The sequence below is a fragment of the Tympanuchus pallidicinctus genome, unplaced genomic scaffold (genome assembly GCF_026119805.1).
Source record: "Tympanuchus pallidicinctus isolate F22 unplaced genomic scaffold, pur_lepc_1.0 scaffold51, whole genome shotgun sequence".
In the NCBI taxonomy this organism is placed as follows: Eukaryota; Metazoa; Chordata; class Aves; order Galliformes; family Phasianidae; genus Tympanuchus; species Tympanuchus pallidicinctus.
In genome coordinates this window covers 1-69,036 of record NW_026294771.1, presented here as the reverse complement: position 1 = coordinate 69,036, position 69,036 = coordinate 1, and the positions used below count along the sequence as shown (strand labels likewise).

Sequence of the window (69,036 nt, the reverse complement as noted above, 5' to 3'; positions counted from 1 at the left end):
ATACACCTCAGAGCAACTCCGGGATGCCAGAGGAGGAGGTGACACATCCAGAGACAGCAGAAGAAGCGGCGGCAGAGCTGAAGCCAACCTTGAGCTGTAACCATTGAGTGACACTGTCACAGTGCCTCAGTTTCTCCATGTGTTTACAGGCCCCCTGGAGGGAGCTCCTTTGGGAACAGAACCTCCCAACCTCTGAGACAAAAGGGGCACAGGCAGAGGATGCAGCTCTGTCTGGAGCCATGTTTCCATTCCTGCATGGGGGGAGAACCTCAATAGGTGGCCCCATCGGGGTGGAGCAGTGCTGGAGAGGCGCGAGGTGCTGAGAGCTCCCAGCAGCTGAGCGAGGCAGAGTGAGCAAACTGCACTGGGTAGAGGAGCCAGGGAAAACGCTCTGATCGCTGCGTGTTAAAGCTGTGTGGTGCCGAAACCCTCATTAGCACATACAATCCTAATTGTGTTGTTTGCATGTGCTGTTCTGTACTTGCCTTTCTAACAACAAGAGAACTGACAGGAAAAGCAATAGGGATGCCCACGGCAGTCTGGGCTTGGATCAGCTGCAGAGATTTTGATTTCTGATAAGGTGGAGCCGGGGTGATTTATACCCCTCCACTTCCTTCCTTGTGGGATGAAGACATCCCGGAGGAGCCATCTTCTTCCCAGGACATTCTTGGGTGATCTCATCTTGCTCTGCCCGTGCCTGTGCCGGCACCAGCAGAACCGATGCGTGCGCTTTGCACATGTGCCCAGCTCAGTGGTGGCAGGGAAACTGAGTCACAAGAAAATTACCGACGGGCACAAGGGACACCCAGGTTATGTCCAAGGGACCTGAGCCACTGTGAGCTCCATGGAAACCAAGCTTGGTGACTTCAGATGGGGTATTTGGGCAACCTTCCTGCTCCACATCGTGCAGCACGAGGCAAAGAACCTCCCTTCAGCTTGTGGCATCCATTCAGCTCAGCGTGGTCACGACAACTCGGGATCTGAGCACAGGTTGGAGGTGGGAGCCCTCGGTGACCCTGAGCACTTCCCTGCCCCTTTTTCTCTGCTCCTTGAAGTGGGGGTGAAGGGGATCATAATATTCCCTTTGTGTAGCGAGGCTGGAAGCCCTGCAGGGCTGGGCTCTCTCCGAGCATGTCTGTGCAGTGCTGAGCGCAGTGGGGCTTGGAGCTGGGTGAAGGCCCCCCAGGCACTATCCTCATATAAATAATAATGAAGCATGGCGAGAGATAAAGTTGAACCGAGAACACCGGGGTGAAAACAATGCATGGGGCTCATTAGGAGGCAATGGAGCCCCGGAGAAGATGAGATTGAGAACGATCTTCCTGATTTCTGACTCATCTTAAAATAGAGAAGGCTTCTTCAGCTTCACAAAACACTGAGATCTCGGCTCCGCATCGCTGCTTGAATGTTTTTCCTGGGGTATATCACTCCAATGTTGTCTTCCCATCTTTGCCAAATTCCCTCTGAGTGTTTCTCTGTTGGATGCACCTCTGTCTGGAGATAGGCAGGATCAAAACCCGCGATCAAAATCCTCCAAAAGGCCTTACATCATGTGTTTTCTTACGGATTTCGATCACCCCGACCGTAAGTCTGCACCACCACGATGTGGGGATTTTGTGTTACACCGCCCCTATAAGAGCCACCCTGGAGCTCTAAATAGCACTGGGACATCAGAACTCTGAAGGCCATCCCAGCTGGCCGTGGTGTCGTGGTGTCTTGGGATCACGGTGTCATGGCATCAGCTGCTTTGATGACTTTGTGGGGTCTTCTACCAGTGTCAGCATCCCAGTACTGAAGCAGCTGACTGAGCTTTGGGTGGATGCAGGGATGCATGGCCCTTTATTTGCCATGGCAATCTGGCTGCAGGGCAAGATGGTCCCCACCAGCTCTGTGTGTCAGAGCAGGTTGTACACAGGGAGATGCTGGTGGTAACATTGGGATCAATGGAAAAGACAGAGAGATTTCTTGAGAATCACACAAGGGCTTTTGCGGTGACAGCAAATGCACCCAAAATGATCTCACAGGGCACAGAGATCAAAAAAGAGACCAAAACAGCTCATGAATTTGGATTGAATCTGGCAGGTTCGTTTGGAGAAGGCAGGAGGAAAAATCTGGAGCAAGTTCAAATGTTTCCCTTGTTTCAAAAAGATCAGAAATGAAAGTAAACGTTGAGGGGGGGGGGGGTTCAAAGCAGTATTATGATTTCATACATATTTTCTTTTCCAAGGAGAAAAAGGCAATGAAGGAGCTTCAGATGGTTATGCTCCAATAGTATGCTCCAATAGGAGAGTGTTTCCTTTTCGTTCAGCCAGCAAATGCATAAATCCAGTACATGGATTGAGCTGCAGGAAAGCAGAGGGGGGCACATGGCCACCTTCTGCTCAAAGGTAATGCAGGAAACAGCCAATGCCTCTGCAGACAGCAGGAGCTGAGGCCATAGGGTTTCCCAGTGCTTGAGCTGGGAGCCTCGTGGCACAGCCAATCATGATATACTGGAATATCCAGCCAACTTAGAGGTGGTTGAGTCACTGACTCATTAATATAGGAAAAGGCCACCAAGATCATCTAACCCGACCGTGTCCATTTGGGTGAGGGGAGGAGCTGGGGCAGATGTGTTTGAGGGCACAGAACAGCTGGGAGGACTTGTGAAGGAGGCAGCTGCCTCTCCTGGAGCTCTGTAGACAACTTGTGTTGTACCAAAGCGTCCTCCTCCCAACTTCTTTGTCCATCTGTGCATCCTACAAGAGATGGAGGAGAGCTCCCCTTGGCTGGGAGCTTTGAGATGTGGTCCTTGGTTGGGACCAAGTGTTTGTTGCTGCAGTCTCAGGGTTGGGGAGTGGGTTGAGGGCTGGGCTCAGTCTTCCTACCAATCGTATCCACTACAAACCACCCTGCAGCATGATTTCATGCCTACACAGTTGGTTCACCAAGGCTCCAAGCCTGCCAGCCACAAAGCCACCTCCATCCTAAAGCCTTGCAAGTGGGTTAGCATGATCTCAAGACATAATAAATGCAACCAGGTGGGTTAACCTGGGCTTAGCCCTGCACTGACATCTCAGAGCATGCATGTCCTGTGCCAAACCCTTCATGTCGTGCGTCCTCCTGCATCCCTTGCTGTACCTCAGCTCTGTGCTGCCTGGGGAAGGGCTGTGCTTGGAGCTCCTCCACTGCTTCCCATGCTCCCCTCTCCTCTTCTCTCACATCCTCTCCTCTTTCCCAACCTCTGGGCCGGCTGTTCCCTTCTCCTCGCCCCAACAGCCCGTCCCCATGCTCCCATTCCGGCAGCCCCAACCTGTTCTTCCAACCCACATCGTTCTGGCACCTTTGGGATTTAGGAGTGGTCTGGCCCGAGGCCTTCCCACTTCACAGGGCATCTTGTGCCCTGGAATGTGGCTCAGCTGGCTCTCAGCTCCCTGTGAGCCCAGGACTGCACTCCCGTCCCCGCTCAACTGCGGCGGCTGCGAGAGACGCAGAGCCCCGAGCTGGGAGCCAGGGGCACGCAGTTGGTCTCCCCGTCCCATTTCCAGAGGGATGATGCCCAGAGGTTTGGGGCTCAATGGGAGATGGGAGTCTCAGGCTCAGGAGTGCTGACAGAGCAGCTCCGTGCTGCAGCCCAGGGGAGCGCTGAGCGCTGGGTGCTGCTCTAAGCTTGTCCCCGCTGTGCTGCCGCGCTGCTTTAGGGCTGGTTTGTGTGCAAGGAAAAGGCAGTTTCTGTTTGACCACATCAGCGGTGCAACGGCAGCCCTTGTAGATAGAAAGGTCTGAGCTGTAGGGTGGATCAGGTCAGCACGTGGGGTTGATTTAGTGCTCCCAGCAAGGCGCTGCAGAGAAATTCCCTGACGCTGATGCAAGGTCAGGTCATGGAAACCTGCACGACTTTTCATCCTGCTGGAATGAGGAGCAGCATGTCAGCTCCCCTGGGGCCAGGGTGGACACCAGGGGCTGCGGACATGGGGTGCTGTGGGTACGGGGTGATGTGGGTAAGGGGTGATGTGGGTAAGGGGTGATGTGGGCACAGGCTGCTGGCACAGCTCAGAGCAGGGTGAAGGTTTATCAAGGTCCCTGCAGGGACATGGCAGTGACACTGCTGAGATGGATGGTGAACGGCTATTGCAAAGTCTGGAGGGTGGTTTGGGTGGTAACAGAGCCCAGCTGGTGGAGGGGTGGAGGGCCTGAGGGCTGCTGGCTCTGTCCTGTAAAGCATCAGAGCAATGAATAATGGCACAGCCCAGCCCTTATGTGTGGTTTCTGTTGGGGAAACCAGGACACAATGAGGCATGTTGTTTCCATCACGAACATCCACCTGCTAACAGAGGGATGCTGAGATGTCGGATGTGAGGAGGAAATTCTTTGCTCAGAAGGTGATGAGATGCTGGCCCTGCTGCCCAGAGCTGTGGGTGCCCAACCCTGAAGGTGCCCATGGCCATGGATGGGACCCTGGGCGTTCTGAGATGCTGGGGGGCACCCAGCCCACGGCAGAGGGTTGGTGCTTGATGGTGTTTAAGGTCCCTTCCAACCCAACCATTCTGTGATTCTATGATCAGCACATTCAGCTGCAAAGCCTGGCTGTCAGCAGTGACAGGGTCTGCAGGGATCAGACCTGTTTTTCTCTCTGCTCTCACTCACCCTTCAGCACTTTGCCATAATATCAGCAGCACAACTGCCAGATCCTGGCTGATAAAAATCTCCTAATTACTCAGCAGACCACAAATCCAGCCTTTGCTAAGCCCCTGAGAGGTACCCTGGGCTACCTCTTCTGCCTGCCCTCCGTCTTTCTTCCACCTCCTTGCTTGGTGGGCAGATGGGGCTTTGGGTCAGTAATGCCATTTCCCAAACACTGTCGATACAGAGACCGTTCTGCAATCTGTCATCCCGAGATGCAGCCAAGTAAAAAGACCACAGGGTGAGAACTTCCCTGTTCCTTATGGGATGGACAGGGTGGAGAGGTTCGGGAGGGAGGGCTTGTGCTGCTGAGGTGGAACACTGCATGCCTGGCTAGGGGTTTGCACATACCAGCATTAGAGGTGTGCAAAGCACCGACACCTGTGGCTGCCATTCCCCTCCTGGGATTCCTTCTCTGCAGCCTGAAAGGGAAAGGTAATGCGAGGGCAATTAATGGCATTAGCTGCAATGTGGAGCTGTTATTTGTGTGTGGGGTTAAGTACACACAGACACAAAATCACCACGAATCAATGTGCATAGAAAGCAGTTTTGTGCTGCGCCCAGGTTGGACTCAGCCTTGGACTTTGCTTTCCTGCTCTGATGGAGAAGGGATCCATGGGGGGGCTGTGGGGGTCCGGAGGGATCCGGGGGCGATCCCTGCTCCATTGGTCCCATGCCTTGCTTGCACAGCCTGGCTCCATGAGTCACCCATAGGAACAAACCACAGGAGAGTTTCCTGCATCAGGAACGGCCCTCACGTGGCTCCCGGGATGGGTTTTGTTTTGTAAGGACTGCAGAATGTTGGGGAAACATCCCAGGAGAAGATTTTTCTTCTTGGAACTGTGCAGGGCCGAATGTTTGACACCGCTGACCCATCCTTGGCGCTGGGCTGATGTCCCTGCAGGCGGCAGCACCTCCGTCCCATGGGCTGCAGCCCTCCCAGGGTCCCCAGTACTGCAGCCCCCCATGAATTGCAGCTACAGAGGTGCAACCAGAGCTGGAGCTGCAGCATGGACATACATGAGAAAGAGCAGCCAGCGGGGGTTTGGTCCCCGTCCATATCAAAACTCTCCATCGGTTTTGTTGGTGGACTCCAACTCTGCCTTTGCTTCCTATCTCAAGGTTTGCCTACCTGGGGACATCGGGGAAGGTTCATCTGCCTTCACTTTGAAAGTGGATAAATTAAACCACATTAAACACGCTTACGGAGAATTAAAACCTCTTTAATGTGGTTTTGTTTAATTTACTTTCAGAGTGCGCTGGACTAGATTAAATTAAACCCATTTTAATTCCGAAATCTGAATCATGAGTTTAACGGGCTTTAACTGATCGACTTCAAATTCATCCTTTTAATTAATTTGACTTAATTTTCCCCGAGCGGCTCCAGGTCGGCAAGGCTGGGTAGCAATAAGGAAACCACAAAGACACGGCCGGGCGCTGCGGAACCGCGGTCGCTATTGGAGAGGACTTGATGGAGAGGCACCACCGGTGGTCTTCCACCACTTACTCCCTATTTTCCCATCATCATCTTCATCACGGAGACTTCTGGCTGAACTTGAGGTGTTTTCCTCCCATTTTGGCAGGTTTCCATTGCTTGCTGGGCTGCAATGAGCAGCTTTTTATCTCCGCGCGCTTCAATCCGAAGCGATGCATGAGAAACTCCCGCATCACCTGGAGGAGCACAGATAACATTCTGATGGCCACTGTGAGAATTAACTGTCATCTGATCAGTTCTTCAGGGCGATAAAACAACTGGATCACAATTAAGGATGATGATAACCCCATTTACCTTAGTGTTGGTTATCTCTCCGTGCAATTTCTCGGTGTTCCAGGTAGAATTTAACACTGGAACAAAGGGCAGAAAGCCAAAGATTATTCCTCTGCTCTGCTCTGCTTTTCCCACATGGCTGGAAACCTCTGGGACAGGAAAACTGAGGCTGGGAAAACCCCTTACCCCTGGGAATTAGTCACAAGGGCCCTGTTTGGGTTGAAGGCAGTTAGCAAGTGCATGCACACATAGCATGGAATGGGACTGGGAAGCAGCATGCAGAGGAGCGGTGCTGTTATTTCCTCATTTTGAAGGATATGGGTTCCACCAGTACCAGTGTAAGGCCAAAGAGCAAACGTGTAGAGGAAGCTGAGCCCTCCATTGCTTGCTCCCATTCCCCTCTTGGCACTGTTTGCTCTCTTGTAACCTCATAGCTTGCAGTGAGGAGCTGCCCAGGGAAGGGTCCCCATCCCTGGAGGTGATCCAGAACCATATGGCACTGAGGGATGTGGCCAGTGGGATGGGCTGGGGTTGGACACAGAGGGCTTTTCCCACCTTAAGGATTCTGCGACTCAACAAAAACCAGCATTTTGGGGGCCAGGTCTCACCCAGATGCCATCCTTCCTCTGCCTCCTGCTCCTCCTCATCCTCCTGCTCAGAGGTATTTGCTCAACACCTTTGTTTAGGTGTCCCAGTCCTCCCCATCTCAGTCCTTTTGTCAATCTCCACGTTCTTCCTTTGCCTAATTTGGATGACAAGGCCTTCCAGGCAGGAAAAGCATCCTCCTTAATCTCTCTAAAAAGCCAGCCACTAGTTACAATGCTAGATAAATATTTAATGATAATAATTGAACTCAGCAGGAACAATACGCAGCCACACTTGCGTTTTCTAAGCCCTTTCAGACACGGGCTAATTAATTAATTGCAAATTTACAAACAAGATAATTAGAGGATGCCCCAGCTGAGCAAGAAAACATGCTGAAAGCAGCACAGGGCTGTCGGAGGGATCTCCATAAATCACAGAGGGGAACGTTGTGAAGGTTGCACCCTGCTCCCAGAGCTGCATGCAGGAGGAGGTCCGAGGACATTTGGTTCACAGAACAGAATCCAGTTCACCATCCCACCCCCCTCCTGCATGCAATTGCATCACTTCTCCTCCCTCCCCTAAGGGAGAGTCAATTAAAATAGTTGGGTTTGATTCTTCTTTTTTTTTTTTTTTTTCTTTTCTTCTTTGAAAGGCAGCTCGTGCTCCTGATTTGGTGTGAAAGTTGTCTGATTTGGAACAGCAGAAATGAGCTCCTTTCATCAGAGCAGCTCCCGGAGCCCCGTCCAGGTCTGCCACGGTGGGATCCTCGTGGAGGAGCTCCCTGGGCCACCTGGATGGTGAGGAGCAGCTAAACCACCACCAGAAATCTCATCTTCTCATTGCAATGTCTCTTCTTCTTCATTCAATGCTTTCAACCCATTCAGTTCTTTCCTCTGTTTCTCAGAATTCTCCCATGGGAAAGCTTGGGTTGGATGCTCCCAAACTAGATGGGAAACCTTCTGTTTCTGGAGCAGCCACGCTCATCCCCTTTCCACAGCCTCCCCAACAGAAAGTGTTGAAAATTCAGCCCCCAGCGATTGCTGCGCCATTTAAACCAAACCCTCCCCGCCAATTTATTAGCAAATAAAAGAAACAGAGGCAGCCCTCGCTGAGCTTTGGGATCACCGCGTTGTTGTTTCTCGGTCGGATTTGGATGTCGATCAGGTATTTATGCAGATGTTCATCATCTGTGTCTTTTTCCCCCTCATTTCAAAGCTAGCGTTGGTTCATTCGAAAATGTATTTCCGGAAAGTAATGGGGGAAAGTGAGTTGCCCAGGGCCACGCTCAGAGTCAGCGGCAGAGCCAGGAACACATCGCTCACTTCCCGCTCCCGTGTTTTAACCACAAGATAATCTCAATGAATAATAATAATAATTCATGTAAACACTCGGCCAGCTCCAAACCAGGAGCAGCTCCGGTGCAGCAGCTGGCGTTGTATCAGCAGAGCCTGAGCGCCGACGCTCACCCTCCTACACAGGAGGAAGGAGCTGAGTGTTTGCGGTGGATTTCCTCCTCTGTCCTCCTCCCTCTGTCCTGGTTCATGGGGATGAACGAGGGTGGATGGGACGGCGCTGCCAGCCAAGCCACTCCCACGTCAGCTGCTCTGAGCCCGCTCTAATTATTATTTATCGTGCAGCAGCAGGAAGGCTCAGCCATGGAGCGGGGTCACGCTGCTCCCATCAGCACGTGGGTCTGATGTGGGCTCCCAGAGAGCACCCAAGGGGAGCTGGAGGGGACAGCTGCCATTGATGATGATGGGTGGGGGAGCATTGATGATGTTTGGGTGATGGATGGTGGGAACATCCATGCTGGCAGCAGGAGCTGACTGCAGCTCCAACCTTATGTCACCTGGTGGTATTGCCATCAGGGCGTCAGGGCTTGCATGCCCTGCTCCATTGCAGCAGAGCAGAGCAGCAAACAGAGGTGGAGGAGAGGGGACAGGGATGCAGAATATATGTAATGCATTCCCAAATGGAGGAGATGTGGCATTGAGGGAGGTGGTTAGTGGGCACAGTGGGATGGGTTGGGCTTGGACTTGGGGATCTGAAAGGGCTTTTCCCACCCTAAGTATTCTGTGATTCCATGGCGCTGAGATGGCGCTTGGGGGAAGGATTACTCAACACGATGCCTGTTGCAGCTGCTCACTGAATTTGGTGGCCCAAGAGGTCCATTCTCACGTGTCCTCCCACCCTGCGGTTTGCTCATGCCTCCACCTCCACGGGGATGTTTTCCCCTTGGATCTAAATGACAGATTATTTCCAGCCAGGGAAGCAAGATTCACAACGGCACCAGTGCGCAGGTCTCCCTCACCTTATTAAAATCCTGGGGGACCTACAGGAGATTGAGAACCCTGCACCTGGCAGGGTTGTGTAAGCCTCTTGCAGAACACGTTTCCTGGCTCCTCCTTCGCCCACCCCAGCTCTCCTGTTCCCTCCCCACAGCTCTGCTGTGCATTGCTGCAGTCACGGTGTTTGTTCCAGGTTCCAACCTGGCTGCTCTGCTGTGGTCTGCATGTAAATAGAAGCAAAGTTCAATGGAGAATGCCATTGCACAAGTGGGGAAATGGCCGCCGGGGGGCCTCTGTGGAGGACTGGTCAGTGCACCAGCCATTGGGAGCTGCAGGACCGTGCTGTGAATGGCTTCTCTGAGCTTCTCCCTTTGATCCATGCTTACATGCTGTTTGAAATTCTCCAAGCAGCAATAGTTGCCGTAGAGCTTCTCTGATTTCCTCCAAGACCCATGCAACTCCAGGGCCATGTGCTTCTGCTAGAGGGCCCACCATGATGGAGATGGGGTGGGAGCAGTGCCCACCTGCAGCCTGCTAGCAGCACCAGGAGCTCTGCAAACCCTTTCTCACTGCAGCAATCAGGCACAAAGCCGACTGCGCTTCAGCCCAACCTTCCCTTGCCTCTTTGCCATGCCTGGGTGAACACCTGGACTGCAGAATCAGGCCCTGGGGCAGTGCAGCAGGTGCTCTGTGCAGCCCAGCCCGGAGCTGCTATCAGGGCACCGAACTGGGATCCAAAGAGCTGCTCATGGGCTGGGACAGCCGCAGCGACGCCGCGCGGGGCCGAGCTTTGCAGACCTAATGGAAAAAGCAGGGCAGTCTGTGGGAGTCTTTCCATGAGTGTTGATGCACTCTGGGCCATGCCTTTGATTCTGGAGCTAGCCCCAGACTTTTCCAGCTTTTTCAGGTGTTTGCAGCAGGTATTTGGTTTCAACTCCCCTTGCAGCCTGATTCATTTGGGTAGACACCTCGGTCTGCACCATGCTGAGCTCAGGCTTTCACCCTCTGCAGCAAGCACTCATCATTTGCAGGGAAGCAGCATCCCCTGCTTCCTCTATGGCCCGACCCAGGCTGGGGTGTCCGGCACCGAGCATTTTTAGTGAAAAAGGGAATTGCAGGCGTGTTGGGACACACACTTACGCACCAACTCGCCTCCTGAGGATGTGCATTAGCTGAGCACTGCTGCTGAACAACAATGATTAAGGGCTCAGAGGAAAAGCTGAGTCACCCCAAGGGCATGCTGCTACTCCTTACCAGCGAGGGAGCTGCGTGGGGAATTTGCCTGGCACCAGCGCACAGAACGCATGAACTTCCATCCTCATGTGACACCGCACGGCAAGCAGCGTGCTGCTTCCTACAACCCTGACCCAGACTAAGGGAGGTGGGAAGAGACCCCGAGAACCCCTCTCTGGGGTCAGACTGAGCTCTGCATCCTCAGTCCACGAAATCCCTCTCTGAAGCCCAGACGAGACCAGAAAACCCCAACACTTCTCTATCTACCCACTGCAGGGCCTTGGTTTGAGGTTCTCCTGAGTGTTTGTGTCCGAACACTGTTGGATTCCCAGTGCACAGGTTGGAATGGACACCAGTCCCCACGTGCTGCATGGTGCCCAGCATTGCTCCTCGTGTTGGAGCTGAGGCTCCATCCAGGAAATCCGAACTGCAAAGGCAGCTCCCTTAGCATGCATGCCCTGCTCCATCGCAGCACAGCGGAGCAGCAAACAGAGGTGGAGGAGAGGGGGGCAGGGAGGCAGAATTTATGTAATTACCTGCAGGAACCTTTCTGCCTCTGCACTGAATGGAGAAACCAGAACACAGTCAAGGTTTCTGCAAGCTGGGCAAACATCCCGACCAGAGAAGGCTTTCTTGAAACTCCACTCTTCCAGGCGGTGCCTTTCTTGGCTGTTGCTTTGGCAGCACCCGGCCAGAATGTCTGGAGGCTGTTACAGGGCAGGACTGCTGCCTCCTCTGTTTTCTTATGAAATACACCCACAAAGCAACCTGCAGAGGCTCCAGTCTGCCAAATCAAAGGGATCGCAGTTGTCCCAGGGCTACACACTCAGCAGCATTCCAAGCAAAGCTACATTTCTAAAACCTGGGCTGCAGAAATTAAAGGCACAGGCAGCCTTTCCTCCTCCCATCCCCGCTGACTGCATCCTGTCCCACCTTCCTTTTGCTTCCCCCTCTCCCCCCGCACTGACAAGGACCAAACTGATGAACTTTTCCAGCCCACGTGGATGTCCTGGATCCTGAACCACGGTGGCTATCCATCCCTTGGCACCGGCTCCTTTGTGATCGTGCTCTCCCACACCACGACTTTTGTTCTGGCTCTTCTCCAATTGCATACTGATTAATGGGAATATTTATTTATTTGTTTGTTTGTTTGTTTATGCATCTCTCTCTTCCACTTGAGGTTGTCCCATATTGCCTCCGTTGGCCACAGAACATGAGGTCGTCCCTTCTGTCAGCAAAGGGATTCCCTGCAGACGTCGTAGCACAGTTCCCTGAGCCCCACTGCATCCCTCTGTGACACAGGAGGAAACCTCTCCCTGAGCCAAAGAACCAGAGTGGGGAAATACCCTCAAAGTGGGATCTGTGTGCAGGCTGGACTCATTGGCCTCTGCTTTTATTCATGCAGATGGCAGAGGACAATTTCTAGATGGAAAAGGGCACCTTCCTCTGAAGAGCATAAGTTGGAACACCGTATACCTGAACCAGAAGATGCACCACATGGAACAGCTCAACAGCTTTCTCCTTCCCCTCGTGGGGTCTGCAGGCTGAGAGCCTCAGGGCTGCTGCTCCACCACCAACATTTCTGCCCATTTTAATAGGGCTGGGCTCTGCCATTCTGCCCCATTTTGCAGAGCCTGAGCACCAATCATCCCTTCCCTTCACCTCTGCAACAATAGCACTTTTCAGCCTCTGTGCCCAAGGCCAGCTGGCAGTTTCTGGCACGAGGACACGCAGAAATCTTTCCTCATACACTGTGCTCTCTTAATCCTCTTTGTTGTTTGTGTTGTCTTTTCAGGTTCGTTTCTACAGTCTCTTAAACTGCAGTGTGCAGAAATGTGGGGGCAATGAGATTTAAGCAAGCATTCTCTATTTCTGAAATGAGTTCGTTCTCTTGAAATTGGTCTTTGTTGAGAAAAAAAGACCACTTTCAAAGGAAAAGCACCATCTGGAGAGGCTTTACCAGTACAAAAAGTTGACTTTCTGTTGCTTCAATATCTGACACAGTGAGAGATGTCTCCATGAGATCCTCCACACTACAATGGCTGTTGCAGAGTGACTGCAGCATTGCAATGGTGCTGACCTCTGGGCAGACCTTAAGGTGCAGCAGATCCCACCACATTGAGAAGATCCAAGCTGGCCATGGCTTGAGTTTAATGCAGAGGGTGATACAGCAACAGGAAGCTCAGCATGGCACCAGAAAGAGCCAAGGAGGACACGGGGCATTCACCCCGCATTGACCCAGGCAGCCCAGAGGCCATCAGTGCTGTGACCAACTCTCCTGCTTGGAGTGGCACTGGTGGAGCCTCCAACCATTTGATAGTTAAAAGGAAGTTTAACCCCCCAAAAAGCCCAAGAGAGAAACCTTTCAGTGCCTTAAAGCAGCCACGAGTGCTGCATATCCCAGGAGAGCTGGGCTGTAATTCCTGCTAGCTTAGCATCAAAGGATGCTCCGAAACTTTACCTTCCTGGTGACGTCTCCTCTTCCCAATGAAAGATGACCCAGGTGACCTCTGATTGAATGTCTCGATAGTCCAGAAGGCAGGGAGCAAGATAATTAGAGCCACTGCTCTGATCACAGGAGGGAAGTGAAGCCCAGGTAGGGGCTGAACAAAGCTCCTTTCAATAGCGGGTGTGACGGCGGCGGTGGTCACAGAGGGGCTGGGGAGGGGGCAGGAGAGGGCTTTAAAGGGGGTTAAGGAGCTTATTTTTGAATAAAGGGTGCAGGAAGCTGGTTGTTATCTTCCCAGTGCCATTCAGGTTGCAGGTGTGACTTAATCTCCTGGCTGTGGGCGTCAGCATCGTCCAGAGCTCACCCTGCACGGGAGCGACCACGCTTCTCACCATTGTATCAAACCTATACATCCTTTATTTCTCGCCCAAATGACAAGGTATTTTAAAAGCCCACATCTTTGGGGTTCTTTGTACCTTCACGGCATGAAAACGTCTCATCTCCAAGCTGTGGAGATCCTCCTCTCCACACGATGGCATGAGATTCATGACCCAGTGTCAAGAGATAGCAGCAATCCACCCTGTCCCAGCATCTCTGTCCCAGCTCCGGTTTCTCATAGACAGCCTTGCACTCCTCCTCCTTAAAGCTCATCATCTTCCACCATAGCTCCTCTTTCAGCTCCCACTTCTCCACCTCCCCATAGAGCTCTCGTGGGCAGCACAGCGAGTTTCCAGTGCTGGATCAAGGCTGCTATTAGCCCTCACCTGCACCCTCGCTGTCTCATTCACTCATATCCAATCTTTTTAGATCCTTGTCTCGTTTCCCTCCCCCAGACAAGGAGCGTTAAGGGAAAAATGATGAAAAGCCACAGCCATCCAACTGAAAGCTCCCGCTTCCTCTTTGCTGCTTCTTTCCCCCCCATTTTTGCCGAAGCCCCAGGAAGCACCCACACAAGTATAAAATTGTTTCCATGCTGGGCTCTGCTCACGTTAAAGCCCTATGACTGCTGGTACACAAGTCCCTACACAGCTCTTGAACAAATTGGACCAATTTGGAGCGATTAGTGAAGAATTCACATATGGTGCCCAGCCAGCACCAAGGACTGATCGCCTCCTGCAGCCCATTAAGGGCCATTTATTGTGATGGGCCCATTTGTCTTTGTTGTTAGTTCTGGCATGGCTGGTGACAGCTCTTTGGCTGGCCACTGGGCCAACCTCTCCCTGACATCATCTCGGGGGTACGAGGGCAAAGCTGAGACACACATTGAGGCTGACACGGCCTGATGGATGTCCCCAGGAGCCATGCCAGGCAGGAGCAGCAGGAGGAGCTACCAGTTGGGGTGGTGTGTTGGGTCCAGTGGCCATGCAGGGGATGGAGCCGTGCCTACATACAGTGGTTGAGCTGAGATGGTGGTACCAAGGAGGGGATGTGGGCAGAGAACTGCCCTTCTCTTGGGGCAACAATGCTTATGGGCTTCCAGCAGAAAGCTTGCACGGAAAGCTTCATGTCTTCCAACCATTGTTCAGCCAAATTGAAGCCCATGGGCTTCAAAGGCTGCAGGGTGGATGCTGAGGACCAACCAAAGCAGGCAGGCTGGTCATAGGAACACACCTCCATGCTTTCTGCAGCTCCAGAAAGAACAAGAAAAGAAAGAAGCGGCAAAGAACGCACTGAGGAGTGCCCTTAAAACACATTTTGCCATGGCTGGAGTTGAGCAGAGCCTTTGAAATGCATTTCATTTTGACTGGAGTTGAGCTGTTGCCCAGGTGACTGTGAGTTCACTTCCAGTAGCAAAAAGATGCTTTCTGCTGCCATCATTCTTCTGGCAAAGCAAGGCGAATAGGCTGAGGTCTGTTTACACCGGTGTAATGATAACCAGACTGGTGATTATGTGTACATGACTGCAGAGCAAAAAAATTCATGCCCTTTAACTGACACAGGTGTCACAGCTCCAGGTTAAACATGGGTGCGTTTTAAAGGTCTGGCTTTGGAGGTGTGGGATATGTGATGGCCAACGTGGAGATGCTGCTCGTAATTAGAGCTTTGCAAATGATGGCGTTTTTGCTCTGCTTGAGGACTTGTTCCATTTGGGTTGACCCAAAGAGCAATTTTGGAGAGAATAAAATGGAAAGCAAATGGTGCCATGTGGTGCTTTTCTTTTGAAAATGAAGATTTTGAGGAGTTTGGAATTCGGAATTTCTCTTTCAAAATCAATGCTTTCATGGCACGAGAGCTGAGATGGGAAGAAAACAACTGAGGGACTTTAATATCATAAATGAAATATTTCCATTCTTTGAACTATTGTTCTGACCAAAGCACTCAACCACAATTACCATAAAAGCCCACAATTGAGCAGAATTTACAGTTACTGGTTTAAAAAAAAAAAAAAAAAGGAAAAAAATAAACAACAAACAATTTCAGAGCAATCTTTTTGCCTCAGGTCCTCTTTGAAATGGCATTTACGAAGGCTGACCTGTTTTTAACCTTCCTATAAAGGAAAAAACAGATCAACACAATCCCCCCCTGCCCAGCAGTCAACTTTCTCTGGCGGAGCTGAGTGGTATTTTAACACCTCGGTCCCTTTGACAGCGCCGTCCTACGGGCTGCCATGCGCTGACAGCCCCCATTGTGTCCGTCCAGGGTAATTAAGAATTTGATCCAGAGCTTTCAAACCTCTCGGGCTGACGGATACCCTCTGAAGCCAGGCACTGTCACTCTTTGGGGTGCTAAAAGGTTTCTGTCCCAGGCCAAGGGGCACCGGGACACCTGGGTCCGTTTCAGAGCTATTTAGCCATCTCTCCTTGTCAACTTGGGGCTATTTGGGGAATTGGGGTCAATTATAACCAGCCCTCACCTGTCTTGCTTCCATGGAGAACTGGAGCCAGATGGCAACGCGTAGGGTTGGCCTTTCTCTTTGTGCAGTGCTCAACTCATCTCGTTCCCACCGGGAGGATGAACGTGGAGCTGCAAAGCAGCCCACAGCATTGCTGGAAGTGTGGTGGAACGGAATGGAAGAGAGTGGAACGAGTGGGAAAGGAGGTGTTCCTTCAGCTCCGGGTCCATCGTCTGCTGAGCTTGGACACAGCAGTGATCTCAGTGGATACTGGGAGGCTGAAGCCAAGCGTCCTCAAATCCGCTCTCCCCAGCCCCAAAGTTGGTGAGTTTCTGCCATCCAGGCAGGAATTTTATGGCCACTTTGAGATCAAACCTGCCGTAATTCCAGGCACGTCCAACCTGCAGCTTCTCAAAAGGTTTCTCAAACACACAAATGGAGCTTGGAGATGGGACTTGAGCTCTGAAATGGCTTTTCTGCCTTCCCTAATCTCCCTGGCAGACTTCATCAATGCAGCTGTGTCTTGCCCACCAAACCTCCATGCTGTGATATCATCTTTTTTCCCACTGTTCTGATTAATAATACTTTTCGTGTTGCACGAGAGGACGTGGTGAGACTCTTTCACTTCAGTGCCCTCCATTTATTCCTGTGGCGTTTTTGGGTGATGTTTGCCCAATATTAGAGCACTACAGGCTTTAGCCTTTGGTCAGTAGTTTCAGAAAAGCCAAAATTTCAACCACGTGTCTGATTTTCTCCTGCCCCCCCCCCCCCCCGTGCTGTCACCTCACTCTTTGCAAATCTCCTTAACCAGAGCAATGTTTGAAACCTCGCGTCCACTTTTTCCCTGCCGCCAGAAGTGACGTGAGGTGCAGCAGCCTTTGATGAATCCTCTGGGACTCATCATTTGCTGGGGTGATTCAGCAGCAGATCACACACTCGTGGTGCCCTTCCAGAGTGATGCTCACAACAAATCAGCGAAGCAAGCGAAACCAGCCATGCAAATCAAGACGTGCTTCCAGCCGAGGACCCGACCTGCTCCTCCATCACGAGCATGCAGTGCACCTTCCCCGTGTCACCCAACCCAGCCCCTCCAACAGCCGTTCTCCGACAGCCTCTTCTGGGGTGGAAGAGGTGAAATGAGCGCCTTCCTTCTTCCTCTTTCGATGTCCCTGTTGCACAGTTTGGACCCAGAGAAACTGCCTTGAATTTTTGGTCAAAAAAAGGCACGATGTTTGTCACCTGGTGGCTTTAAATGTCTCTTGCTTTGGGGGAAATGGTTCAGCCTCTCCATGTGAAGCAGCTTTTCCTTGCCCTTCCGTATACGGTCGCCCCTCTCCAGCCCTTCTGTAACTCCACATCTTGAAACACCGTGGCTGGAATGATGCATGGTACCCAAACACGAGCACACCAAGGTTCTATGGAGCAGCACAGCAGCCCCCTCTGCATTCTCCTCAGTGCCCTTCATGGAGATACTCCGTTCTGTTGGCTGCTTTCACTGTCACCACTCATTAAGACAGTGACTTCATAGGATTGCAGTGGTGGCTCCAAGATCTCTTCCCTGAACTGTACTCCCTTCTGAGTTCAGCACTGTGCAGGCATGACTTACATTACCTTTTCCTCAATGTGTTGTCATAATTTACACTTCTTATAAATTCTGAAGGTTTTTTGCTATCATTCCCTTTAGGAAGACTACTTATCTTTTTTTTTTTTTTTTTGTATCACTTTTTTCCATTAAACCAGGGGAAAAAAAACCAAAAAACAAAAAACCACCACCAACAACAACAAAAAAAACCCCACCAAGCTGTGCTCTCCTTGCAACGTTGGGTCTTGATGTGATTCAACAGAAACAGATTCGGGGGTGAAGTTTTGTTTTGGAATGTTTCCATTTTTCTTGTCATGTCCACACTGATCAGGAATGAGGAATGGAGGCATAAAAGGGAAGGACCCGTGCTTTTTGGGCTGCTTCCCAGCCAACAATGTAATTTATGAGCACGAGGCCAGCATTGCTCTCCTTGACAGTGTCCAGACCTCACCCTGAAACACAGGTGTAGTTAAAAAGTAATTGGATAAAACTACTCCACAGCTCCTTTGGCGAGGCGTTTTCCCTGGATGTGAATGAACTGAGGTCTGAAAGGGAAAAGGAAGCCAGAGGGGATCCACGCTGATGTATGAGGAGAGCTGGAACAGCCATCTGGGCTGGGATCACTTCTGTCTGCCTGGGCTGTGGCACTGAGATGAATCTGAGATGTTGGCTGGGTCTGCTGTCGGAAGGAGGGTTGGGGAAGGGTGGTGAAAGCCATTTGTGATGCCATTGATGATCACCATCGTGTTGGTGATGGTGATGATGATGTGATGCCATTTGTGATCACCAGCCAAGGGCGTCTGCCAGGGAGGACGAGGACTGCGGCATTTCTCTGCAGCAGAGCAGTGCAAGGAAGGTCATTTGTCCCAGATCAGGACAGAAGGTCTTCTGTGAGACCCAGACCTCAGTGCAGCTGGGCAGTCCAAGAGACACATCCCTGCTTGGGTCTCTGTAGCCTCTGTTTCATCACATCTTGGGAACCCTGGTGAAGCCGTGTTGAGTTTGGGATGGCCTTCAGTGCGTTTTGAGGGACATGGGGCGCAGGTGGTGGGCTGGTGGTCAGACGAGGTGATTTTAGAAGACTTTTCCAACCTTAATGATTCTGTGATTCTATGATTCAAGATTCCTTCATTCCTTGGTGTATGCGGGCAGAGCAAACACATCCAGTGTGATGAGAGGAGACCTTGGCTGGCTCTTAGCCCGCACCAGACCCGTCCTCCCATGGTGATGGTCCTTGTGCTCCTGCAGGGCCAGAGTTCAGCATCCCCACAGCCAGGACCAGATGGTTTCAACCAGGACTGAACCAGCTGCATCTAGAAAGCCCACTGATGGGCCCACGAGTGCACTAATTGGCCTTAATGACTCCAGGCACCCCTGCATGGGGTGCTCTGCTCTGCTCTGCCCATCAGCCCAGAAGCTCCATTTAAGCTCAGATCTTGGGCTATCACCTAGCTGCTCTTCTTACCCAACATCTCCTTGGCAGTGAATAGCATTCAAGGAAGCCAAATGCTGCTGCAGTGAATGGAGCTGCATTGCCAGAGAGCCTGGTGCCCTAATCTTGTATTGCTGATGGAAAAGATTGCAAAGATCTGAATGATCCCCGGCTCCACGGATGGCATCTGCATTTCTTCAGCTGTGCTGAAGAAAGGAAGAACCAACTTCTGGTGGTTGTGAGAAAGGTAAGGTTTGGAGGACCAAACCAGATCAGAAGTGCTTTCTGTCATCCAGCTCTGACTCTGAATATCTTACAAGCTTAAATAGGTAAGAGAGATGCATGGCAGGAAGGGGGAAATACACTCTGCTTGTCATCTGTGTAAATCAAAGCGCTTCAGTGAATCTGTTGTCAGCTTTTGCACATTACTTATAGAAGAAACTGAAACAAAACACATTTTAAAACAATGTGTGGAGGACTGTGAGTGATCAAATTACTGCAGCTGTTTCTATTTTGCATTCTAATGAACTGAGCTACCATGGCACAGCTGATGATCAGTAACTCATTAAGCTGCACTAACAAGATCATGGACCAGTATTCATTCATAACCTTAAAACAGGGAGGTTGAAGTTGGGATTCTTAATAAGGTCAGCAAGTTTTTACATGGGTTCACATGCCCTGAGTGTGTTTTGTGCTTGCAGCTGGGATGCACAGGGTGCTGGTGCTTGGGAGCAGGGCTCTGGTAAGGGCACGATGTTGCAGGGGCTGCCTGGAGATGGGAGGCTCAAGGCCTTGTCAGGGTGAAGGTTCAGAGCCAGTTTTCTGATATTGATGAACGAGCAGATAAAAAGTGAGAGCAGAGACCTGGATGGAGACCAGCAGGTGGCTGTCCAGGGCTGATGGAAACCATTCAGTGTTGTCTGTGGCTGCCCTAGAGCTGGTACCCACCGTGTTGTTCTGATGCCCTCACGAGCTGAGCTGCCTTCCCAGCCAGGGATCATGAGCCCATGTCTGTGAGCTGCTCTGGGCTCCAGCAGCAGTGGTCCCTGCTGTCCTCTTGGCCAGACCCTGGCTCTTAACCCAAGTGTCCTGAGAGCAGCGACTCTCCTGCTTGGCTTCTCTTTGCAAACAGCCCCAGAAATGCTTTTGCTAAGCAAAAGTGAGGACTGATGTCATCCCAAGGCCCTGCGAGCCAGGGATCTGAGCAAAGGCCCAGGGTGCCTGTATCTTAATCCAGCTGCGGTTGTTCCTGCTTTCAAGCCCTTATTACCTGCCTAATTCCGCGCTAGGATATTGCTCAGACATCTAAGGAGATGCAAGCTGGCAATTTCAACGCGCTCCTAAACATCTCCAGCAAAACACCTGCCGGTGCCAAGCCCTCAATGGCTCCTCAACCCATTTCTCCTAAGTAAGGAGATTTCCAGGGCGAGTCTGCCCTGGCCCTGCAGGAGGCACCTTTTTGCTGCCAGGGCTCTCCGGCTGTCGCTCAGGGTGCAGGAATGCAGGCGAGGCTGCCCTGTGGTTAGGAGGGCTCCACCCCACAGACAGAGGCAGGCGCCCAGGTACCAGCAAGGAGACTTGGGGCTCATCCAGGGCTGCTGATGACAGGAGCTGATCTGTGCCTTAACTCTTTGTGTGCCTGCCGGGTGCTGCTCCCACCTCGCATCCCTGCTGCTGGTGTGGGAGCAGCTGTTGGGTGGAGGATCTGGGATGGAAAGCTGGTGGTAAGGAAGGATCCAGCCTCTCTCCTCTGTTTTCTCATTCTGATCAAAGAGCTCCAGCTGGAGGTTTGTACTGAGAGGAAGAGGTTTCTCTGCTGTTGTCTTCCTGGAAGATTTCATGGTGGTCACAAGCACCTTTTTCACTTGAACGCTGGGGTTTGGGCTGTATGTTGGCTGTCGTTCTGCTGGTGATCCTTAGAGTGCAGCACTTCAGCACTGAACCTCTGATTGTCATGTCAAACCTTCCTCCTTGTCAATGCCTTCCTCCTTGATGAGAGCTCTGGCCAAGGACTGTTGGATAGCCCGACCACGTGAAGGTTTCCATAGCTCAGCAGTCTCAGCTGCACTGTTCTTGTGAGGACAGCATCCCAGTACTCCCAGGTGCTGTGACCCCGTGCTGCTGTTTCTGAGTCTCAGCTCTGCATCTGCAATTGCTTCTGACTGCCCGTGCAGAGCAAGTACCAGTGCAAATCCTCAGCTGGGCCTTGGGGTCTCAGCTGGTATCTGTGCCCCCACCAGTTGTGTTTCACCAATTTTGAAGCTTGTGGATGGAAGAACAGACTTCATATCCCTCTCCTCTCTATGAAGCAAAAAAAGGATTGATTTTCTGCTTGGTTCTCCCCCTGAGGGCGGGCTGAATTCCAATCTTTGGTCTGTTTTCCTATTATTCTCTTTGTGTTTGCTTAAGCTATCCATCCCTGTGAGACTGGAATCATCGCAGGTGCCACTGAGGACCATTTCCTTGGGACTGGTTTGGTTGGAGCAGTCTGAGATGAGGCTGGAATTGGACTCGAAGCCCCTCAGGGTCCCCTCCAACTATATACTGTGAGATGTGGCAGCAGTTCTCCTGCATCTCTCCCCTTTTGGTTGATTGCTGCCTTCCCAGCGGTGCCCCTGGGATGTTTCCCATGTGCTGAATTGCTTTGCTTAGAACCCAGTGGAAATCTCTTGGAGCAGATTTTTTTTTTTTTTCTTTTTTTTTTTTTCATGAAAATATTGTTTTCATGAGCTTGTGGATGAAGGTTGGAGGGCTCCTCCATGCCCAGTGTGGTTAGCAAATGCGTTGTCAGCCTGTTTGCTCTGCGAGGAACCGTATTGCAAGGAAAAAGAAGGGAAAAAAAACCCCAACAAACCACTAAGACAACAGGCCAAATCCCAGCCATTAGAAATAACAAAACAAAAATCTCTGTGGACGTTCCAGTCCATGGGAATGCTGTTAGGAGCTTTATCTTGGCTTTCTATTGCTACCTCCTGCTTTGGCTCGTGTCGAGGAGGAATGAAAGGTACAGCACTGGATGTGGGCAAGAAGAGTCAATGGGCACGAGCCATTGACTGCAGGTTTGGGGCTGTAGGCATGAAGCTCCCCAAGGAAGCAGTCCGTGTGGGGCAGGAGGTGTTGGCTGCGCTCAGATGGGTGCTGAGCCATCCTCCTCCTGCCACCACGCACCATTGGGGCGCTGACCTGTGCCCAGGGCTGCGTGGACCAGTTCTGGTGCCTACGTTGCAACTTCCATCCCTTACAGCATGACCTGCAAACGTGGGTCTGGGTGATGCCGTGGAGGCCGTTGCGATGTTGCCTCGTGCTGCAACACGCTTCTGCTGACACAGCCCGACGTCATGCGGGCACACAGGGATGAGTGCTCTGCCCTCAGCTGGGAGTGTGATGTCAGCCACGGCTCTGCCAATGCCATTGGGGCAGCAGAGCTGTGCTCGCTCCAGCAGCGCCTTCCAGCACCTTCCAGCTTGCTCTGTGCTGACACACCGGTTTGAAAGCTGCCCGGTGGATTGTGATGCTGCGGCTGGGGTTTCTGGTTCACCCTCAGCACGTGGAACTGCTGTGAAGGGCTCAGCATTGAGTTTTGCAAGAGGATGGAGCAAGGGAGGCTGGGTTTGGTCAGTGGGGAGCTGTTTGCTTGTGCTTCTTCAGGCTGGGCGACTCCTTGGTTGGTGGTGGTCCCTAATGGAAAGCACTCAGGGTGGATAGTAAGAAAAACTTATTGTCTAAAAGAGTGGTCAGCTACTGGCACAGAACCAGGAAGGTGGAGTCCCTGTCCCTGGAGGTGTCCAGGAACTGTGGAGATGTGGCACTGAGGGATGTGGTTAGTGGGCATGGTGATGGGTTGGTGTTGCACGTTGGAATCTCCAAGGTCTTTTCCAACCTTGAGGATTCTGTGATTCGTAGAATAGTTCTTAGATCTAAGATAGAGATCTTAAAAGCCCATCCAGTTCCATAGGCATGGACAGCCTAGGGCCCATCCATGGCCTTGGGCACCACCAGGGGTGGGTACCCAAAGCTCTGGGCAGCAGTGCCAGATCATCACTGCTTCTGGGTGAAGAATGTCCTCTTCACATCCGATCTAAATCTCCCCGCTTTTAGCTTACAGCCATCCTCCCTTGTCCTGTCGCTATCTGCTCATCACAGGCAATTATCTGCCGATAATTACTATGTTGAACAATTCCAGAAAGAGTTTATTTAACATAAACGTTTAGAAAATGAATTACTATGGATAAAATGCAGCCTAAGGGCTGAGGACTGCTGGGTTGTATTTCCAGCCTTGCTATTGTTCTGTATGGCCACGACATGGAAGAGAGGTGGCTTCTGTAGCTTGACTTTAGGGGAAGGAGCCTTGCTCTCTTCCATCAAATTAGCCAAAATTGCATCCACAAATGAGCACCGTAAAGCACAACTGTAATTCACTTATTGCTTCAGAATCAGCCTGGTGGCACCTCTTTCCTTTCCAACTCCAAACAGAGCCCATTGAGTTTGCAAAACTGGGATGATTTGCACAGGGACCTATTTGTGTATTTGAATCCGGTCTGAGCATAGAATCACAAAATATCCCAAGCTGGAACAGTCCTGGAAGGGTCATCGTGTCCAGCTCTACCTTTGCACAAGTCTACAAAGGAGCCCCTTGTGTCCATGTTGGTGCAGGAAATGGAGGGCTCAGGTGCATCTCACACAGCTTTGCACAGTGTGGAGGAGCAGCTGGTAACACGTGGGGCTCTGGTTTGCAGCTCTCCTTGAGGCAAGTTGCTCGTGTTGGGGAGGCTGTCTGGTCTTGCTTGGCATCAAATGAACAGGAGAAGGAGAAAAAGGAGGTGAGCCCTAAGGGTAATGCTTGTCTTGGAAGCTGGCTGGACTTAAAGGAAGACCTCATGGCTGAATACATCCCATCTCCAAACTCTTGAGGTCACCAGGAGTGCTGGTAGTGGGGAGCAGTACGGTTTAATCATGAGCAAAATCTCAGAATCATTGAGGTTGGAAAAATACTTCTCAGACCCCCCAACCCATCCCACTGTGCCCACATTCTGGGACACCTCCAGTGATGAGGACTCTACCACCACTCTGTGCCAACGCATCACTGCTCTTTGGAGAAGAGGTTGTTCCTAATATCCAACCTGAGCTCTGGGCTCTGCTGCTGTGGCCCTTTGGAGCAGCAAAGCAAAACCCTGAATCCCAAAGACAAGCTGGGTCGGGGTGTAGGAGTTTGTAGTACTGATGGGCAGCAGGAGTGGCAGCAGTACAAGTTGTCTCCATGTGTGACACTGCTTTGGCATCCTTGCACCCCAGGCCCCTTTCTCCACAAGAACACCAGATCTCATCACATCCCCCAGCTGCCGTGCAGCAATTCCTCTCTGTTTGGGACCAGGGAGAGGAGCAGGCTCAGAGCAGGGCAGCTCCCTTGCTGTGGCCTCTGGGGTGGGGCAGGTTCCAGCAGCGTGCCAGGAGATGCTGCTGTCCTTGGACATGTTGAGCTTCCCCTCTTCTCAGTACTGGGAGCGCTTGAATCGCCCTTCAGCAGTTGGGCACGGAAGGAGAAAGATCATTAACATACAAAGGGCTCCTCTTTCAACACCAGCGTTGCAAACTTTCGTGACGTTTCTGCCTCATCGCATTCTATGTTGTGCTTTGGTTCTTTATATTTTTTCTTTTAAAGAAAAAAAAAAAAAGGCCAGTTCTTGGAATTGGATGAGCACACCAAAATCTCAGCTTTTTGTTAAAGGTTCCTGATGACTACAAAGAGGAACAAAGGCTTCAAAAGGCACCACCAAAAGTGGTGGCCCAGCACAAGGGTTGCACCCTCTCTATTTATTTCTGACTCTTGCAGTATTCAGAGCAATTTTTAAGGGGGGAAGCAGAGATCAGAGGACAGCCTCAGCTCTGGATGCTGGGCACAGGCAGATGGAATGGTGCTGGGGCTGCTCTGCTTGTTGCAGAAGGGGGTGCCCACCTCAGCAGCACGGGGAGGAATGGAAGCGCTCCATCCTGCGGCCCAGAGTTGGCTTTTGCTCCTTGGGGGGCACAGACTGGGGCAGTTTGGGGAACTGCTGCCCCTTCTGGCTTGCACAGAGCAGCTGCTTGTGGGGCGTGCAATGATTCCTCTGCTTGTGTTCTGGTTTTGCAGGTGGGATCTTCTCATCGCAGCGGCAAATGATGGCGGTTTGAATCTCATGCTGGCACTGGGGCAACGAAGTTGAAGGTCCTGATGCGGGCCCATTGCATCTTTCTGGATGTGACCCACTTGCAGTGGGGTGCGCCGCGGGAACGGCCAAAGCTATTCAGGTTAAAGACCTCTGTTGGTTCTCTGGGCTATTCTGGCTGCAGGCCTCGGGGGAAATAGGTCAGGTGCTTGGTGATCTGTGTCACTGTGTTGTCTCCAAGCATTCCTCAGCACCATCTGCGAGGAGATGCCATAGTGCTGACCCATGGGCTGCGACTGCAGCCTCCTCCTTTGGGTTCTTTGTGCTCTTCCTCACCAAACAGTGCTGGAGCTTTTCTACAGCACAGCAGCACCTCCCCTTTCTCTCTCCCTTACATACATTGCAGTTTTCGTGTGGGGAGGTTGAAGGGATGGTTGTCAGGCTCTTTGTTGCCCATCTCTGATACGCTCCTTGCACCTCAAACTGCCTTTGGTTATCTATTGAAAAGGACAGTTTTCTACAAGATGTGTGAATTGTGTTTGAAAATACACGCTTAGCCAAACCCAACAATCCCAACGCTTCTTCTACCTGAACCCAAATATTTTAGAGCAGATATCTCTTGCCTCTTTTCTGTTCCCCCTTCCTTCTCTGGTTACCCAAAGTCTTAGTGATAACGCTGTAATAAATTTAAAACAAAAACAAAAACCAAACAATTTTAAAGTGGAGGGGTGAGAATTTTGTCTTTGTTTCTTTTCTGGGCAGAAATTGAGAGCAAGTACATTTATGTTTGGCTCTGCTCTTTTAACCAGGGGCCCAGAACCAGGAGCTCCACATGGGCAGGGAGCGCAGGTGAGCCCCGTGGCTCCCCTTCCACGTGGACCTGCCTGATGTGCTGCTCCCTGTCTCCACACAGGGTCTCCCTCTCCTTGGACAAGGCAGAGGCAGGGAGACGTGAGTTAAGGCCAGTTCAGACTTAGTGCTTTGGTGGGTGGCAGTGGGATGGAACACGGCAGGAATCCGATGGATTGCCACTGCAGGGCTGCTCCTCACAGAGGTGCTTAATTCCATAGCAATGAATCTTGGAATCATAGAATTGCCAAGGTTGGTAAAGGCTTCCAAGACCATCCAATCCAGCTGTCCACCCATCCCCAACATTTCCTACTAAACCGTATCCCTCAATCCACATAAGATCTCAGATGTCTCAGCCATCTTCAGGCTGGTTGAGGCTGCTAGCACCTGGTGGAGCTGTGGCTGTCCCTGTTCATTGCAGGGCGCTGGACCCAGATGGCCTCTAAGGGTCCCTTCCAACTCAAACCATTCCATGATAAATCGGGAGACAAATGTTGGTGCTGGCAATGTGCTCCTGCAACCATGAGGTTCTCCATGGGAGAACCATTTGGGAGCCCACCAACCCAGCTCTCCAGGAGGAGCACCCACTTCTTCCAAAGCGCTTGGGATCCACGTAGGATCAGCTCTCCAGGGGATCTGGTCAAGGTGGGGATGTGAGTTGGAGCTGAGCTGACCCAGATGTTAGGGAGACTGGGGAGGGCAGTGGAGCTGTGAAGTCGTTCCTGTAGGAATTTGCCATTCCCTCAGTGGGAGGCATGAAGGAAAGCAACTCTTCCAGGGGATCAGTGCCACTTTGGGAGCTGGAAACGTGCTTCTCATTTTTCTCCTTTGTTCCAAAGGGATCTGTTTCCCACTGACTCCTGACCCACAAGAACGGGGGGAAAACCAACAGAAGTGTCTGACCAACCTTGTCCAAGGTGTAAGTCCCCCCAGCTCCAATGGGAGCATGGTAAAACCTTAAAGAAAAAAAAAGGTTTTAAGCTAAAACAGGTGAAATACTATCTTGTTTTGGGGCTCTGATGCTGCTGGAAGTCATTGCTTCCCCAGTTATCACAGCACTGGATCAGACCCCTGCTGTTAGACAGTGGGATAAATTCCCCTCTGAATAATGCTCCTAGATTTAAAAAATGAATGAATTAAAAGCCTTTCTCATTGAAAAAAAAAAATTGCGGAAAGGAAAACTGGCTCAGTGAAAGTGGCCTTCATTCAGTACTTTGGAAACGTTTAATTTGGGGCTATCTGTTGTTATTGTGTGAAACGGAATGAGCAGCCAAATGAGAAACAGTCGAAAGAGAGGGGGAAAAAAAGAAAAAAGCCAACACTTTTCATCCTGCATTTGGGCCACTCTTTCGCGGTTGATTCATAGCATCATTTTCAGTCTCATCTGGAAGGAGCACAGGTGATGGAGGGGTTTTCTCCATCTTCTCCCCCTCTGACCTGCACCTTTCTTTGGTCCCGCATCCCATCTCATTGCAAGTAAGTCTGGCCCCATCCTCCCCTTTTGCATTTTATTCCATTTCGTACTCCTGTTCTTTAATTATTACTCTGATGTAGGATAATATTTACTGCCATCAATGTGCTTTCTGAGACACGAATTGCAATCTGAATGCTGCTTCCATCTCCATGCAGCCCCTCACTGTTTTTTCCCTTCCCAGCATTAATTCAGCGTTGTCCTTACTGCTCTAAATTACATTCTTTTAATAGGAATAACCCTCAAATTTGTAACCTCTACTCCTCCTCGTGCCATGATTCCACATCTCCTCCCAAATCCCCATCCTCCCCACCTCCTGAGCAGAATTTCCTTCCAGCAGTGTACAGAGCTCTACTTATTCCTAAAACCCTTCTTTGGGATGGCCGGACAAGGTCATCCAAGCTGCTCAGAGCCTTTTCCCTGCTCATTCCCTACCCTTCCCCATAAGGAAACATGAGCTCCATCCCTTTAGAGCACACAATAGCGACGATCTGTGAAAGGAGACCTTCTCTTCCTTCCCACAGTGCCATCTTGGATGGCTGTATCCATCGCAGGCTCCTTGTCCCCATCCTTCTGCTGGGTGACCATGGCAGACCATGCACTGCTCAGTGCCCGGTTCTGCTGATGTGACTCAGTGCCTCAAAGGCTCGCGAGGCAGCCAGTGAGAATCTGATGAAAGAACCCAGCAGAGAGAGGTGCGAGGGGAGAGAGAAGAGGAGAAACCTTGCGGGATGCGATGGAAGTGAGTCATCTGACAGGTACTGCCACCGGGCCAGCCTGTAATTAAATCCAGCCTACCCCGGTGTCTCCACCGGAGCATATGCCAATCATTCCCCGTGGCATTTTCACACTTCTTATCTGTCAGCCCCGAAATTACTTTTTTAGATCAACTTTGAAGGCTTAATTCTGGCAGGGAGACGCAGGGGGCCAGACAGTCTGTGCTGCTGCTGCGCGAGGAGGGGGGGAAGCTGCGCTGCTTTGTGGGGACCAGATTTTCAGGAGATGGGAGCTGGTTTTTCAAGATGGGGCCAGGTTTTCCAAAGAGCTTGGGTCCTGGCAACTCCCAGCGTGTTTTTCAACATGTAGCTGATGCATTGCGACTGCTGCTTCAAAAACACTCTTCCTAAAAACGCTGGGACCCTACGAGTGCACAGGAAAGAAATGATGGCGAGCGCATGGGTGTAAAATCCTCATCCCTCACCACTTGGTGTTCAGTCCTCCAACCCAGTTAGATCTCGTGTTTCCTGGTAAACCAACTTCTGCAGGCAGCTTTGTCCATCGGCAGAGGGGTCACAATATGTGCCACTGTGAACAAATCCAATTAGTGAGGCTTGGAATTGATCAGGAAAGCAGGGGATGGATTGGGTTCCTCTCCAGGGTGCGCACTTTGATAACAGCACTGGGAACCCTGGGGTGAGCTAGAGATTAAATTGAGATGATTGTGACTCTGAAACTGGGACCAAGTGATCATCTCCTACTTCTCCAAAACCCTCCTGGTTGCTGTTAACTTTATGAAATGGGAGTTTTCTCTGATTTCCCAGAGGAGCAGCTTAGGGAAGCAAGCCCACGCTCCTATCCCACTCCCCAGGTGAGCTGCTCACGGGATCCCCTGCATATTCTGGAACAGAGCAGCATGAGGTGTCCTTTTCCAGCTCATCCCTCAGTTTCCTCAGCCACCACCTTGCTCTCAGGTGGGAGGGCACCGTGCATCCCACGGAGCTGCAGGCAGCACACGCACACCCTGTGCTCGCTGCCATGTGCCCCACGCTGACATGTGGGGCTCCGTGCTGGCACCCAGCGCTCACCCACACAGAGTGCCCTCTTCCAGATCCTTGCATGAGCCACCCGTGACTCCAATGCCCAGGAATGCTGCCGTTGGCCGGCTGGGGATTGCATCAAGCCCGTAAACTCGTTCCGCACAGGATGGGGCGGCTTGGTGACACCTGCTTGTGTGCAATGTGGCACTTCTGGGGACGCCCGCTCACCGTGGGCTCAGGAAGAGGGAGGGGAGGGCTGGTGCATCATCCTGCTGCCAGGTGGCACGGGGTGCCCACAGCCTCAGCGCCGTTTTCAGGACCTCTTCCACTCCTCTACAAGCTTCCCAAGCCTCAATTTTGCACTTCTCCAAATCTGTCACTTTTTTTCCAGTTCTCCATCCAGGAAGAATCCAGCTGGAAAGAAGGCAGTTCTGCTGTGCTGATGGCAAACTGCATCTTTACAACTCCGAGCACTTACTTTTGGCCTTAAAAACCAAAGGGAGCTTTCCACATTCTGCTCATCGTCACCAGGGCCGTGTTCCCACCTGGTTCGTGCTGCTGGCCTTTTCTCCCTAGAGGCAAGTGAACGGATAGGGCTGTGCCTCCCTCCCTGCTGCTGTGGGATAGCAGGGCTCACCTCTCCCAGCACGGCGCCTGCATTAGGCTGGGTGCATTACTGGAGCCATCTCTGCACGGACTGTAGACAGAGCCCCAGGTGCTCTGCTCTCAGATGCAGACGTCCTCGCTCTGAACATCTGAAGCTGGGCGAAACAAACACCACCCTTGACGTTTCTCACATACATTAAAGGCTAAGTGGCTGATAAGGAACCTGCTGGTTTCTAGCCTAAATTTATTAATGTCCAACGTATACAAACTCATCCTTGTCGTCGCACTGTCTGTCCTTTAAGTCCACGTTGCTTTTCCACCTCATGAGCATTTAGGCAGAGCCCCTCCTTAGGCAGAACAAGACCATTCCCATTCACCTGTGAGAGCCAAGGTCTCGCAGCCTCCCCCAGGGCTCTCCAGTTACCCTCGTGGTGCTGCTTCTTGATGGAAATAATGCACTGTATTCCGGGTGAGATACCTCAAAGGTATCAAGGTAAACAAGGAATACCCAGTTTCTGCTGGAAACACGGAGGAGAATTGATCCCAGGATTGTATAACCCACGCCCATGCGTTCTGCCACATCCCATCTGCAACTCATGGTCATCCCAGGGCTCTGTAACGCACTCAGGTGTTTCTCTCTGCTGGAGGCAATTGCTATCTGACCCAATCTGAAATGTTCAGTCTTTCTGGCCCAAGCCGTGCGCCTGGGCAACTTCTCTCTTCAGGTGGAAAGTCTTATCTCAAGAGTTACCCAACAAGGCAAGGGAAATTGGTAGGATTCATGCAGCTCCGGGCCTTTAAGAACCTCTGGTGCATTTACAATGAGAAGCTGGCAAGAAATATCTTTTCAAAACGGTATGAAATTTGGGAAGAAATCATTCCAGAGTAGAAAGTGGGACAGCATAGAAGGAGGCAGGCAGTGAATTTGGACAAACTATGAACCAAAATATTTGGACAGCCCTTGAGTTTCTGGGTTTCTGCATGGAGTTGGGAGCGAGCCCTCCTCAGTTCATCCAGCTTTGGATGGCGAGAAACATCAACATCATTTTTTTGTTGTTTTCTTCCCTTTCTGAAAGAGCTGGAAATTTCAAAATCCTGAAACTCTTCCCAAAATGAAACAGCTGGTGGTTGCTCAACGCTCTCCGTTCCTACCTCCGCCCTCCCGATGAGTTACACAGAGGGTGTGACATTGGGATCACGCTGATCCCCAGGTGCTGGAAGGAGCCACTTCCAGCAGCTTCTCCCTAAGTAGGGCTCAGTCCCTGTCAGCTGGTGAACCCATCCCAGCCGTGGGGAACAGCCCATTCCCTTGGCTCACCTCTGTCCCAGCACCACTCGGGGCAGCATCGCAGGATGCCACAGCTTCTCCTCATCCCACGTTGTTTGTCTCCATGGGGAAATCCACCGCTTCTCGTTTAAACGAGAGCCAGATCGAGCCGTCAGCATCTCACACTTCAAGCACCAGGGCTTTCTCTGTATTCATGCAAAAGGTTGGGGTTATTACTGGAGAGGTGAAAATTGGATAATAGCGATGTCTCAGGGGTGCCAGTCGTCCTGGACTGGAGCAATTCTTTGTTTTGAGCGCATCATAATTCCTCAGTGACTGCTGGCTGGAGCCTGGTGTCTTACTTGCATTTATGGGCTGCGAGTGGATGATTATAGAAAATGCAGTAATTAAATAAGTACTTTGGCTGAATAGGTTTGGCCTGGGAAAGAGTAAAATTAGACAAGGCAGCATGAGCTGTTCCAAATCGTGAACTCTGATTAATTTCACTTTCTTTTCTTGTGATGTGTCCAGCAATGTGCAGGAGGAGGAGCTGTCAGCGTGGAACTGTTCGGCCGGTGAATTGGAGCCAATAATCTGAAACGCCCCCATGTTTTTGCAGTGTGTGGCAGTCCCATCCTTCAAGGGGCAGCACAAGTTGCCTGTGAGATTCGGGTCAGTGGGAAAGCCACAAGGAGAGCTCAGTTCTCCAGGCTCCATCCGCTGGCTGATGCTGCCTCTTCTGTTGCCTGCTTTCTTGGCTAGGCTTCTGCACGGGCTGGAGAGGGAAGGTGTTTTTGGGGCTGCCTGCTCACAACATTTTCATGATGGCATCTCTGGTGGAAGCTCACAGCTCTTCCCCCCGCGCTTTGCATGCAGAGCTCCTCTCCAGCACAACAGAGCTGAGGCAGGGGTTGAACTGGCTCCAGCCAGGCAGCAACCTACAATTAACCAAGCATCTCTGGGATGCCATCAACACAGGATTCCCTTTGATGAAGCGTCGTATCCAGGTAACCTGTTCCTAATCAAACAAGACACCTGGGTGCACAGGAAAGGGCACTGCCGGCCATTCCAGGAGCGCTGTGGGCAGAGCAAACAGGAAGCAGAGGGCCGGAGCATGGCAGGCACTCCACCTTGGCCCAGGGGTGTTGGGCAGGTGACGAGTCACATAGAGCTGGTCCCTCTCCTGCTCTGGGAGTGACGCATTGTTTTGAACGAGAAATTCCAGGAGCGTTGATAGTCCTTTTGCTTTAAGGATGGCTGCATAGCTTGAGGTTTTTGGGGTTAAATCCACAAAGGTGCTGACCTTCCTTGCTCTCCAGAGCCCTATAGGATCTGGGGACAGGGCTCAGTTCGAAGAGTTTGTGGAGGTGTCAGGGGAAGGATGGTCACCTCTTGAGGGTGAGTTTGGAGTGCTGGATGTGCCAAGGGGAGGATGGTCACCTCCTGAGCAAACAAAGAGCACAGCCATTGCAAGCCATAACTCACTGTGCTACTCTGAAGCAGGTGGAGGTCACCTCTCCCTCTTCCCGCATCCTGCAGAGGGAGCTGGTGGTGCTTTGAATTGTTTGCCATGAAGTCTGGTCCTGATGCTTGCGTAAGAGTGAGATGCCAAAACGCCTGCATGGTTTGGGCTGTTGGAGCCACCCGTGGGGCCTTTGGCCTCTCTGAGCCACATGGCTCTTGCAGCATCTCCTGGTGCTGAAGGTGGAGGTTGGATAAGGTAACTCAAAATGGTGTTAAAGAGAGCGTTTCCAGCGTCTGTTCAGATCCTCCTCTCTGAGGTTCCCTTCTCTTTGGGTTTCCTTCCTCTTCTCCCTTCCCAGATCAAAAGGTGAACTCTTGACTGAACCTTATGGAGAGCTGGGTCTAAGGAGAACAGATATCCCAGATCCTGTGAGTGGAAAGATGAGTGATATCTGAACCCCATCACTGCAGGACTGTGGCTAGATTCCCTTCAGACGTGTAGCCGCTGAAACCACTCAGGTTGAGGCACGACGTTGCAATCCTAGGAGCACTTCCAGCAGATCTCCTCTTGGGCCAACACGCAGGGAGCAGAGCTGGGGCTGCCAGGGCTGAGCTGAGCAGCCATGGCTGCTTCTGGGGACTGATGGGCTCTGCAAGGCCAACAACCTCCAAGGTCTTCCATGGTCTCCTTGGCAAATGCTGCTCCGGGCCGCTTTCCCTCGTCGTTGCTTTGCTGTTCTCAGCGACTTGTGAGGGAAGGGCAAACATCAAAAGCTGGATGGGAGCATCCAAAAGTTCATCTGAAGCACGCAGACCTTTAGCATTTGTAACGGGAAGTTGGAGAGATTTCAAGCACTCTCATCCCACCTCCTGGCGCTTCTGTTTCTGGTTAGGGCCAGACGTAACCACAAGAACAAGCTTTCTCACGGTGTTTCAGCACATTTCCTATTGGTCCTGGAAGAAAACTGGAAGAACGTTTGAAATTAAGAGGACATCCAGCCTTTGTAGAACCACAGGCTGTTTTGGAAACAGGCACGGGCTCTGAGTGTTGATGGGTTGAGCAAATTCTCTTGAACCGGTTTGCGCCATCCCAGCTCATAAGCATCCCCTCAAACGAGGAGAGCTGACACTTTGCCTTGTGGAGAAATGAGTTCTGAAGTGGGACCCTGGGTTACTCCAGGTGTCTGGGAAGGGTTGGTTCATCCCTTGGCCTCAGCAGCCCGTGGAGAATCCTTCCAATGGGAAGAGAAAGAGAACTCACTGTGCCTTGCTGCCACCGTGGGAGATGAACCTCTGTCCATGCAGATCTTCAGCCACGTATTTCTTATTGCATTGAGTGCAAGCTGTGCCACAGGACTCAGTGGGGATTACGAAGAGGCTGTAGCCATTTTCCATGTATTCTGTTTGGGATTTGAGTCCTCACTGTCTAACAGTTTTCTATCTATTTTGAAGATTCAAAAGCATCACACTGGGAAGAGGCAGCTGGGGCACACCAGGAGAAGGCTGAAAACCACAGAGCTGCACCTGCAGTTGGCATTGGCTCCCTGTGAAGTGTGGGTAAAGCTTACTTTCCCTGTTTTATCTTCGCTAAGTCTTAATCACGAGTTGCTGCAACTCCTTGCACTGGGTTAACTCAGAGGAAATCCCCAGATCAGGTCATCCTCTGCACTCAGACCCTGATCCTCTAACCAGAGGTCCCTTCCAACCTTAATTATTCCATGATCCTGTGTTTGAACATGGCTAAATCCAGAAATAAGTGCATTAGGTCCAGCAACTGTTATCTACCAAGACAGGGGAGCAGGTAAGGGAAATTGACCAAGACCACTCAGCAGCCTTGCTTGGAGCACATCCCAAATCCCCAGGCAACCTTGCCACCCTTTGGCCACGCTACCTCCCCTGGGCAAGGAGAAGTTTCCTGGGACAACACTTTCTACTCATTGGCCCATTTTTATTTTTTTTTTAATTAAATTTTGGTAGCATCTTTTCTTATTACTCTTCCCCTGTACCTTAGGCATTGCTCTGAGTCCACTGGGGCTCATTGCACGCCCGCTCCTCCCCTCCTCTCCTCGGCCACCCTACAGCTACGCTGCCGTCAACGTGCCTCGGTTTCATCAATCCCCAAGCTGTACATCAAAGGCTGCATTTGCTTAGCAGCGCGCTTCCCTGGCAGGCTTCAGGGATTAATCACACCCGGCCCTGCGTGGAAAGCGTGACCGTGTCACAGTTGTTTGTGTCGGATGGGTGCTCTCCTGGTTATCCTACAGCCGTGCCACCTTTGGCCTCCGTGGATGCTCCATTTCCGTTGCAATTTCTTTGGGTTGGCTGGAAGTGCTCCATGGAAGGTGCCAGCACGTGTAGTTCGTGGACAGGTTGGGTATTAGGAGCAATTTCTTCTTAGAAAGAGTTATAAAGCATCGGCACAGGGAGGTGGGGTGTCACCACCCTGGAGGGGACTTGGGGACACGGCCATTGGGCATGGTGGGGTGGGTTGGGGTTGGATGTGGGGATCTGAGGGGTCAATTCCAGCCTTCATGATCTGATAACATCCTTGATTTATTCAGCTTGCTGGTGCAGTCAGGAGTCCCCGGGGCGAAGCTGCACCCTGCCGTGTAGGTGCCGTGCAAGCAGCAATCATTTCTGCCTCTGGAGCTTCGTAGTCTGCTAGAAAATGAGAAAAATCAGCGGATAATTTCCAGGGAGCCTGAAAAAAAAAAACCATGGGACAATACCATGATTGCTGCCTCCATCCAGCCCCAGATGGGAGCATTGGAGGCCACCATGAGAAGGTTCAAAGCAGCCCTGGGAGGAGAGGACAGGCTCCACTGGCACCCGGAGCGAGCACTGGGGAACTGCTGGTGAGCTGGTGACAGCTCCACATGGGCTGTGCTTGTACCCTCAGAGAATGAGGGTCAGGAGCCAAATCTGAAGCTGGGTGGGAGTTTGGGGATTGTTCATGGGCTTCAGCTGCTGCTTGGGTGTGCACCAAGCTCCAGGAGCTGGGCACTGAGGGGTCTTTCACAGCTTTCTGGGGTAGAAGACGCGAGGGGTGGGGAAAGCTCAGCTTCACCCAGCGTGTGCCATTGGGTCAGAGCTTTTCTGGAGGTTGAGTCCGTGCAAGCAGAAATGCTCAAGGATCAACAATGGGATCCTGGCTGGAGTGGGATTGTAGGTTCTGGAATTTAGGGCTCTATGGCCAGCAAAAGCATCTGCTCACAGTGGCAGAAAGAAGCCACGGGAGAGAGGAGCGCTATTGAGAAACAGGCGCTGCCCCGAGGAGCTTGCAAAAAAGCTGGGAGGGGAAGTAAACAGAGCAGGACAGGATTGCAGCACCCTGCCCTGGCCCTGTCCTGCAGCCTACATGCCCTGTGCTCTGCTGGCATCACACCCAGCACTGCTTTGCTGCACCACAGCCCAGGGATGCGGCGTGTGGTGGGAAGAGGAGATGCCACGATGCATTGCAGTGAGCAGAGGGTCTGCCGAGCCTGGGGGACAAGTGGCACATCTGTATGGAGAGCTGCAGGACCCCCAGGGCTTGGGGACAGTGCTGCTTGGGCAGAGCAGCTGTAGCATCCCCAGGAGGATGCCCAGCCATGCAGGCAAGGGACAACTGCAGCAGACGATGCGATACCGAAGGCTGTGCAGGGATGATTTTGTTCCCCCACTAACTTTAAGATCCCAGCTTCAAACCTCTGCATTCACCTTAATTTCTCCCTTGGCAAGATAAGGATCCTGGGCACTCAGGGATGAACACCCTGCGTTGCATCCTCTTCCATAATCAGTGTCACCACCCCGCTGCACGCTGCGGGAATGGGGAGCTGTCAGGGGCCAGGGGAGGAGGCTGCCTTCCTGTGGGTGTGTTTTCCAGAGCAGGAGAGAAAACTGGAGGATCCGACAGCAGCCAAACAAGGTGACTCCATAGTGAGGAATGCAGGCACAGGCTCCGTGCATGTGAGATGCAGAGAGCAGATAGAAGGGCAGATGCAAAAGGCTTTTGCTTAGGAGCTTTTGCCAGCACAGCCACAGCATTGGCAGCTGGGGGAGGAAGGGTCGGTCCCAGCGTCTCCAAGCAGGGTGGAATGGTGTGAAAGTGATGCCCGGTTAATTGGCAAAGTTCATTGCTATGAGATTATTGCTGCTGATGTCTTGGCAGGACCAATAAAGCTTGTAGAGAAGTGCTGAGATAACGAGAGTTTTAAAATAGGAAGTTTTAAAATGATAAAGGGGATGAAGTGCAGAGAAAATCTGAATGCTTGTGAGTGTGAGAGGACAAAGAAAGCTGCGGGGTGACCTCACTGCAGCCTTTCAATACCTAAAGGGAGCCTACAGAGGGGAGGGGAATCAACTCTTTGAGAGGGTTGATACGTGTAGGACCAGGGGAAATGGTTTTAAGTTGAGGGAGGGGAGATTGAGGTCGGACATCAGGGGGAAATTCTTTACCCAGAGAGTGGTGAGGTGCTGGAACAGCTGCCCAGAGAGATTGTGGATGCCCGTCCTTGGAGGTGTTCAAGGCCAGGTTGGATGGGGCCCTGGGCAGCCTGGTTTAGCATTAAACGTGGAGGTTGTTGGCCCTGCATGTGGCAGGGGTTTGGAGCTTCATGATCCTTGAGGTCCCTTCCAACCTTGGCCATTCTATGACTCTGTGATTCTGTGACAAAGGGATGGGCAGGAGCTCGCTGCAGGGACAGCCATCCCCAGGCCACTTCCTTTGGGGTTTACAGTGCAGGAACTGAAGGAATCCCAAACCCGATCCCAAGCCCCCATGCCCTCAGTGTGCAGAGCTGGTTGTGGCTCTGTGCCATGCAGAGCTTTCTCTCTGGGCATCAGGCAGGCCCTGCTTCTCCCCTCTCACATCCTGGGATGTGGATGGCACGGGCAGAGCTGCAGGTGATGCCACGTGAAGAGGTGATGGCAACAGGGGGCTGTTCTCCCCTGACACGATGGCTCCATGGGACCCTGTGCTGGAAAAACAGGGGAAGATCTGTGCCCCTTTGGGGTGAGGATGCTGGGAAAGCTCACTGTATGAACGCAGCACATTATGTGGGTATTTCCATCCCTCTGCATGCTGCCATGCTCAGCATCTGGCTGGGAGCTGCTGGGACCCTCCTGCACTGGGTTCCAACCCGACACAGGGCTGAGCTGCACATGTACTCGGCCCCATCTGCCTTTGATCTTAAACCCTGTCAAGAAGGATGCTGCTCAGGAATCTCACCCATCAGGTACCATCCAGAGGCAGCTGCTCTGTCACCGCGGTGACCAATGCCTGACAGCTCCGGGAGCGCAGCCTCCACCTTCTGCCCCCGGGCCTGGAGGCAGCGTGTGAGGGCTCCGGGCTCTGTGCTCCCTACCCATGGGCATCAGCTGCCAGAGCAGCCCCGGGTCCCCAGCTGCGTGTTGGAGCTGCTGTGTGCTTCTGGTCGACGGGCTGCCGTCGAGCAGGGAGGCTGCAGGTTGTCCATCGCATCCTCTGGTGGTGCCCAGGGTGAGGGTACCGCGGGGGTGTCTCTGGCTGCCAGTCGGTGCCAGCGCAGCCGCTTTGCCTCTTCCATCCTCCTCTGCCCGAATATCTCGAGCGCTTTCTCCCAGCTCGGGGTGGGGAAGCCACTAGATGGCAACGTTACCTGCAGCCCGGCCTCGCTGCTGGGGACGGAGCCGCTGGGACCCCGGCGGGGTGAGCGCGAAGGCGGAGAGCTGCCGAACATCACCGCGGTTCCATTCGCTGGTTCACAGCATCACGGAATGGCCAGGGTTGGAAGGGACCTCGAGGATCTGAAGCTCCAACCCCCTGCCACACACAGGGCCACCAACCTCCACATTTCACACCAGCCCAGGCTGCCCAGAGCCCCATCCAACCAGGCCTTGAACACCTCCAGGGATGGACGGGGCATCACAGCCTCTCTGGCAGCTGTTCCACCACCTCACTGCTCTCATAGCAAAGAACTTCCCCCTGACATCCAACCTCAAATTCCCTCCCTCAACTTCAAACAATTTCTCCTTGTCCTGCTGTTATCTCCTCTTTCACAGAGTTGATTCCCCTCCTGTTTGCAGGCTCCCTTTAGGCACTGCAGGCTGCAATGAGGTCACCCCACAGCCTTCTTTTCTCCAGGCTGAACGACCCCAGCTCCCTCAGCCTGTCTTTGTAGGGAGGTGCTCCAGTCCCCTGATCATCTTTGTGGCTCCTCTGGACTCTCTCCAACAGCTCCCTGTCTTTCCTGTACTGGGGACTCCAGACCTGGACACAGTGCTGCAGATGTGGCCTCACAAGAGCAGAGCAGGGATGGACAATCACCTCCCTGTCCCTGCTGGCCACCCCTCTGCTGATGGAGCCCAGGATCCCATTTGCTTTCTGTAACCACACACTGCTGGCTCACGTTCAGCTTTTCATCCATCAGGACCCCCAGGTCCTTCTGCGCAGGGCTGCTCTCGAGGACCGCTCCTTCCAGTCTGTATGGATGCCTGAGATTCCTCCAGCCCAAGTGCCAAACCTTGCACTCTGCTGTGTTGAACCTCATCAGGTTCACCCGGGCCCAGCTTTCAAGTCTGTTGAGGTCCCCCTGAACGACATCCCTTCCTTCCACTGTGCCAACCGCACCGCTCAGCTTGGTGTCATGTTCACTCAGCAAAGCAGCTGCAGCATCACGAAGCATCAGGGGTGACAGCACACACACTCATACAGCAGCACTCATGTGCTCACGTGTCGTCGCCGTCCCCATGGTCTGAAATGCTCTGAGGAGATTTCTCAGGTGATGCCCAAAGTGACGCATCCTAGGAGTGCAGCACGGTGCTCCCGCATCCCACAGGGGTGGCTGAGACCCATCACAGCTTCTGCACATTTCCATCTGTGCTGCATCTCACCGAGGTTCTCGAGCAGAACCAGCCTGGCTCTGAGGCAGGAGGAGCACACTGGGAAACACCCATGTCTTCCTCTCTGCCTTTGTTGTCAATGCTGCCTGTGTGGTCGAACCATGTTGTATGTAATGCTAAACCATGTGCAGACCCCATGTGATGATGTTGGCCCTAAAATAAGGAAGAGGATGCAGGAACATGGCAGCACGCTTCTCCAAGGCATGGAGATGTCGATGGATTTGCCATTGCTCAGGGGACACGGTGTGCAAGGAAGTGAAGCTACAGCAGAGACAAGATGTGCTGCACGCCCATGGCGAGAAGGATGGGAGCCTTAAACTGGAGCTTGGAGCGATGCAACCAGTGAAATAATGAAGAGAGGACAGCACACAGCCTGGAGATGATGGACTGTGGGGAGGCACTGCCCTCAGATCCTTCCATCCCCGGTGCCTCCAGGTGCTCAGTGTTATTTTTCTTCCTGTTTTTAGGGCTTTTGTTCCTCCCCACCCACAGCCCTGTGAGCTCTGTAAAAGCTGTGTGCTTGGAAAGCAGCCTTTGTCACAAAATCACAGCATCACGGAATGGCCAGGGTTGGAAGGGACCTCAAGGACCTGAAGCTCCAACCCCCTGCTGCACGCAGGGCCACCGACCTCCACATTTCATAGCAGCCCAGGCTGCCCAGGGCCCCATCCAACCTGGCCTTGAACACCTCCAGGGATGGACGGGGCATCCACAATCTCTCTGGGCAGCTTTTCCAGCACCTCACCACTCTCATAGCAAAGAACTTCCCCCTGATATCCAACCTCAATCTTCCCTCCCTCAACTTCAAACCATTTCCCCTCGTCCTGCTGTTATCTCCCCTTTCACAGAGTTGATTCCCCTCCTATTTGTCCCCGCACCACCTGCATTGTGCCAGCCTCAAACCTCTGCTCTGTGTGCCCCAAAGCTGAAGGCACCCGTAAGGGGTCCCCGAGGTGGGATGGCACACACCAGGTGGTGCCACTGGCACAATGCAGACAGGGAGGGATCAGAGGGAAAGGGGTAGAGACCACCAAGAGACCCTCCAGGAGGTGAGAGATCACGAGTCCCATCTCCCCCCTCACGTCTCCTTTGTGGCACTGAGCATGACAGCTCCAGGCCCAGGCGTGCTGCCCGCCCTGGCAGTGGGGCTGCAGGTCTTTCCAGCCTTCCCACCTCCTTGCATGACTAACGGGGCTGGCTGGCTTCCAGCCGTGTCAGGACGGGACCCTGAACCACACCAGGTGGCCAAGAGGAAATGGAGAGGCCGGAGTTGCCTTCCTCATCCTCCTCCTCCTCCTCCTCCTCCTCATTGCTTGCCAGAGCCAAGGATGGCCGCGGTGGCCCCGTCCCCGTTGGCCCAGGCAGGACGGCCGCTCCCTATTACTCACGGGGATGATGTGGGGGGATGCAGGGGCGGAAAGTCGGAGCAAATGGAAAGTGGGCATTGGCCGCCAGCCTTGGTGTCCCATGGCTGCAGCTGGGCTGAGCTCAGCCCCGCACCGCGGCCACCCTGGACGTGGCACTCTGCTGCGACACGCACAGCGGGCTGCCGGGTGAGCGTGCGCGTCCTGTGTGCTCCTCTGCTCCTCTGTCCAGGTGGTGTGGAAGTCCAGTTCTCATGGGCTGGAGGAATTCACGCTTCCCATGCCTGGTGCCCTTTGGAGAGAGCTGACAATAACGTTCAACGCTCCTTTCCCAAAAGGCAGATTGCCCGACCCGGCCCCAGGGCTCCCAAAAGGCCATCAGTGGGTCAGCGCAGAGCATAGCTGGCTCCTTGGTTGTGTATTTTTACAGAAAATGGGTATTTCAAGGAAAAAAACCCTCCAACGTGAAGGATCTGTGCTGGTTACGATTCTGAGAGCACACAGGACGTGAACCCTCACCCATTTCCAGACTCATTTTCTGCATCATCTCCATCCGAATCGCTCTCGACAACCCAACGCTGTCCGCAGGGCCGCCCCTCACTCCCATGCCACACATCCAGGCAGCCCCGTGTCCTTTCCTCCCCACCACTCTGAGCTCATGGAAAGGAGGTGTGGGCGAGCTCTGGGAGCTCTGGCACTGGAGGAGCCCACGTGTGGTGCTTCCCCGTCCCACGTGGCCATGAGCTCATCTCCATCGGCGCTGGGATGTGGTCCATTGGGGCACGGGGCAAGGATGAATGGAAAGTGAGGCCGCTGCTCCGTCACCCTCCCGAATGCAGTTGGATGAGCTGCGAGAAGCGGAGCAAACCCCGAGCTGATAGCTATTATGGGATGGGATGGATGCATCTCTGTAATGTTTTAATGAGAAAAATTCTGCCCGGGTCAAAGTGAGAAAAGACACTGCTGGCAAAAAAAATCATTCTTTCCAATGAATCAACATTTTCCTCTAAAAAAAAAAACCAACAAAAAACCCACCACATTTCCAAATCCTCTCTCGGTGCCTTTTATTGCTCAGTGATGAGCAGCTCCAACCCACCAGCACTTCTGGGCTCCCAAATGGGACTTTGGGAACACCGAACCAGAACCCGGTGGGATTTTCCAAACAAAGGCTCCGCTGGGAGCTCAGCTGTGCTGTGTGGGGCGATGCTCGGCTTTGTGCAGGGTGGGATTGGGTTACGGGGCTCAGGCTGGGAAAGCTCATCCGCGGGGCACAGGTGGATTAAGGAATTCCAGTCCCCATTCAGTGTCCAGTGAAGCACAACTAATGGGGTGATGCAAAGAGCTGGGGCGGCTCGGGATGGGAGGGTGGTGTGAGCACTGTGGGGGAAAGCAGTGGGGTTTCCCACCAGGACTGCCTTCAAACTGTATGCTCCCACCTTTGGATTAGGGTTAAGTTGGTTTATGGGGCAACGCCAGCACAGCTGAGGGCAGGGGAATGTTGTGTGTCACCTCCAGAATGGGGACACCTCCAGTGGGGGAGGAAATAATCCTCCTGGATTGCTGAGCCGGATCAAAGCCTGGGGATGGGGATGGAAGAGGATGGGAATGGAAGTGGGACAGGATGGGAATGGTATAAAATGGGATGGCATAGGATGGGGGGTGGGGGTGGGGTGGGATGGGATGGGAACGGGATTGGCTTAGGATGGGAATGGGGATGGGGACAGGGATGGGGATGAGGATGGGGATAGGGAGGGGGATGGGATGGGATGGGATGGGATGGGATGGGATGGGATGGGATGGGATGGGATGGGGTGGAGACGGGATGGGATGGGATGGGATGGAGATGGGATGGGATGGGATGGGATGGGATGGGATGGAGATGGGATGGGATGGGATGGGATGGGATGGGATGGGATGGGATGGGACGGGATGGGGTGGAGATGGGATGGGATGGGATGGGATGGGATGGGATGGGATGGGATGGGATGGGATGGGATGGGATGGGATGGGATGGGATGGGATGGGATGGAATGGGGTGGGATGGAATGGGATGGGATGGGATGGAATGGGGTGGGATGGAATGGGATGGGATGGGATGGGATGGAGATGGGATGGGATGGAAATGGGATGGGATGCAGTGGGATGGAATGGAGATGGGATGGGATGGAAATGGGATGGGATGCAGTGGGATGGGATGGAACAGTCCTCCCACACCAGAGCCCAGCTTGGGAGCACACAGCATCACAGAGACCCTGGCAGTGCCACATTCCCCAGGGGAACTCCCCCCCCCGGCTGTTCCTGGGGACACTTTTGCACCTGAAAGCCATCGGGGTGGCAGCGATCCCGTCTACCCTGCTCCCTCAGAGACTCATAGGCGCCTCTTAATGGGACTTTAATTATACATTTACTGTCACCATTTTTTTTTTCTCCTCGTGCCTCTCTCCGGAGCTCAGCTCCCCAGCGATGTAAATACTCCAAGTGTGCCGTGGGGACTGTCAGCTCCACTAATGACCACCTGCAAGGCTGCCAGTGGCGTGGGGACACGCGGGTGACACCACCCCGTCTGGCTCAGCAGTGTCCCCAACCCCAAGGCAGCAGCTCTACCTCCAGCCCCCAGGGAGATGCTGTCAGACCCATGTCCTGCATGAGGACCGTGATGCTGGGCTGGTCCTGAGCAGCAGGATGATGACACGGCAGCAGCCATCCCCAGCAGAGCATCCCACACGCCTGAGGTGACGCCTGATGCTCACTGTCAGGTTGCATCCCAGTGCTGTACGTCCTTCCCTTGGAGCCCGGGCTGAGCTGAGCACTGTTCAGCATCATTCCACCAATGAATGCCGTGGGCTCTGCGTGCTGCGGGCACAATTAGGGGGGCAGCCCCTCACCCGCCGTTGGCTCCGACCCCAAGAAACAGCCATGAACATTCCCATCGCCGCTCATTTTCTCTCTGTTAATTAGGAAGGATACGAGGTCACCCACCAGAACGTCCCCAGTGCCTCTCCAAACCCACACGTCCCACTGGGGTGTGTGTGATGCTCGTGTGTGTGTGACACTGCTGTGTGCGTGGCGAGACACGACCCCCTAATTAATCTCAGGTGCTTCGTTAACGGCGCTGGGTCTCCTTTATCCAGAGATAGACTGGAGGTGGGGGTAGGTGGGGGAGGACGAGCCCCTCCTGAGCACCACTCTGTCACCAAGCCTCCAAATCCACCACAGGCTTCTGTAAAAAGGGGAATGCGCTGAATGCAGACATCCGCCTTCCCATGTCCCTGTATCCTCATGTCCCTGTGTCTCCCTGTCCCCGTGTTTCCACGTGTCCCCATGTTCCTGTGTCACCCTGACCGCATGCTCCCATGTCTCAGTGTCCCCATGTTGCCATGTCCCCACGTCCTTGTGTTCTCATGTCCCTGTATGCCTGTGCCCTTGTGTCCCCATGTCCCCATGTCCTCATGTCCCTGTGTCACCCCGCCCTTGTGTCATCCTGTCCCCATGTCCCCGTGTCCCCATGTCACCCTGTCCCTGTGTCCCAGCCAAGTGTGACACCCCACCACTGCGCATCCCCCCCATAAATCCCACCATATCCCCTCCCTCCCCAATCCTCCCCAACGACCCCCAAACACCTCCCCATCCCCATCTCCTTCCTACTGCATCCCCTCATTCCTCCCCTTTCCCCCCCTCTCCCCCCAACAAAAAACCAAACCAAACCAAACCACACCAAAACCACCCAAAGAAAGGCCCGGGCCAAGCCGGGATCATCCCAGCAATGCCTTCGGAGGGCTCAGGGCCGGAGGTTCATTAGCGCTGCGTTCGTTAGCGCGGCGGCAGGGCAGCATGGCGTGTGGGAGGGCAGACGCCAGGCTGTCTGCTCCCACTCGGTTCGGGGTGTTATTAACTTCTCCCCGGGCTGCCGCTCACCCGCAGCTCCTGCGCTTGGCTTCGGGCTTTCCCCGCGCCGCTCCATCTGCAGCGCCGTAATTACAGCTGCTGGGATCTCCCTTTATCTCGGGCGATCTCAGAGGTTTGTTACCTGGCACATGCTCTTCCCTCCCTCCCTCCTTTCCAACCCCCCCCCCCCTCCCTCCTTTCCCCCCCCCTCCTCGCGCTCCTCCCTCCCTGCACCCCTTTAATCCTTCCTGCTTTCATCAGCAGCCGGCAGCTACAAACCCGAACTCCGCTCTTCTCCTTTGCAGGATATTCTGAGGATGGGGAGGGAGGGGGGGGGAGGATTTTTGCAATATTCCCCATCCCGGGGGACAGCAGAGCCGCTCACAGAGCAGTGGGACCACGCGGGGACGTCTCTGTGCTCCCCAGCACCGCTCGGGTCCTGACGTGTATCAGCGCTTCCCAACCCCGACACCGAGGTTTGGAATTGGCCCCGAGCGCGGCTGTGATTTATTTTTTTAATTTAATCTGAGATGATTTGATGTATTTGCCTTGGCACCGGGTTCTCTTAAAACCCCAAACCCCGCTCAGGCAATGCGAGCTGCGCCTCGCAGCCCCAGTGCCGGGGTTCGAGGCTGCCCCGTGTGCCCCCTGCAGGTGTCGGAGCCATGGGGGCTGTGGGGCTCTGGGGACATTGGTCTCCGCCCCCAAGGGGTTGGGGCCGGTAAGGAACCAAGCGAGGGAAAGTGGAGCGGAGAGCTGTCCGTGAGCCCGCTCTGGATGGACAGACAGACTGCAGGGTTTGGGGATGCTCCACTGCACAGCTGTGGGTGCCCGACCCCAAATCTTGTTTGTGCGAGGCCAGGTTCTGCTGGGGAGGAGAGGGTGGCCTCAAACCCGCTTGCCTTTGGTGCTGCCCAATGGGAGACCCCCACCTGGGGGGACCCATCTGTTCTCCATTGGATGCAGTGGGACCAGACCCCCTGTTTGGCATCCTTGCCCAAGGGGGAACTTGGCTCTCCTTCCATCCTAAGCCGTATAAACGTGCACAGGGATGCCAGCATCTTGACAAGGGTGCAGCCATGCCAGGTGATGGAATGTGAGGCTCTTCTTGTCCCCCAAGGGGTGAAAAATGCCACCAAGGTCCCCTCTGCCCAACCTATCCTTAAAATATCCGAGCAGAGAGGTGGGCATGGCCTATGGGAGCCCTCATCCTTTGGAGCACCCACCCACCCAAAGCACCCACCCTGAGGGCTCAAGTATGGGCCCGATCCCACCTCTCCCCTGGGCACTGGACCCAGGTCCACGCTCCATATAGGGAGCCCAGAACCCCTGCCAATGGGGCTGTTCTATGGGTCCAGCTGTGCTGGGCACGATCCTGAGGTCAGGATGGAGGCGGATGGCAGAAGACCAACGGGGAATGGGACGGGGGCAGGAGCTGTTTGGTTCAGAGCCCGGGGCAGCAGCGGGGTCCCAGCCTGGGGGTTAGTGAGCAGCTCAGCTATTTATATCGGAGCTGCCGAGTGACTCAGAGCCGTCGCGATGGCGAGATGGAAACATGTTTTGGAGATGGTCTAATGGGAGGGTGGGGATGGGGGACCCTCCCTGCCAGCATCCCCAGCCAATGCCACCTCCTCCCAGGCAAAGCCCTCGTGGGGCGGCGCTGATGTGAGCCACCCGGCTCTGTGCCACCATGTCCCCAAACCGCAGAGGTGCAGCAGGTTGTCCCCCTGCAGCCAGCAGGCACCGAGGCATGAGGTCTCGTGTCCAACCCTCTGTCCGTGTCCGTCCAACCTCTGTCCACCTCTGCGCTTTCTCCCATCCCTGTTGTGCCCCCACACCGGTGACCCCGGTGCTTTTTGTCCCTCCGTGCCCAGGTGCAAGGGGTCGCTTCCCTTCACGCGCTGCCATTCGCTTTTTGTCCCCTCTAAGGACCGGGTCCCCGCGCAAAGCAGCGCCCAGCACTGAGGACAAGACCCTCCCTCAGGGGAGGTCCGGGACGCAGGGGGACGTCGCGGTGTCCCCCTCCCATCTCCCCTCCTGGCCACAGCCGGCCAGGGAGACCCCGCGTCGGGAGAGAGGCACAGAGGGGAGACCCCCGAGGGGAGGGCATCCAGGGGGCTGCCCCGGAGAGTGGGGGGGTGGGAGCGACGTCTCTGGGCGGGGCTCAGGGGGCGGGGCGGGGCGGGCAGGGGATCCCCCGGGCGCGGGGCCGCGGTGCGGCAGCGCGGAGCCCGGCGGGGGGGGCTGCGGGGCGCGGCGCTGCGGGCTCCGAGGGCGGTCCGGCCCGGCCCGGTCCGGTTCGGCCCGGCCATGACCATGAGCTCCGTCACCGAGAGCTTATTGGGCTCCGACCCATCCAAAACTTCTTTCCTGGAGCTCGGCCACCCCTCTCCTCCGCATTACCCGCTGCACGGCCTCCACCCCGCCGGCCACCCCCAGCACGACCCGTCGCCCTTCTCCTCCTACAGCCGGCCCGGTTCCTATCCTTACTCCGGCGGTCCTCCCCCCCCGCCCCACGGCGGCCCCTACCTGCCCTACCCGCCCCAGCATCCCCCGGCCGGGCTGGCCCACGGCGCCGGGCTGCAGGACGCAGGTAAGGCGGCCGCGGGGGGTTCCGGTCCCGATCCCGGTTCCCATCCCCGTTCCCATTCTCTGTCCCGTCCCGCCCCGTCGAGGCACCGCGGCGCTGCCGCTCCCCGCCCCGCAACCGTCGGAAGCGCTTCGGGGCGGCCCGTGGGCAGCGCGAGCGAGCGGGGGGCTCGGACCTCCGCTGGGGGGGAGTCCTAAGGGAGGGAAGACACGGCGGTGGGTGGGTGCGAGGCTGCGGGAAGCCCCCGGAGGGCTGCAGAGCCCCGGCTGTCCCGATCCCGCAGCTCCTCCCCTCGGTCCTGCCGCGCGCATCCCAATTGCCGTCTGTTTTCCCCCAAAGCTGAAAGCAAACCGCCACCTCTCCAGCTCCCCTTCTCCCCCCAGGGCTCCCAGCAGAGGGGTCCCACGCTCCGCTGAGCCCTTTCCCAAGGCAGCGGGGTGGGGGGTGCGGGGCTGCACACGCTCCTGATTTCCAGCGTCTCTCTGAGAGCAGAGGCTGTGCTGTCACCGCCGTCTACCCATGTCCCCAAAAGACCCGCAGATACTCAGAGCCACCACCGGGCTCGGAGGTGACACAGAACCCAAAGAGCAGGGCTGCCTGGGAGATGGGGGTCTCAGCCACCCCCCATCGCCTGGCAGGGCCCTGTCCCCCCACCCACCCCTCACAGCATGCATGCCACGGGGCTGTCACCTTCCTACTGTGGGGGTCGAGCAGTACTGAATGAATGGCGCCATCCCTCCACCTCATTCACTTTTTTTCTGAATGAAACGGTGAAGCAGAGGCAGATCCCTGTGCAAAGCAACCTCCACAGCGCAGCCCCACTGATGGGGCACCCATAGGGGCAGCGCAGCCCCGGTGGTGGGGCTCAGCAGTGCCAACACAGCCCCTGTTAACAGAACGGCCCCAAGGAGCAACGCAGCCCCCAGGGACGGGGCAGGGCAGCCCCCAGTGCCATTGCAGTCCCCAATGTCCCCAGGGACAGCGCAGCCCCCATTGACAGCACAGCCCCCCAGGCACAGCACATCCACAGCGCTGTGGTTCCCCTCCTGTCCCCACTGACTCTCCTCTCCTCTCCCTCCCCAAGAACCCAACAAGCCTCCGCCAGTGGCCAACGGCGAGCTGCGCCTCAACGGCAAGGGGAAGAAGCTGCGCAAACCACGCACCATCTACTCCAGCCTGCAGCTGCAGGCCCTCAACCAACGCTTCCAGCAGACCCAATACCTGGCGCTGCCCGAGCGCGCCGAGCTGGCGGCCCAGCTGGGGCTCACCCAGACCCAGGTAGGGCTGAGCCCCCCGACCCCGACACCCAGCGCCTCCCCGGGGGACGTTTGTGGCGCACGCACGGATCGAGTCCGGATCGGGGCGCCTTGGAGCCGTGCCGTGCAGCCGGCGCCGCTGGGGCCCTGCGGGTGGGATTTGGGGTGCCCCTGCTCGCACCTCCCAGAGGCAGAGGGACTTTCCCAGCCCTGGAGCCTGGCTGCTGGCCCAGCCGTGCCCGGCGTTGGGCGGCCCCGCGCCGCGGGATGGGGTGAGTGGGTTTTTGAAGGCGATGGGGAGAGACAGGCAGGCGGCAGCGGTGCAGCCCGGAGCCAGGGGCGAAGCGAGCTCATAAAGACGGGGAAGAGGAGGCAAGTGGGAACCTGCCGACAGCGCGGGGGGGACCGTGGGGAGGAATGAGTGGGGCCACCACCCCGAGCAGAGCGCTGCGGGCCCCACCGCGCCGCGCCCCAGCAGTGCTCCTGCGCCCGGGTTGGGCTGGAGGGGGGCACAGCTGGGGGCACACGTGGGGACGCACGGGGCTGGAGGCTCTCGAGTTGCTCTCTGCTCTCCCTGTTTCCCGTATCGTCGTCTCCTCCAGCTCCTCGTGGTGGATTCTCTAGTGGCTCGCACAGGGTTGGGTTCATCTCGTGGACCCCCACACAGGTGTACTCCTAAGGTGGGGGATGAAACAGCTGCAAAGTCGTGGTACCTGAGGGGTGGGACGTTGCTCACCGGTGCCACCCTCCCCACATCCCTGCTCACCCCACTCTCACCCACAGGTCAAAATCTGGTTCCAGAACAAGCGCTCCAAGTACAAGAAGATCATGAAGCAGGGCTCGAGCGCACCCGATGGGGAGCAGCACCTGCACACCTCCTCCTCGCTGTCCCCCTGCTCCCCCAGCATCCCCCCGCTCTGGGACATCCCTGTGCCAGGCAAAGGGCCCCCACTGCCCCCCAGCAACTACATCAGCAGCTTTGGAGCCTGGTATCAGCCTCACCCTCAGGACTCCGTGCCCCGTGGTCCCATGATGTGACACCACTACGGCTGCAGCACCCAGCGGATCCGGGAGGGCCAGCGAGGGGGGGACGTGCCTCCGAGCCCTGATGGGCGATGCTATGGGGGACCCCAGCAAATGGAGGATGAAGAAGAGGAGGAGGAAGGCGACCCCTGTCTGCAGGGACCCCCACTGTGGGCTGAAGTGAGATGTCCCCGGCACAGAGCCCTGGTACGGGCGGGACAGGACTTGGCCAAGCTGCAGCCCCAAGGTCCATGGGCACAGAGGGGCTGGAGGGGTCCCCGGACCCCCTGCTCCAGGACCTGGCTTTATTTATAAGCGCCATCTGTGAACCTCTGTGCCCCCTGTTATAAACAGGCTGTACAATTGTAAAGTAAAGACTGCTCCTCGACCTGCTGCCATGTGCTGAGGGTCTCCGTGGCCTGGGGAGAATGCTCCTGTGAGGTGGGGGCACCCAAACAGGGGCCAGGGACCCCCAGACCCCCCCCCAGCCTAACATCTGTGCGGGACCCCCAACTATTTTCAGACCTGCCACTATTTTCAGACCCACTGCTCCCAAATGGAGGCACAATTACCGTAATTGTGGAGCCAGGCTCCTCGGTGAGGGGCTTCTCGCCACCTCCTTGGGGTAATTATGGGCAATTTGCAGCTATTGAAGCTGTCTTCCTTAATAGGGATGGGAGGAGGGGGGTTGGGGACCCCTGGCCCCAGCAGTGAGGGCGTATGGGGAGCAGGGGACGTTCTTCAGCTGCAGGTTTCCCAGTGAGGAACCTCTCCCTTTCCTTCCCAGAGGCTAGAAAACACCTTATGGCTGTTCCTTGCTTTCCCCAATCCCCACCTTGGGCTGCAGGATTGCAGCTGCATCCCTGCATGTATTGCATGCAGGTGGGGTGGGACGCAGCGGCGATGTGTGGCTGCAGTGCATCCATCACAGTGCCACGCTCTGGGTGTCCCCACCTGCCTGCAGACGTGTTTCCTTTGGTGTAAAACGTTCTGCTCAGGTCGTGGGGCTGCAAAGAAAGGAAATGGGGCTTTGCACCCCGGAGGAAGAGGAAGGCTGGGGGCTCTGCTGCCCTTTCTGCTGCGCAGGAACCCATTTCATGCTGTGTGCTGGGAGAAGGGCAGCGCCTCCAGCATTGCTGCAGCTGCTCTGCACTCCTCTCAGTGGGTCAGGAGCATCCTCTATGGGGCTGGGAGCCCTCAGACAGCCTGCTGCACTCAGGATTAACCCAAAGAGGGGGAGGAAATCCCCTCTGCATGTCCTTCCCCTGGATTTGTTGGTGCCCCCCCCTCCCTCCACCACCACTGGCTCTCTGTACGGCGCCAGAGCAGCTTTGGGCACCGTGCGCTGTGTCCCCTTCCCATCTCCATCACAGTGAGCCGACGCGTCCCCTTCCACCCCATAACCCAACACAGCACCTCGATGGCCAATGCCAACTCCATCCCACACCGCTGCCACGCGTGGCTCAGCCCAGAGCCAGCACTGTGCTGGGTGGGGGCAGCGGGTGATGCAACACAGCAGTGTGTTGCAATGGGGCAGGGAGAGCTGGGGGGGGGGGGGGGGAGTTTGGGGGGCTGCACGCTGGGGTTTGTGTAGGGACATCAATGGGTGCACGACAGCTTGCATCTGTGGGGCCTGGGAGTTGTGCCCCCAGCCCACCTGTGCCCGTTCTGTGGGGTTGGGGTCGTGCCACGTCCCCATCTTGGTGCCATGCTGTGGTGGTGGAGGACGTTTGGGTCTGTCTGTATAGCGAGGAAGGGGGGTTGTTTTATTTGCAGGCTGAGTGATGGGTGATGGGGGGGGGTATGGGGCAATGGGCTGCTCCCCCCCCCCCCCCGTGCTGGTTGGTCCCACTTGAGGGAAGATGGAAGAAGGGAGGAATGGGGAAGGGTTCTCCAGGTCCTTCCTGGGGATCTTGGGCACTTCCAGGCCCTGCGCTGGTGATGCTGCAGGTGGGGAAAGCAGCCAGGAGGCACCACCTGCTGTTGCCACAGATTCCCCCCCCACCCCCAGCCCCACAGGGATCCTTCAGGAATGGAGCAGTGGGGCAGGAGGGACCACAGCAGGACAGCATCTCTGTGTGCACCCCCAGACCGGGGAGTGGGGCTCAGCTCTGGGCAGGGCTGCACCCATCATTTTGATAACCTACAGAGATGTCATCTTTCCTCTTCCTTTCTTTCTTTCTTTTCCTTTTCTTCTAAATTAAAACACCAAACAACAACACGACACCAACCACCCCAAAGCACCAGCAGCTCGCAGCACGCTGCTCCCTTCCCCCCAACCTCCCCCCCCTCTCCCCTCAATGCAGCTCCGTGTCTCCAGCATGTCTGCCCGCTGCGATGCGCACACAGCCCCAACCCAACCCCAAACCCAACCCCAAACCCAACCCCAACCCCAAGCACTGAGGGCCGGGGGCTGGCAGCTCCCCTTAACCCTTTGCAGCCATCGGGGTGCTGTTTGGGGATGGATTTGGGGTTGGGGAGGGGGGGCATACGGGCATATTTAGGGTGTCCCTATTGGCCCCACGTTGAGTAGGGGCAGCAGCGACCCGAGTTGGGGGTATGGGCATATTTGGGGTGTCCCCATTGGCCCCATATTGAGTGTGGGCAGCAGCGACCCATGGGCAGAGGGACGTTGGGTGTGGATGGGGGTCGTGTGGGGAGCGCTGGGGGGGGGGGGACCCCATAATGTGAAAGGTCCCAGGGTGCGTTTGGGTTCCCCAAAGCAGAATTGGGAACAGCCAGGGTCAGAACGCTCTCAGTGCGCAGCAATTCAACCCCCAACACCCCCCCTCCCCCCAAAAACCCCCCTCTGACAAATGGGGCAACCCCTGCCCACCGCCCCCAAACACATCGGTGGGACGCCCTCAAGTAAAACTCAAAGCACTTTTATTCCAAGCACCCCCACCCCCCCCCCCCCCCCCAACACCCCAAAAAGCAGCAGGAGACCCCGAACCCACAGAGCAGGAAAGCACACAGCAGAACGGAGCGCTTTGGGTTTCATCAGCTTTATACAAACGAACCTTATGTACACTCTGACCCCCCCACCCCCCCGCACCCCCCTCTATATATATATAAGGCAACATAAATAAGGTCCTGGGGGCTGTACAACGCAGAGGGACACATCTTTAAAACGGCACTTCTTCCTAAAAAAATAGCGTCGCTCTCTTAAAAAATAGTAAAGTTTTTTTTTGTTTGTTTCTTTTTTTTTTGGGGGGGGGGGGGTTGGGGGGGCTTTTTTGGTTTGTTTTCGTGTTAAATGCGTGGAGGTTCACTTAAAAAACGCCTTCCTCTTCCCTGTTAGCTTAAAGGACAGCGTTGGAGGCACTCGGAGAAAACAGACGCTTTGCACCACTTTTCTCTCAAAAAAAAAATAACTTAAGCCGTTCCCAAACTGTTTAAATATTAAAATACTTTTTCTCCCCCACCCCTTTTTTCCCCTTTTTTTTTAATTTTTTTTTTTTTTTTTTTTAGTTATATTTTTAATTGTTAAATAACCGCCTCGTCGTCTGAGCGCCGTCCCCAAGGTCGGGGTCCTGCGAAGCCGCCTTTGGCCCCATGGATCATCCAAAGCCCTATGGAACATTCACAGCCCCACAGAGCTCCCATGGCCCTGTGGAGAACCCACGGCCCCATGGAGAACCCACGGCCCCATGGAGAACCCACAGCTCCACCAACAACTCACAGCCCCACAGAGAACCCACGGCCCCATGGAGAAACCATGGAGAACCCATGGCCCCATAGAGTACCCACAGCTACATGGACAACTCACAGCCCCATGGAGAACCCATGGTCCCATGGAGAACCCACAGCCCCATGGAGAAGCCACGACCCCATGGAGACCCCACGGCCCCCCATGGAGACCCCATAGAGCACCTGCAGCCTCATGAAGAACCCATTGCACCATGGAAAACCTATGGAGGACGCATGGCCACACGGAGAACCCACATCCCCATGGAGAACCCATGGCCCCATAGAACACCCACAGCCCTGCGGTGCACCCACACCCCATGGAGCACCCATAGTCCACAGCTCTTGGTCCCTGCACGGCGCTGGATTTTGGGTGCCGTAAGGGTGCGGGGTGCCCCCTGCTCCAGGTGGGGGTGGCACCTTGCTTTGGTCCTCATGTCTCCATCCCACACGGCGCCCCACAAGCTCCACGGGGACCCCGAGGTGGGGTGACGGTCACCCAAATGTCTCTCCTGTGGGTCGGAGGGGGGGGGAATGCAGTTGTTGGGGGGCGGCGGCGGTGTCCCCTGGGCGCAGAGCTCACGAGTTCAACCCTTTGCAGTCCCTGTTGTTCCTGAGATGAGCCGGGAGAGGAGAGGATATAGAAGTAGATACATAGGGGTGTGTGTGTACACGAGTGTCCTGGAACACTTTAAAAAATAATAATAATAATAATCGAGGGGAGGGGGAGGGGGGAGGGGGGAGGCGGTGGGGAAAAGAAAAAGGGAAAAGAAGGAGTTCTGCACTGTCTCTGCCCAACGCGGTTAATAGACGGCGCCCGGGTTGGGGGGCGGCCCCGGCGAGGTGTGGTGCATGGTGGTGGGGGGCTGGTGGGGGGCAGCGAGGCTCTGCGGGTGGTACCAGGGGCTGTGCTCCTCCAGGAAGGCGGGCGAGGGGCTGTAGGGCAACGGCTGTGGCAGGGGGGTCCGTCCCGGCGCGCTGCCGTGCGAGGCACTGTCCCAGACGGCGGGCGATGGGGGGGAATTGCAGGCCATGGAATCGCTGTTGTTGGGGCTGTGCTCCAATGGCACCTCGCCGTTCTTGTAGAGCTTCTTGAACTTGGAGCGGCGGTTCTGGAACCAGATCTTCACCTGGAGGGGGAGGGACAGGGTGAGAGGATGGTGGATGGCAATGGAGGGGGGGGACGGTGGGATGTGGGGGTCCAGGGAACGTAGGAAGGGAATGGTGGTGTGGGGTTGTGGGAACCCGGCACGCAGCACTGGGAGGCACTTACAATATGGGTGTCATGGGGACCCCAGAGCCATGGGAAGCCACCCGTGATGTGGATCCCAGATGTGCCACGTGCTGTAGGAAGCCACCCATGACACGGGAATAACTGGGGGTCCCCAGGCCCAGTGGGTGGCTTCCCATGATCTGGGTGCCATGGGGACCCCATGGGAAGCCACTTGATGTGAGTGCCACAGGGACCCTGCAGACACCACGGGGACGCACCGATGGAAGCCGCCTGTGATGCGGGTGCCACGGGGACCCCAGGCACAGCACGGTGCTGATAACTGCATTTTGGACACCCCAAAGGGGCCGTGCGCTGTAGGGGAAGCGATTTACAGAGTCGCTGTTGCAGGGACCCCAAAGACACCACGAACCGTGGGAAGCCAACACTGAGAGGGGAACCACGGACAGCCAGCACGGCAAGGCAGCCGTCAGGCGGCTCTTTTGGAGAGACGCAACACGCCGTGCACCGAGAGCCCACGTTAAGGGCGTCACAGGGCCGCTGTGGGGACAGCACTGAATGTCACCAACGCTGTGGGTGCCACGGGGTCCCTGGACGCTTGGCGTGCAGCGCCTCTGAGCCGTGGGTGTTGCGTGAAGCCATCGCACCAGGCATCACGGGACACCGGCCCGGCACGTCGGGAGCGTCCCAGCGTTGGGTGAGGCTGTGAGCCTTTGGGGACGGGGTGCGGGGAGTGGCGGTGTCACCCAAACAGGATGTCCCTCTGGGTGACGCGCTCCGTCAGCCCTTTGCCGAGTTGTCCCCGATTGCTTCATCGCCCAAGGGAGGAGGAGGAAGGTTGAGTTTGGGGAGCGTCCGCCAAGGGCGGCACAAGGGCGCCGGCGCCGGCCTGCAGGCAGGGAGGGCACGGGGATGGGATGGGGTGGGTTGTGGGGTGGCTGTCACGCCAGCCAGGTCGGGTTTGTCCCCATGGCCGGAAAGCCCCGAAAGCGAAGCTTTTGGTCCCAAAGCTGGGAGGAAGATCTGGAAGCGTGGGGAAAGAGAAACCCGTTCTTTATGGAGCTCGACCTGACGTGGCAGCGCACCGACAAGTTCGCAGGCGTTCCAAATGCCTATTTCTGGGAATGGGAAGCCCACTCAGGGGGAGTGGGGCGGGGGGCGACGGAGCTGGGATGGGGGAGTCCTGAGAGCCCACCCCCAGCGATCTGTCCATGCGGGTGCTGACAGGGAGGGGGTAAAGCCCCTCGTCCCCAGGGGAACACTCTGTCCCCTCCCTCAGCGCTGTGCATCAGCTCTGCACGGCGAAACCCGGGGCTCCCTGCACCCTACAAGTGTGGATCGCCCACCCCAGGGCTCCCCACATCCAGGGGTCTCCCGAACGCTCCCAGCTCCCACCCAAAGGACACCGAGCCGCGCCGACCCCGCACGGATTCGGGGCTCACAAGGTGGGATCCGGCCCTGACCCCAACCCCACCGCCCCCCCAGGTGGGATCGGGGAGGGGGCTCAGCCCTACCTGGGTCTGGGTGAGCCCCAGCTGGGCCGCCAGCTCGGCGCGCTCGGGCAGGGCCAGGTATTGGGCTTTCTGGAAGCGGCGCTGCAGGGCCGCCAGTTGGTAACTGGAGTAGATGGTGCGGGGTTTGCGGATCTTCTTGGGTTTCCCGTTGACCATCCGCACCTCGGGCTCCGGCTCCTCCTTCACCGACACTGCATGCAGAGCAGCAGGGTGAGGATGGGGCTGGCAAAGGGTCCCCGTGCAGCCCCCACCCCACAGCAAGCCGGGTCACCCCACTGCGTGGCAGCAAAGCAGGGCAGACCCAGCCCTAAACCCTTATTGGGGAGCAATACATCGGGATCCCTGTGGAAACACGTTGGGGTTTGCTACGAAAATACATTGGGATCCCTATGGTGATACATTGAGATTCCTGTAGCAATATATTGGGATTCCCTATGGAAATGCATTGGGATCTGTATAAAAATATTTGGGGGTCACTACAAAAACACATTGGGATCCATATGAGAATGTATTGGGATCTCAATGGAAATACATCGGGATCCCTATGGAAATAGGTGGGGATTGCTACAAAAACGTGTTGGGATCACTACCAAAAAACATCGGGATCACTACCAAAAAACATCGGGATCACTACCAAAAAACATCGGGATCACTACCACAACACACTGGCAGCCCTACAACAACAGGTTGGGATCTCTACGACGATCCCTACAGCGATACATTGGGATTCCCTACAAAAATATACTGGGATCCCTACAACAAGAAGTTGGGAAGCCTACAGCAGTACATGGGGATCCCCACGACAGCCAGCTGCCATCCCTACCACGTTCCCTATGACGATTCATCGGGATCCCACCAGCCCCCAACCTCCATCCCCAACTTCTGCCGCCCATCTGGGGGGGGTCACAGCTTCTCCCATCCGCTCTCCCAACGGAGAACCAGCAGAGCTCCCAGCCCAAGACCCCATACCTGCATCCTGCGCCGGGAGCTGCTGGTCCCTGAAGTGGCCGTACTGCCGGTAGGACGGGCTGTAGGAATAGTCAGATTTGGGGGAATAGGTTCCGCCGGCGCCGATGGAGTTGAGGTTGAATTGGGGGTAGGGGTAATGGGCGACGGGCTGCCCGTAGGATTGGCCGGGGTAGAAGTCGTGCTGGCCGCTGTAGTAGCCCAGGTCGGTGACGGAGGACTCGGGAAGCGTCGGGGAGTCCTTGGAGGAGGCATGGCAGCTCAGCGAGCCCGACAGGTCGGTGAGGATGCTGGAGAGTTTCTTGTCGAAGGAGCCGCTCATCGCTGCAGCTCGGGGGGCTGCAGCCCGCCCGGGACCCCCCTCTACCCACAACGTACCCCGATCTGCTCCTGCCGAGAGGCGACCCGTGAGTGTGTGCCCAGAGCTGCGGGCGGCCCTGCTCCAAAGCCTTTAATTAGGGAGCGGGGCAGGGTGGGTGCGCATTCCGATTGGCTCCAGAAATATTGCCTGGGAGGCAAAACAGGCTCCTGCCTCCTGGTTTGGGGTTTGGCTTCTCTCTTTTTTTTTTTTTTTTTTCCTTCTCGCAAGAAACAACAAAGAGTGGGTGAAGGAGAGACGGCACGGATAGGAGCTTGGGAAGGGGGGGCGGGGGGCACAGCGAGGCCATGTGGCTGCTGGGGATCTTTGCTCGGGGCTCCCGGGGTCGCTCTGGGGGGTGTTTGGTGGGGATAACAGTGGGAGAAGGGTTGGGGTCAGGGACGGGGCGCCCTCTCCCCACAGATCCCGGTGTCCCCCTCCATCCCCAGAGCACAGGGTGAACCCCCCCACCTCCGTGCCCCACAGCTTTCCACCCCCTCCCCCCAGCACACTGCAGCCGTCTCCCAGCCTTGAACCCCCGCACTGCCCTGAGAGCCCCGCCGGCTCAGGCCCCAACACAGCGGTGAGGAGTTGGAGGGGGAGTTGAGGGGGATGGGGGGGGGGGAGGGAGGTGGGGTTGTATTTTGGTAGGGGGGGTTCTCCCCTATGCTGGCAGGTCCTTGTCCCTGAGAGGTGCTGGGGGCTCGAGGGCGGGTGGGCAAATGTTTGAAGCCCGGCTGCGGCTTTTTGGGGGTTAAAAGAAATATTGCTGTGTGCCCCCCCCAAACCCTCCCCCCGCCGTGCCCTCCCACCTCAGGGCGGCGCGGTGCAATGGCGCCACCTGGTGGCCACCGTAAGGAACTGCAAGGGCAGGGAGGCGAGGGTTCGAATCCCGGCACTGCCGGCAACGGGATGGGATGGGATGGGATGGGATGGGATGGGATGGGATGGGATGGGATGGGATGGGGATGGGATGGGATGGGAATGGGGATGGGATGGGATGGGAATGGGGATGGGATGGGATGGGATGGGATGGGATGGGAATGGGGATGGGATGGGATGGGATGGGAATGGGGATGGGAATGGGGATGGGATGGGATGGGATGGGATGGGATGGGGATGGGGTGGGATGGGATGGGATGGGATGGGGATGGGGTGGGTATGGGGTTGGAGATGGGATGGGATGGGGATGGGATGGGGATGGGGATGGGACGGATGGAGTGGAGTGGAGTGGAAGTGAAACAAAACTAGGATAGGATAGGATAGGATGGAAATATTAGTAGGACAGAATAGAAATAAAATAAATAGAATGAAGTGTAACAAATAGAATAGCAAAAGTTGTAGGTAGAAGTGGAGAAGTAGAACAGAATGGAATGGAACAGAATAGTGGAAGTATAATAGAAATAGAATAGAGTAGAATAGAGTAGAATAGTAGCAGAATAGAGTAGAAGAGGAATCAAGTATAAATTGAATAGAGTGAACAAAATTAGTAGGAATTTGAATAGAAGTAGAAAAATAGAATGGAACTGAATGGAATGGAATAATGGGGGTAGGATAGGATAGGGGTAGATAGCTTAGGATATAGGATGGGATGGGCTGAAATGGGATGGGATGGGATGTGAACCCCATGAGCTCTGCTTCAGAGGGCGCAGCCAGCCCCTCTGTGTGACCCAGACTCTGCACGAAGCCCGGGCTCAACTCCCCACATGGGAACTGCAATTTGAACTGGGCAAATTAATTCAGTGAGGACAGAGGTGCTTGGGTGCGGCCCAGCCCCGCCGTCTGCCCTCCCCGGGGGATTCCCAAGGACCTGAGGAGCCGCTGGGACACCCCCAGGTCCGGTCCTGTCCGTCGGTCCGGCCGGGCTGCCGGCGAGGCTGGGTGCCGCTGCGGGACGGATCCTGCAGCAGGAAAAGCCGGTCAGGGAGCTGCGCGTTACGTGCGGCGCTGAACCAGTTTGGGACTGGGACGGACTGGGAGCTGCGGACCGGGCTGAAGCCCAGCAGTGAGGAGCTTCCTGAGGAGGGGCGGGGGGGTGGCGGGGTCCATTTTGGGTTCTCTGAGCTGATGTGGGGCAGCTGGGGGTCTCTAAATGTGTGTGTGTGTATGGGGGGGGGGGGGGTCCTGGCAGAGCTGCCCCGGAATCCAAAGCCAATATGTCCCCTGTAATCTCACCCCCCCCCCAGCCCCTGCCCCAATTGGAAACAGCGCCCCCCCCACACACAGAATCTCAGCAGTGCCCACGACAGTCCGCCCGTGTCCTCACGAGTCCCCTCGTGTCCCCGCTGCTGTCACATCAGCGAGGGGGCGAGGGGGGGAGAGCGGAGTGATGGGGGCGGGTCGTCCCCAATGCCCCCCCCCCCCCAGCCTGCAGCATCCTTTATCAGATGGCGCCATCTAGCGGCCGATAGGGGAATTACAGCCCCAAACACTTCCTCCCCCCCCCACCCGAATTAACCCCCTCGGGGGTGGGGGCGATAATAGGGTGATAAAACCACCCCTGGGGGGTAACCAACCATCCTCCCCCCCCCCCCCAACTCGGCTGTCAGCGGTCCTCCTTTGGGTGCAAACCCCTGTCCTTGGGGTGGGGGGGAGGGGAAATGCCTTTCCTGGGGTGCCAGCCCTCCTCTATGGGGGTCCAAAGGGAAGCTGGGGGTCACCCCACCCCAGAAAGGATTTGCGTTGCGGCGGGGGGGGGGGGGGCTGAGGGTTCCCTCCACTCCCCACACAAATCGTTCGACGGGGTTCAACCCGCAGTGCTTGGGGACATTCGGGGCACTCTGAGGACATTTGGGGGCTGTGAGCACCTTGAGCAATGGGGGCGGATGGGGGGAGGGGGGGACAAAGGCACTGCACATGGGCAAGGATCCCTGGGGGGGGGGGGGGCAAGGCCGGGGGCTGTGCTGGCAGTGCTGTGCGTGGGATTTGTCCCCTGCTGCCGTCACGCGTTCCGGTGACATCGTGCGGTGCTGAAGAACGGGTGACAGCGGTGCCGGGGGGGGGGGGGGCGGGGGGGTGGAGCGGGTGGGAATTGGGCGGGGGGAGCAGGACATCCTGCGGCCTTTTCCCGTTGGAGGGATGGGTTTCCTGGTACGGGTGGGATTGAGGGCTGCCGGTGACCTCTGTGTGTGGTTGGGGACCAGGTGACACACAGCCACGGGTGGCACCGGGTGGGAGGGACGCGGTGACACCGCTGTCCCCATCCCCAGAGCGTCCCCACCGTCTGTGTGACCCCATCCCCACTCTGTCCCCATCCCCTGCTCTGCTAGCAGGGTTCAGGGCTGACCTCTGCCCTTCCCATGGCAGGGGTCCACCCGTCCCTTTGCTCCATTCCGTCTGTCCGTCCCATCCCCACTTCCCCCCCCCCCCGATCACGCAGCCCCCACGCGAGGCTCTGGGAGGCTCCGAGCGTCTCCCAGGGCTGGAATTTGGCTCCCGCAGCACAAACAAACCTCGGGGCCCCACGCAGCCTCTGGAGGGATGGGGGGGGGTCGAGGGGGCTGCAGAACAGGGGTGACACCAAACACCGCAGGACCCAATGGAAGCAACGGGGCCGGGGGGGGGAGGGGGTTTGTTCTGTGTTGCCCCCCTTACGGGTGGGGTCTCTCGAGGGGCCGCTGTCGGGCAGAGAGCCCACGGGATGGGAGCCGGCACCGGGCACACAGCCGGCACATTCCCGGCGTTCCGCCGTGGGAGGCCGGGGATTTTCTGCACCCCTCCCGGTCCCAGCAGCTCCGACCCCCCCCCCCCCCGCAGCGTCCGAGCCCCGCTTCCTTCTGCCTCACTTTCCCCCACACACAGCAGCGGGGCCCCCCCGCACCCTGCCCTATAAGTTTCCCCATAAGTTTGTGTCTATGGGGGGGGTCCCGCTTCTGGGCGGGGGGGGGGAGGGGGGCACGCGGGTGGTCCGATCCCTGCCTGCAGGGATTATCCAGGGGGGGTTGGGGGCTGTTCCGTGGAGGTCCCGGTTTGGACGTCGCACATTGGGGAGCGTCGGCACGGGGGTCCCGTTGGGGGGCGAACCGGGGGGGGGGGGGAGCGGGCAGCGCGCGGCCGAGTCTGCGCCTCTTCCTGTGTGCGCAAATCGCTGCGTGTGCACGGCTGCGGCTCCGGGGGGGGAGAGGAACGGCAGCGTGCACGCGCCTGCAGCGCGCGCACAGCGGGGGGATCGCAAGAGCGTGAGTGTGTGTGCACGCACGGGAGCACGCACACCCAAGCGCGTGCTTGCGCAGTTGTGTGCATGCCGAGGGCGGTGATTGTACCTGTGAGCGCTCGCACACGCGCGTGCACGCAAAGCTGTGTTTCAGCTTGCGAGCGTGCTTGCACAAGACCGTGCACCTACAAGCGTGCAATACACGGAGTGCATGCACACCCAGGTGCACTTTTGCACGGGGGTGCACGTGCACAGGAGCGTGCATGCACGAGCGTGCAATCCAAATCCAAGCGCACATCCAGGCGTATATTTGTATGAGTGGCTGCTTGCACACCCAACTGCCAGCCGTGCGTCGCACACAGGTGTGCAATTTCACACTCGGCTTTTTGCTCGCCTCGTGCGCACAACTGGGTGAGAGCGCTGCCGGGTGCGCACGCTGAGGTGTGCCCAGGTGTTCGCACCCACCCCGGTGTGCACACACCCAGGTGCACGCTTGCACGCTTGCACACCCCCTCCTTCACTCACTCCCGCGCATGCGCGGACCGCCCCCTCCGCAGGTGCGGGCGGGGTGAAGGTGGGGGTGCGCGGCCCCTTTAAGGGGAGCGCCCGGAAGGGTGCGCGCCCCTCCTGGCCACGCCCCCCTGCTGACCACGCCCCTTTTCGTACCCCGCGCTCACCGCACCGCACCGGGCCGGCGCTGCCCCGCAGGGTGCGGGGAGGTGCGGGTTGGCGGGGCTCCGGCCATGGCGAGGAGCTTTGCGGCGTTGATGCTGCTGTGGCTGTGCGCGATGCTCCGCTCCTGTGCCGCCTTCAACCTGGACACCGCCTTCCCCGTGCTGAAGGAGGGGAGCGCGACGCGGGGCTTCTTCGGTTTCTCCGTCGCGCTGCATCGGCAGAACGAGAGGGAGGAGCGGTACCTGTGCGTGGGGCGGGGGGGTGGTTGAGGGGGGGTCGGGATCGTGGCTTGTATGTGGGAGGGGGTCCTGGGATGGAGGGTTGGGGGAGGGGGGTCCTGAGGTATGATTTCTTACGGGGGGGGGGGGGGGGGTTACCCTTATGGGGGGGATTGAGGGGTGAGGTTTGGGGTTTAAGTGCATAGAGCGGGGGGGGGGCTGGGGGTGGTCCCGGAACTCAGGGCTGGGTTGTCCTGAAATCACCCCCCCGATGGGAGGGGGGATGGGGGGGGGTTGTTTGCACGGCTTTGCTCTGCTGCTCTCTGGGGAGGGTTGGGGGGGGGGTCAGTGCGCCCCCCCCCCCCCCCCGGCTTCGTCCCAGCTGAGTGGTGACACGGGGCAGTGGGTGTCCCCCTCCTCACCCCCCACCCCCCTGGACCCCACATCCCATCCCACAACCCCATCAGAAGTCCTTCCCCATTGCTCCCTCCAAACCGCCCCCAAATCCCCCCCGCTTCTGTACTGGGGGGGGGCATTGGGTGTCCCCATGGGGACGCAGCGGCTCGCCTGGTGACAGCAGCTGTCACTCTGTCCCTATGGGTTTCATTTTTTGGGGGGGGGGTTGGCTCTGTGCTCTGCCACCTTTGGGATGTGAAACCCTGGGGGCTGTGTGCTCCATTTCCCATAGGACCCCCCCCCCCACCCCACTCTGCTCATCCGATTGGGATTGGATTGGGGAGGGGGGGGTGGGGGGGCTGCATGCCTCTGCTTCCCTGTGCTGTTTGTGTGGGGGTGGCAGCGCTATGGGGGGGGGGGGGGGGAGGAGGAGGAAGTGGGACGAGTGCAAACAGGTTTGGGGAGGAATCTTTGTTTTGAGCAGAATCCTCAAACCCTGAGCGCCTCCCCCACCCTTATCCCGGGGGGGGGGTCCTCTCTATCTCCCCATAGGCCCCCCTCCCTTACCCCCTGCTCCTGGTGGGGGCATGCAGTGCAATAGGCCCCCCCGCTTCCTGCAGCCCTGTGGCTGCAGTTGTGGCCCCAACCCCCCCCCCCCCTCCCCATGCTCTCCCAATGCTGCAGCCCCATAGCAGGGAGGAAGAGGAGGATTGGGGGGGGGGGGGGGGGGGGGGAAATCTGGCTCCACAGCCCCCAGTTCTGAGCATCACCAGGGTGTGGGCTCCTGCCCTGCGCCCTTTGCTCGCTGCTGGCTCCAAAGTGCAGGTGCAGAGGGTGGGGACAGCGTGGGGACACTTCCTGACCCCATCCTCCCCGTGCAATGGGGTATTTCATTGCACCATCCTCCCCACCACCTGGTGAACGATGCCCAAAACTTCCCCCCCCCAGCCCCCTCCCACCCCCCTCATCATCCTTCCTATGGGGACACATCCCTATGGCCAGGTGTCCCCATGGCTGTGGGCTGGCTGTTCTCAGCACTGCTCTGTTTGCTCGCTGCGTTCCTGCAGCCTTATCGGGGTTGGCCAGGAGATTAAGGGAGCTGCTTTGGCCAGAGAGTGACGTGGGTGCCCCCCCCTCTCTCTCCCCCCCCCCCAAATTGCTGTGCCTCAGTTTCCCCTTTGAGGGCTGTTTCACTCCAGCTCTGCTCTCCCTGTGCCCTCCCCGCTCAGAGCCATATGGTTCCCCTCATTTAGGAGCTGCTGCTGCTGCTGCTGGGGGGGGAGCAGTGCTTGGCAGAGCTCCTGGCGGGGGCTGTGCCCAGGGATGATGCTCTGGGACCTCCCCCCCCCTCCCTCCCCCCCCCCCGCATGCCTGCATCAGCACAGTCAGCTGCTGGGGGCTGTAATGGGGGGGGGGGAAGCTGTTGTAAGACCTCATTGCAAGTGTGGCTATGCTATGGGGTTAAGGGGGGTTTGAGGCCAACCCTCCCCCCCCCCCCCCCCCCCCCATTGAGCCAGGCAGATTAGTTTGGGGCACAGCTCTTGCATTCCTTCCCTTTCCCAGCCTCCCCCTTCTTGGCCATCCCTGCTCCCTCAGCTGGAAAGGCTGAGCACGAGGCCTTGGCTCAGCCCCATTGCAGCCCCCGCCTGCACTGGGACCCCCCCCCCCTTCCGCTGCCCCCCCCCCCCCAGCTCCCTATGGAGCAGTGCCACAACTGTCCCTTTCCCTTCCACAACTCCTCCTTTGGGCAGCCCCCCCCCCCCAGATGCTCCCTTCCCAAGTTTGGGCTGCTATGGGCTTGCAGGGCTGAAGGCAATGAGGTGGGGTGGGCGCTTTGCCCCCCTTCCTTCCCCCCAATCATCAGTTTCCCAAGGAGGGAGGGGGATGTCACTGCCCCCCCCCCCCCCACAAAAGCACAGCCATGGCAGCAGCTTCCTGCCCCCCCCCATCCCAAGTCACCACCCAGCACACTGAGTCACTTCCGTGGAGGTGCCCTGTGCCCCCTGCCCCCCCCCCCCCCACCAGATATCCTCAGGAGGGGTGGGGGGGTGGAATTAGGTGAGTTCCCCCCCCACCTTGATTCCAAGCATCCCCATGTGCCCTCAGGTGATGTGAGCACCCCACAGTGCTGAGCACCCCCCCCCCCCTCCTCATTTTGGGGGCTGTCCTGCAGCCAGGCAGTTCTGCTTTCCCCTCACCCCCCCCTGCACCCTGTACCCCCCCCCCCCCGCCCCAGCATCCTGCTGGCCTGCTGCCTGTCCCAGCATGCCGGGGCTGCCTGGGGCCCCACATTCCTCCTGCGTTTGGGCTTTGAGTCAGCACACAGCCTGGGTGCGCCCGCGCTGCATTGCCAGGTTGGGGTGTGTGGGGGGGGGGGGGATGGCAGCCATGCATCCCTTATGCCATCTCTATGGGACCCGTGGGGCAGCAGCGCAGTGGGGCAGCCAAGGACGGCCTGACTCATTGCACCTGGGTGCTGCTGTCACCTCGCACCGTCCCCCCACCCTTGGGGACAAAGCTTCCTGCGCTGGCACCGCGTGGCTCTGCCTCCTCCTCACCCCATTGTCCTCTGCACTTCCCAGCGGAAGGGCTGCCCTTCCGCACCCCCCCCCGTCCCCCCCCCCACCCTCCCAAAATTAGGGCTGGGTGCTGCACCCCACCCATCCCCACCTTTGGGTGGTGAGGGCTGTGCATCACTGCGGGGTTGGGGGCAGGGGGGGGGAGCTTTAGTTCTCCTTTGTTGCTGTGGCACCTGGGGAAGTGCATTGCGTGCCAACGTGCCCCCCCTCCCCACACCGTGTGGCACTGCTGTGACTCAGCTGCGATGCTTGAGAGCCTGGGGGGGGGCTGACTCACCCCTAAGTGCCCCCCAGTCTGTGGGGTGGGACGGGGGGGGCTGGCTGGCATGGCCTGCAGAGTGACACATAGCTGTGGCATTGGGGCTGCTGCTCAGAGCTTGGGGGGGGGGGGGCTGTGGGCAGGTTGTGTGACCCCATCACCTGTTTGCATTTTTTTTGGGGGGGGGGAAGGGTGTGAGCATCCTGTGCTTCTTTGGATGCCCTCCTGAGTGATGAATCCCCTCCTCCAACGTCACCCCTTCCCCCATTTCTGCCCCCCTTCCCCCCCCCCCAGGCTGCTGGTGGGAGCCCCTCAGGATGAGGAGCCACAGAACGGCACGAGGACGGGGGCTGTCTATGCCTGTCCCCTCTCCCCCTCCGAAAGCGACTGCGAGCGGCTCGACATCGAGCTGAAAAGTGCGTGAGACCCCCCCCTAAAACCCCCCAGGATGTGCCCTCACATCGGCCTCCCCTGCCCTGGAGGATTGGGGGCGATGAGGAGGGTGCAGGGGTCCCCCCCCCCCCCCCACTTTCACATCTTGCTCTCCCAGGTGAGCCCGACAAGTACATCATTGAGGACATGTGGCTGGGGGTGACAGTGGCCAGCCAGCGGCAGCCAGCTGGCAGGGTGCTGGTGAGTGCACACACACACACACACACACACACACACACACACACACACATGCACCATAGCTCCTTGCATGCACGCACTGCAGTTCCTTGGGCACGTGCACCACGGGTCCTTGCACGTCTGCCCTGCAGTGCCTTGCACATGTGCAGTGTGGCTCTTTGCACGTGTGCACCACGAGTCCTTGGGCACGTGCACCGTGGTTCCTCCTTGCACACGTGCAGTGCAGCACTTGGCATGCGTGCATCGTGGCTCCTTGCATGTGTCAGTTCTTTGCACACGTGCACTGTGGTTCCTTGCACGCTTGCACTACAGCTCCTTGCACGTGTGCACCAACAGTTCCTTGCACTCCTACACTGCACTTCTTTGCATAAGTGCCCCCCCATGGTGAGAAATGGGGGGTGAGGGTCTGACCTATTGGTGCTGGAGGGGGGGAGAAAGAGCTGTGACCCCCCCCTGAACTGGGGTCTCTACACCTGGGTGCTGGGGTTGGGGGAGGGAAGCTGTTGTGCACTGCCCCCCTGGGGTTGCTGTTGCACCGAGGGGAATGGGGGGGAGAAATGGGCTCAAACTACAGCCCCCAGCATGCACTGGGGAGGGGGGAGGCGCTGAGGGCTGGCAGCAGCAGTGCATGCTGGGAGTTGTAGTTTGCAGGGCTGATGCCCTCCTGTTGTGGGGCAGCAGCAGGGTCACCCCCCCCCCATCTGCCTTGTGGGGTCACCCTGAGAGTGGTGGTGGATGGGGGGTGGATGGGGGGTGGGGTGGGGGGGTGGTGGAGGGGGGTGGTGGAGGGTGGGTGGAGGGTGGGTGGAGGGTGGGTGGAGGGTGGGTGGAGGGTGGGTGGAGGGGGGTGGAGGGTGGGTGGAGGGTGGGTGGAGGGTGGGTGGAGGGTGGGTGGAGGGTGGTGGAGGGTGGTGGAGGGGTGGTGGAGGGTGGTGGAGGGTGGTGGAGGGTGGTGGAGGGGTGGTGGAGGGTGGTGGAGGGTGGTGGAGGGTGGGTGGAGGGTGGTGGAGGGTGCGTGGAGGGGGACCCTTCATCCCAGGGCTGCAGGGTCACCACCCCCATTTGCCTTGTGGGGTCACCCTGGATGAGAGTGGGGTGGATGGGGGGTGGAGGGTGGTGGATGGGGGGTGGATGGGAGTGGAGGGGGGTGGATGGGGGTGGGGGGGGGTCCCTTCATCCCAGGGCTGTCCCTGCAGGCGTGTGCTCACCGTTACACCAAAGTGCTGTGGTCGGGCAGCGAGGACCAACGGCGCATGGTTGGGCGCTGCTACGTGCGGGGCAACGACCTCAGCTTGGATCTGAGCGACGAGTGGCAGACGTACCACAACGAGATGTGCAACTCCAACATGGACGCCGAAGAGACGGGCATGTGCCAGATGGGTGCCAGCGCTGGCTTCACTGCCAACATCATCTATTTTGGGGCACCTGGAGCCTATAATTGGCAGGGTGTGTGTATGGGGGGGAGGGGGGGTTGTGATGCTCCTCCTTGAGCCCTGTGTGGTGCTGCTGTGGGGATGCTGAGTGTGTTCTGCACTGCGAGGCTGCATGGCGGGGTCTTGTGCAAGCATGCAGGCTTGGTGTGGTGCACGCGGGTTCTGTGCGGTGCAGGCAGCAAGGTGTGCATGCCCACGTGCGTCCTTTGTGCTCAGATGTGCAGCTGTGCAGATGCATGCGCTCTGCTGCCCGCGTGCACTCCTGGATGGTGAGGCGTTGCATGAGGGTGCAGGTGTGCATTTCTGGGTGCTGAAGGCATTGCACGTGTGTGCAAACGCGTGCATGGGCTGATGCATGCGCTTCTGTGCGGGGTGACGCTGCGCAGGCGTGCCAGCAGGCGAGCTGTGGTGCACATTTGTGCACTTCTTGTATTGTAAGATATTGCACACGCGTGCAAATGTCCGTGTCCCAGAGCACTTCTGTATGGTGAGAGTTTGCATGGGCATGCAAATGCATCCATGTGTGTGCACTTATGGATGGTAAGAAGCATGCAAGCATGTAAGGGTGCGTGTTGTTTCGTATGCGTGCACTCCTGTAGGTGAAGATGTTGCACAAGCATGCAGACAGGAGTGCTCTGGCGCATAGATGTGCACTTCTGCACGGTGGGGAGTTGCACGAGGAGATGTAAGGGTGCAGACGTGCATGGCCTGATGCATCCGTGCACTTTTGTAGGGCGAGGTGCTGGGTAAGATGCAGGTGTGTGGCATGTTCTGGTGCATGATTGCACCTCCGTGTGGTGAGGACTGCACACGCATGCAAACAGCTGTGTGTTCTGGTGCGTGCATCCTGCCACGTGCACCAGCTTGCAGGCTGGGTACAGCGGTTGCAAGGAGGGCTGACCACCGTTGCAGGTACCATTACATGCTGCAGCGGGAGACGTGGGACCTGCACGACTTCTCCTACCCCAACGAGAAGAACGGCAAACACCTACATAGGTGGGGGGCAGCCCTGGTCTGGAGGGGGGGGGTCTGGAGGAGGTGGGAGTGGGGCGCAGAGGGGCTGGGAGACCCCCAGGGCTGGAGGAGGGGGGTTGGAGGGGAGCGGCGTTGGGTTCAGGGGGGATTGGCAGCGGTGCTTTGGCTGCAGGTTACGCAGCAGAGGTGGGCAGCGGGGTGCTGCAGCAGGAGGCGGTGACGGTGGTGGCCGGAGCCCCCCGCTATCAGCACACTGGGCTGTGTACCTGCTGAGCACCAGCCCCCAGCAGACCTGCAGAGGAGCGGGCTGCTGCGAGGCCGCCAGGTCGGCTCCTACTTCGGCAGCGCCGTGGCTTTGGCAGATCTCAACAATGATGGGTGAGGGGGGGGTGGAGGAGGGGGGGGTTGGGGAGGGGGGTGGCTTGGGGTAACCCAAAGTGCGGGGGGTCTCTGTGGGTCACGGCGTGGGGGGGTTTGGGGGTTGGTTCTGGGGCACCCCATAGGGCAGAGGGGTCTCTGTGGGGTCACAGCGTAAGGGGAGAACTGGAAGGATGGGGGGGAGGGGGGAGGTTTGGTCTTGGGGCACCCCATAGC

At 56.5% G+C, this 69,036-nt stretch overlaps 3 protein-coding genes across 3 annotated transcripts; 2 read left to right on the top strand and 1 right to left on the bottom strand.

Moving 5' to 3' along the window:
- Window positions 1-46,809: 46,809 nt before the first annotated feature.
- DLX4 (distal-less homeobox 4) lies at window positions 46,810-49,592 on the top strand. The gene is made up of 3 exons (XM_052705068.1): window positions 46,810-47,092; window positions 48,174-48,367; window positions 49,129-49,592. The coding sequence occupies exons 1-3, from the start codon at window positions 46,810-46,812 to the stop codon at window positions 49,381-49,383; spliced, it is 732 nt and encodes a 243-aa protein (XP_052561028.1). The 3' UTR covers window positions 49,384-49,592.
- A 2,838-nt stretch (window positions 49,593-52,430) lies between these two features.
- Window positions 52,431-57,729, bottom strand: DLX3 (distal-less homeobox 3). The gene is made up of 3 exons (XM_052705070.1): window positions 56,770-57,729; window positions 55,801-55,991; window positions 52,431-54,185 (listed from the first exon to the last, which is right to left on the bottom strand). Exons 1-3 carry the CDS (start codon window positions 57,086-57,088, stop codon window positions 53,859-53,861), a joined length of 837 nt encoding a protein of 278 aa, XP_052561030.1. The 5' UTR covers window positions 57,089-57,729; the 3' UTR covers window positions 52,431-53,858.
- A 4,205-nt stretch (window positions 57,730-61,934) lies between these two features.
- LOC128091781 (integrin alpha-3-like) lies at window positions 61,935-68,820 on the top strand. The gene is made up of 5 exons (XM_052705069.1): window positions 61,935-62,196; window positions 65,699-65,820; window positions 65,955-66,037; window positions 67,231-68,463; window positions 68,615-68,820. The coding sequence occupies exons 1-4, from the start codon at window positions 62,021-62,023 to the stop codon at window positions 67,522-67,524; spliced, it is 675 nt and encodes a 224-aa protein (XP_052561029.1). The 5' UTR covers window positions 61,935-62,020; the 3' UTR covers window positions 67,525-68,463; window positions 68,615-68,820.
- The last annotated feature ends 216 nt before the right edge of the window (window positions 68,821-69,036 follow it).

Coding starts and splice junctions, on each gene's coding strand:
- DLX3 (XM_052705070.1), bottom strand. CDS start 57,088: ATGAGCGGCTCCTTCGACAAGAAACTCTCCAGCATCCTCACCGACCTG. Junction 55,992..56,769: donor GCTCCCGGCGCAGGATGCAG/GTATGGGGTCTT, acceptor CTCTGCATGCAG/TGTCGGTGAAGGAGGAGCCG. Junction 54,186..55,800: donor TGGGGCTCACCCAGACCCAG/GTAGGGCTGAGC, acceptor CTCCCCCTCCAG/GTGAAGATCTGGTTCCAGAA.
- DLX4 (XM_052705068.1), top strand. CDS start 46,810: ATGACCATGAGCTCCGTCACCGAGAGCTTATTGGGCTCCGACCCATCC. Junction 47,093..48,173: donor CGCCGGGCTGCAGGACGCAG/GTAAGGCGGCCG, acceptor TCCCTCCCCAAG/AACCCAACAAGCCTCCGCCA. Junction 48,368..49,128: donor TGGGGCTCACCCAGACCCAG/GTAGGGCTGAGC, acceptor TCTCACCCACAG/GTCAAAATCTGGTTCCAGAA.
- LOC128091781 (XM_052705069.1), top strand. CDS start 62,021: ATGGCGAGGAGCTTTGCGGCGTTGATGCTGCTGTGGCTGTGCGCGATG. Junction 65,821..65,954: donor GCTCGACATCGAGCTGAAAA/GTGCGTGAGACC, acceptor TTGCTCTCCCAG/GTGAGCCCGACAAGTACATC. Junction 66,038..67,230: donor AGCCAGCTGGCAGGGTGCTG/GTGAGTGCACAC, acceptor CTGTCCCTGCAG/GCGTGTGCTCACCGTTACAC.